The sequence below is a fragment of the Alligator mississippiensis genome, chromosome 3 (assembly GCF_030867095.1).
Source record: "Alligator mississippiensis isolate rAllMis1 chromosome 3, rAllMis1, whole genome shotgun sequence".
In the NCBI taxonomy this organism is placed as follows: domain Eukaryota; kingdom Metazoa; phylum Chordata; order Crocodylia; family Alligatoridae; genus Alligator; species Alligator mississippiensis.
In genome coordinates, this window is record NC_081826.1 from 29,044,865 (window position 1) to 29,116,953 (window position 72,089).

General features: G+C 42.0%; 1 long non-coding RNA gene across 1 annotated transcript; it reads right to left on the reverse strand.

Annotated features, from left to right (window-relative positions):
* Positions 1-22,477: 22,477 nt before the first annotated feature.
* LOC109285185 (uncharacterized) lies at positions 22,478-40,456 on the reverse strand. Its single transcript, XR_002092840.2, has 3 exons — positions 40,251-40,456; positions 32,226-32,354; positions 22,478-23,379 (listed from the first exon to the last, which is right to left on the reverse strand). It is a non-coding gene; the product is annotated as an uncharacterized LOC109285185 (long non-coding RNA).
* Positions 40,457-72,089: the final 31,633 nt, after the last annotated feature.

A 72,089-nucleotide genomic window follows, 5' to 3' on the forward strand; every position in this document is an offset into this window, starting at 1 on the left:
ATATGTACATGTCTATACTGTGTCTGCAGTGTAGCAGAACTTTTTTTTCTTCATATGGAAATGAGGTTTAAAAACATGAGCTCAAGTAACTGTTTTTCACTTAAGGAATTTTAAAATATAAATTTCAAATTTGGTCACAAGTCAAAATGAAAATAATTGCTATTCAATTACAATATACCCCACAATGATGTATTAAACACCTAATTTGATTCCTATTTATATATAAACTAGCCAATTGCCTGTCCGGAATGATGGGGGTTGGGGGCAGGCAGGGGTGGAGCATTGTCACCCACCACTCCACACCGCTGCCTCCCAGGAGTAGCGGGGGGGGGGGGGGAGCTTGTCCCCTCCATGCCCCTGAGCCAGCACCCCATGCCACCACCACCTGCAGGGAGCAGGGCATGCTCCATCCCCACCATCATGGTGGCACTCTGCCATGCCACTGGCACTGCCTCATGTCCAAAACGCTCTTGGAGCACTCTCATTGGTTGTTTCAGTCAGCATTCTGATTGGCTGCTGAGACAACCATTCAAAGTAGAAATAAAGCCAGCCAGACAGACAGACAGACAGATTAATACTTTTATTATATTAGAATAGAGGCTTCATTTTCATAGGAGTCTCTTTTAAAGATATAAACCAACTTTTGCCTCATTAATGTACACATTTTAGATATTATTTGACTTTATGCAGTTACCAGTTCTTTATTTTAATAAACAATGACACTTTTAGCCATGTGTGCAAGCATGTGATTAATGTTAAGCAGATGCATAAGACTATTTAATTCAGCAAAACTCTTACACACACAGACTTCACTCATTAAAGCTAAATATGTGCATACATACATTGTTGAATCAGGGTCCTAATTTACATTTTTTAATAAAAGCCAACAATTGCAAATGTAATTGAATCTAATAACCTATATCACTTAGCTTGCAAAGAATAGTGAGTTATAATAGTAAGATCATTATCATGAAGTATGTTAATACTTTCAACAGGGATCTAATCTGCCTACTTTTGCACAGAATCTTTTAATCTCTGCTGACAATAAATTACTGTTCATCTTGGACAGTGGTTATTGTATTTCCTGAGGAAATAAAAGAATCAGTTTTGATTTTTCTAACATAAACATATATTAATCACAGCCTCTGAACTTTATGAACAGATGAACATGAATTATAATGGTACAAATTTTGTTAAATAGATGTCAAACAGAGCCCTGATTACAGAATCCAATGTTAATTTAGAAATATGTCCCTGTATGACTCAGATCTGTGTAAGATGAAATGGCAGCAACTGAAATTACCTAGTTATGGTTCATTTTCTCAGAATGATTTAGTTGCCATTCTGATGCTGATATCACAGAGCTGAGCAAGCTATCATGCAGAAGATATGCTACCTAAGGAGTAGACTCAGAAGACATGCTGTCTTTTATCCCTCCTTCCTTCTGAATCCAGGAATAGCAATTTGCAACTGCCAATGCTAGCAGCAAATGCTATAACCTACCCTATGCTATAGAGAGGACAGAGCCAGCACCGTATCAATTATCCCATTCTGCTCACCAGCAGAGATGATGGAATAAGAGCCATATAGCACTTGCTTACCTTGGGTAACCTGCATAGAATACAAGGGGATCCTTCTTCCCTTGGAATAAGCTCTAGTCCACAGTAATCCAGCAGTTGACTACAGAAGGAAATAGAGAAAAAATATTGCAAAAATAAACACTTCAAAAGTTCCTTGTTGATCTTTTACCCTAAATATGGTCTTGAAATTTTTTTTCTTAACATGGTTATGTTTTGTATTTAGTTAATTTTATTCCTATATTTACCTAGTAAATCTAAGTAGATTCTTCTGCTTTTTCAATTTTATGTTATGGTGTTGTTGTCTTTTAATGAAAAGAAAGCTTATCTGGGGATCATCTTAATAAGAAACATTAGCTTAATAAAAATATTCTATTTTTATCAGCTATTTTTAATCAGGTATTATTTGTGACTGTATTAGTGGACACAGTCCTATGAACTATGCCACCATTAAATGGTTAGATTCTAGATGGAAAGTCAAGGTTTTACTCTGCAATCTATAATTAGGCCCCAAAATACCACCACATCTGTTTTTAGGAGAGTAATCATAATATACACCTCACAAACATGATAAATATCTTTAATCAACAATGAAACTTGAGCATAGAAATAGATGATATTTTTGAATGAGATACACAAATACCTCTCAATAACCTACTACAGTAGAAAAAGGAAACTCCTACTGATTGCATACCCCTGCTTGTTACATACCATCCCACACTGGAACCTACAAGAAGGATCATCAAAAATTACAGCCTATGATCAAAAAAAGATCGGACCTTAAGCAAAATATTCAATTCCCCCACCCCTGGCCAGTTCCTCATCAGAAGCAAACTCCTCTCTGCTCAACAGACTCCAAATGAAACAGAACCCCGCCTTAACATTAAATGCAAAATCTGTCAGCATATTTCCAGCACCCCAACAATCAACATCCTTCACAACAAATGATAAATATTCACAGATCCTACTCAGGTACTTCACAGAACGTGATACATCTCATCCAGTGTACCAGGTGCTTTCATGAAAACAGCATGGGTGGAACCAGACAGGACATATACACCAGAATGAACTCTCACAGGGAAAAAAAAAAAGGACTGGGACACACAAACACCGGTAGAAGCATGCTTTTTAGAGATAAATCACCCCCCTCTAGTTTCATAATCCTCATGCTCAAAGGGAATTTACCAAACAGGCCCAGAAGAAGAGCCTAGAAAATGAAATTCATTACTCTACTAGACAGTAAAAGATCTTGATTCAATACAGGCAGTGGCTTTATGACTCACTACAACAGATACTGATACTACTCTCCTTGCACTTTGCAAGTAACAACTCCTTAAATGGTCTCAGTCTGCCACTAGATTGCCAATTCCACTATACTTATTTTGTCTTACACTTATTTTGTCTCCTGATAGTATTTCTTCATTCTTAATTCACTGCTATCTTCCAGCAGACAGTCTGCCTTGAAATGGAGTCTTCCTTCTGCTATTTAGTTCCACCTGTTTCTGCCTCTTTCTTAGGTCTGTGTTATACTTAGGACATGTTAACTGTACTTAACAAGAGTGTCTATGCATTCAAGCAAGGGCAATTATATATTATGAATTTTTATGGAAGGAGTATCTCCAAATCTTATTAAGTAAGTTCAGCTATCACTGGGCTGCTTCGCAGAGCAGTAATGCTTACTATGCTCTAAATCATAGGATCTCAAACTGTGGTCCACAGACCACCACTGGTCCATGAGCTCCATTCAGGTGGTCAGCAGAAAGGTTTTTGGAATGATGGAGAATACCTGTATTTGGCCCTGCACTTGATTGATTGATTTTTGATGATGGAGATTAAGTGGTCCTCCGAGACACTCAGCAATTTTCAAGTGGTCTACAAAAATAAATAAATAAATAATTGAGAACCACTGATCTAAATAAAAAATGTGCTAACTGTCCTGTGCAATAAGGCCCTTAGACCTGAGGAAGAGCTCAGGTCCAGTACCTCTCCCAATCACACAGTTGGTCTAATAAAAGATGGCACAAAAAGTCCTTGCCTCTTTGATATAAGCCTAGATCATCGTGGCTTCAACAACGCTCCAACCCTACTTAACCTAGAAAGCAGTCCATTTGACCTGACCTAACTCAGCAAGCTAAGCTCCTACAGTCACTTCACATGAGTGCATTAGCAGACCCATTGCCTGAGTACAATATTTTCAAGTCCCACTAGTATGAATATGGAAAAAATCCTTACAACATTTGTAAGTGCTCATCCATTTTTCTCACCCCCTGAGAATCAGTCTGCATAATTTATCTACATTTGTAATTCATTAGAGTTATTATAGCATCCTTCCCTTCAGTGCATAATTTTGCCAGCCTTTCTGTTTTCCAGAGAACATTCATAGTCATTAATCATAGATTAACTTTCCCTTCAGAAGAGTATTTATTTTCATGTAAGTTCCTTTATTTGTTCCATTTTTACCTGGGACTGCAAATCAAGGGAATATGGGGCAAACCTGAAACTACATTTTCTTCAAATTCTAGGTTGAAATTCGGACCATCCATAGCTCTATCCATCATTCAAATAGTTTTTGTCATATCATGATTAAGTGAATTTACAGTGCTGTGAAAATGGCTTTGGTTATGGAGGTATCATTCTTCCATCTGGTCCCTTCAAGCTCACTTACACTTTCTGAGTTCCAAGTTTTTTTCTCTAAACTGAATATTTTAGTGAGCCAGTTTTCTCCATGCCATGCTATTGCAATATCTCTATACTCCCTTCCAATTTTTCAGTTTGCATTATTAGACCTGGCTGAACAATGAATAATGCATTTGATTTCTGGAATTCAGAAACATTGGTCTGCAGTTGTCTTTCATTATTTGAACACATAGCTCATTACCAAAATCATTATCACTGCCCAAAAAGTCAAAATCAGCATATCATATAGGTTAGAATTGAAATGTATATTTCTTTGCCATTTTTTATTTACTGAATATCAATAATTAGATGCCTGGGGGAGAGACAGTGACTAACTTTATGTCTGCATAGTCCTTAGCTTAAACTTATCACTCAGTAATAACAATTTTACATTACATGTTATGATCAGTGTGGACTCCATCTTCATCAAATTGATACTATTTGGACTTTAGACCTATAATAAGATTTGGTCATAAAATCTCCAGTGAAATGCTTTGCCCTTGCTTGAATAGATCCATCCATGGTAATGAGTTATCACTGTGCCTTATGTAGACCAGGCTATTGAAGATACCCTATTTTTAGAATGCTTTCTCAAGGCTAAAGGTGTAATATAAAAATATCTTAGTACTCTATTTTAATTGGTATATGTCAAATATATAGTTAGTTTTACATATAAAAGTTTGTCCTTGAGAGTGAATCTCTCTTGTAAAGGAGCATAAATGATAGCTATGGTGAGAAAAGTTCTATTGTAGAGATGCTCCAGGAAAATGAGGGAGCTGGGAACTGGGAGATGGTCCCTTAGTTAGGGAGGAGTTAGCTAGCAACTTAGAGACTAAAGGTCTTCAGAGGTTTCCAGCTGCCCAACAGTGACATTGATTATTTAGGACCTTGTTACACCTTAAGTTTAGGCAGCTCCTAGAGCTCTTAAGTCCTGAATCATAGGGGTGTGTGATGCTTTGGTTGCCAATTCAATTCAGAGAAGATTTGGCCAGATTCAGAGGCCAAATCACCAAATCCAAAAAGAATCGGGAAACCAAAAAAACCTCTCTGAATCAATTTGGAGAAGATTCAGAAAAATATTTGGAGATTTAAAGATTCAGAAGGCAGTCTTTCAGGGGAACAGAAACTGAGAAGAGGGAGGGAGAGCAAGGTGGGGAAAGACTGACATCTGTAGCTGGCCAGTGACTGTGATCTTTCCCTGAGTCCCCTTCCAATCACAGTGTTCTGGGGAGGGATGTAGAAACAGCACATAAGCCTGTCTACAGCCTTTCTGTCCCTTTTGTTAGCTGTTTATGCCTGAACATGGGGAAGGTGACCTGTTAGAGGCTACCATCCCTGCTGGTTTCATCCCACTGTGCCTTTAACACACACAAAGTTACGTGGCACACATTTTGCTTTGAACAGTTTCATGTGCATTTTCCCAGAAACCCCTGCACCTATCTCCTTGAAACTTGGCAGGATTCATGCCCTCAGAAGGGGCTACTATCCCTGCTGTTTTCATCCAGATGTGCAAAAAAAATGATAAAGTCATAGGTATTTCAGTGATTCCCCATTATAGTGTATGGCCAAATCACTATGGCCACCACCACCATGGTCGAATCTCTGAATCACAGCCAAATCTTCCAAAGCCGATTCAGCTGGATCAATTTGGGACAATGATCTGAATCTCCAAATTGAATCACTGTCCTCCAAATCAGCTGAATCTGAATTTGAATCGAATACTTCCCTATTTACACAGGCCTACTGGATTGTTCACACAGTAACACCTGATACTAGTTTTAAGCACCCTTTAGGTGTCTTTTAAGTCACTCCACTCCAGGGCAGGTTTATCTCTGATCTGTGTTACCCATATCATGTTCCATTAATGTGTGGCCAAGCCCCGGGGATGAACCACCCAAGTTTCAGTCCTCCAGCATCTCAGGATGCAGTATCTACTCCCAAACCCTCCTGTTTTGTGTGGAAAAACTTATCCACCCCCTGAACTCCGCTATGCAGGGGGCAGTTCTGGAACCAAGCCAACTCCCCCTCCTAATCCCAGGGCTGTGAACTTCCCATCCCCAGGGGTGTAACCCTATGGAAACAGCCTTCCGAGTACATGCCAGTTAGCCAGGTTGCAGAGCACAGATGAGTCCAGGAGTGGATCTGGTAGGATGGGAGGGACAAGGTAAGGGCTGGATTGGGTCCCCATGAGCTGAGGCTTTCTTCCTAGGGCAGGGACAGTAGCTTTCCCAAAAGCTACCTTACCATTCCCACTTCCCAGCCGCTCTGGGAAGCACCACCAGCACCCGCCACACTCCAATCCCAAATCTCAATTTATTAAAACATGAGACCTTCTTTAATTTATTTCATCTTTCTTTCAACATTCTCTTTTTAATTTTTTTTTTACTTTATCCTTCAGTGACTGACTTACCTATTCCCACCCCTATTTCCTTTCCACCTCCCATTTTACTACCCTTCCCCATATCATTAATTTTCCACCTCCTAGCTTCATGTCCCCACCCCATCAACCCATCTTCACACCCCTGCCATCCACAGCAGGGATAGAAGACTGTCCTGGCTCACAAGATCAGAAGTGGCAACTCACAGCTGTAGTTCTTAGTTAGGCCTCTGCTTTCTAGCCCTCTACCTGTGCAGATGGTAGACAGTTAGTGAAGGGAATTAATCTTAAAGTGCTACTGCTCCAAACTCAAGCTGACATGAACACCAATCAATGTTTGAGTAGCAAGAAATACAACATGTAACAAGGCCTTTAGTTCTTCTCATTCACATACGCCTGTGTTTACTAAAACCAATGGCTGAACTGGTTGTGAGACTCAGGGCATCTTTGAACATTTGTGCTATGTGTGGGTTTGTTTTCCTGTATGCTTGTTTTTTTGGTTTTCTTAAATATGGCATGCTAACACACTGATCTAGATTAAGACTGATATCCGTTCTGGATCCTGGATTGTAAATAGAACTATTCTTGAGTAGACTGCCCAAGACCTTATTTTCCATTTAAAGACTGTAATAGGCTGCATTCTTTGGGCTGTGTCCTTGTCCACTTTAACTATGATTTTTATTATGGGAATGCAAAACTTTCTTTCCCCTTTTTTCTTCTTCCCTTTGCCCCAAGATACACAAGGCTAATATAAAATATAAAAGCGTATGCTTACAGAGCAGAAGATTATTTCTCCTGATGCTAAAGCAACTGTCAAAGTCTTTTCAAATATTATCTATGCATTTTAACTGTTCTGAGATCCCTTCAATTAATACTGCGGTGATGGTCACTTCTTCCACTAAGTGTGGATGATCTTGTTGCCTAAATGAACTTCCCAGCTTTTGAAGCTGTAAAGCCAGCATTGATTATTTTTTTCTTTTACAAACCTCTCTGATTTTACATGCTGTTGCCCTTCAAATAAATCTTGTTTAAAAGGGCAAGGGAGAATTAGGTTTATGAGTCCTTTTTCAAGTTTTTCATAGTTTCATAGTAGCTAGGGTCAGGAGGGACCTGAACAGATCATCTAGTCTGATCCTCTGCCACAAGCAGGAATGAATGCTGGGTTCACAAGACCCCAGACAGGGGATCATCCAACCTCCTCTTGAATATGCCCAAGGTAGGGGCAAGGACTACTTCCCTGGGAAGTTGGTTCCAGATTTTGGCCATCCTAACTGTAAAATATTGCCTTCTGATCTCTAACCTAAACCTATTTTCCATCAGCTTATGACCATTGTTCCTTGTCACCCCAGGTGGTGCTGGGGAGAAAAGGGCTCTGCCTATTTACTGTTGAATCCCCCGATGAGCTTGTAGGCAGCCACCAGGTCCCCCTCAGCCTCCTCTTGCTGAGGCTGAACAGGTTCAGGTCCTCCAGTCTCTCCTCGTAGGGCCTGTCCTGCTGCCTTGTCACCAAGCAGGTGGCCCTCCTCTGAACCCTCTCCAGGATGGTCACATCCCTTTTGAAGTGCAGTGCCCAGTACTGGATGCAGTACTCCAACTGTCGCCTGACCAAAGTCGCATAGGGGGAGTATCACTTCTCTGGACCGGCTTCAGATGCACCTTTGGATGCATGACAAGGTATGGCTAGCCTTGCTGGCTGTGATCTGGCATTGGCAGCTCATGTGCATCTTGGAGTCAATAATGACTCCAAGATCCCTTTCCGCCTCTGTGCTTTCAAGAAGGGAACTCCCCAGCCTGTATGTATGCTGTGGATTCCTTCTCCCAAGGTGCAGCACCCTGCATTTGTCTATGTTGAACCCCGTCCTATTCTCATCTGCCCACTTTTGTAGTCTGTCTAAATCTAGTTGCAGCCTCTCTCTCCCTTCAAGTGTGTCCACCTTGCCTCATATCTTAGTGTCATCAGGAAACTTGGACAGCGTGCTTTCCACCCCCTCTTCCAAGTCTCCGATGAAGATATTAAACAGTGCAGGCCCAAGGACCGAGCCCTGGGGTACCCCACTGCTCACATCTCGCCAGGTTGAGTACAACCCGTCCACCACCACTCTCTGGGTGTGCCCAATCAGCCAATTTTTTTACCCATCCAACTTTGCAGGCATCAATGCCACAGTCATTTAATTTATTGATGAGGATGGGGTGAGAGACAGTGTCAAAGGCCTTCTTAAAGTCTAGAAAGACTATGTCCACAGCAACACCATCATCCAAGGTTTTGGTTACTTGGTCATAAAAGGCAATCAGGTTGGTCTGGCAGGACCTGCCTTTGGTGAACCCATGCTGATTGCCCCTGAGCATGATCTCCCCTGCAGGCCCCCAACAGATATGCTCCTTGATGATCCTCTCCAAGAGCTTCCCGAGCACTGAGGGGAATTATAGGCTTACAGGCCTATAATTACTTGTGTCCTCCTTCCTCCCCTTCTTAAAAATAGGGACCACATTAGCCAGTTTCCAATCCCCTGGCACCTGGCCAATCCTTTTGGCAATCCTACAATAGAATTATTCCGTGTAAGAGTATGCCGACTGTTCAAATTGAAATGTTAAACTAAACTCAATATCCAAACACTTAGGTAGAAGGTGTTGTATGAGATATGCAAACTGATCAACACTTTCTTGTTTATTAACTTATTTTTGTCAGCTGTTGTTAGTTCCTTGTCCTGACCTCTCTTTGAGTGTGGGTTTTTCAGAGCACAGAACATTTGAAGTGCTTTGAAAGAACTAGAAAAGAAGGTATTAAACTGTAAATAAAAATATATAAAATAAAAACCCAACAATAATTAATTTAAATGCCCTTTTGCCTTTGTGCTCTCATTAGAATTGTGTAAGCAGCTTCTAATTAATACTTGAATTTTCCTCATAGGTAAGAAGAGATGGGCTTTGTAGCTAAGAAAAGCAGAAGTAGAAAGTGAAATATTCATTTTTATTTTCAGTACCACATTTTTATTGAAGTTAAAATGTTTTTTTTATCCAGAAATTTTGATTTTTTGTGAAACTATGGATCATAGCTTTGATTACATTTTTGTCAGAAACACTAGTACTTCCCAAGTCATAGGAAACACACTTATATGCTTTATCAGCAAAACATATTTTTTTTGTATAGTTTTAAATATATACAAAGACAGCAAATTATGGTCCAGAAATGGGTATGGTATTGCCATTACAATACTCTGGTATGCCTGCACTAAAGTCAGTGGATTATATTCTCTTTCTGGATCCAGTCTTTTCTCAATGAGTTGTCAAGTGAGTGCAAATAAAGGAAGTTATCCAACTTCTGAGAGCTCTGGTTTAAGTTAAGTGAGACACAGCAGTCTGTGGTAACTTATGCCACTGGTCTAAGGGTCAGTGTAGCAAATCTGTGCCAGCCCATCGGTCACAGCCCTATAACATCCACATATTTTTCAACCCTAACCTAGAGTTATGGGACTTCTTACTGGTAGAGGAACCATCTCTGCTGACTTGATGCAGTGCAATATTTCCTTCTGCTTGCCCCATTGTGTCACTCATAATCTGATCCATTGTGCTATACAACTTGTATAAATGAGTAATCAACCAGACTTTGTTCCCAATGTAAATATCAATTTCGATAATCCACAAGATGGTGAAAAATGTGGAGCTGAATTTATTAGAAAACATAGGCATCTAAAGGTTAGTTGCCTAATTATGGGGTTGCCTAATTATGGGGTTGAATCCAGGGCCCAGAGTTAGGTGTCTAGGCCTAGGTTTCCTGCATAGTACAAGGAGAGTAAGGTTCATTAGAAGTGTTAGGTAAACTTACTGTTGTTAAAATGACCTAAAGAATTTTAGAGTATGAGTGAAGGATTAAGACAGGCATGCTCAATACCACTGGTCAGAGACACTGGTTAATTGGATTCAAAGCTAATCGAAAATATCCAAAGATGTTGGGGTTTTTTGTTGTATTTTCTTTTGGGTTTTTTTACAGTTTATAAATTCTTAGAAATATGGACAACTATTACAACTGCAGACAAACTTACTAAGTGTCTTCCAATGCAAGCTGAAGTTGGCTAAGATGTTTTAATTTTTAGGTGTTGATTCTAGTCTATGCAGGAGTGAGTGAATGTCATGTATTAGCCTGCCTTGTTCCTTCTCTCATGACCTTTATAAACAATTCATGAAACTGACCAGAAAAGGCAACAAAGACAACATTTAGGTATAAGGATGATAAGTTGAGTAAAACTATTAGCAATACAAAAGCAGTGCTTCCCTACAAAGGTGAACAATGCTTGTTTAGATAGGACAAACAGTTGAGCAGCAGGCAACTATTTCATGTCCTTTTGGTATTATCCTCACTAGTACCACTAAGGCATCTTTTACAAGCCCCAATTCAAGGCCCAACAATAAAGTTGGACTAAATATTCAGTTGTGAGCTGCTTAGATATAGCCAGTAAGGAGTAGAGAGAGAGGTCTGAAATCCTGCTCTTCTTCATAGTTTAGGTACATAAATCAGGGCTACAAGAATTCATTTCTATATGTTATAACTTTTTGTTTTCAAAAGAACTGAACAGGGATCACTGGTTTCCTTTAAAATGTGACTGACATGGGGGTTCAAAGACTATAAGAGCTGTGGGGTGAGAGTGGCAGGAAAAAGCATGATTCTGTAGATTAGTATTTAAGGCTTTTAGCTGGGAAAGAGGTAGAGTTGAGAGTGAAGCCTGTCTTTGAGTTCCTTTTTCTGTTACATGTTCTACATCCAACAGTCACTGGATGATGTAAAACATAGAAATCATCCAAAACCAATCACCACTTCCTTTGGCAGCTACATTTTAAAATGTAGGTGCTCTGCTAGCCTCTGGCCCACCCACAAAGGGTTCAGCAGGGAACCATGGGGTAGGACCATGTCGCAGGCTCTTCCCAGACTTTTTCACGGAGCATGCACCTCTCTCTCTCCACCCTGTGGGTGGGGAGACACTCTGATTTTAAGCAGAAACACCCAGCCAATCCCTGTGGGCTGGAATATTCCCAGGCTCCATAAGTGCTTTTTGAATCTTGCATCCCCTATCTGGGGATAATACTCAACTACAAATATGGTGTCCCTGTTGGGATAATCTTCCTCAAGAGGTCAGGTAGAGCCCGATGTAGGACACTTGGAAGGTACTTAAACTGCCTGTTACATAATATTTTCTTAATTTTAGAATAATAAACTTCATACCACCATCCCTTTAATTATACTTAACATGATGATAATGTAAATTTTTATAAGGTCTGGATTTTGGTATAGGTTTATTAATGGAGTTTATGTATAATAGAGATACTTCTATGATAAACCAAAGTTCCTTGTTATAAGCCAAAGTAAAATATGGAAAGTATTAAATAATATCAATGGGCATGCCCACATGTCCATTTAAGGTGCTGTTTTCTAACGTGCGTTCAATTTAGTAACTCCAATCTGAGGTACTAAAGAAATGTGCATTAGGCAGCCTTAATGGACAATAATGAATGTACATGGTTTTTAAGTTTAAAGTTTGATGTTTAATGGGAAGTAGCTTCTTTTTCTGTGCATTAGCATAATCACACAATTTTCCCATGATGCTTCAATACGCAGTAAAAATAGGCCACTGTGCATTAAAGCCCACATGTAGACATACATGCCCAGTGTGTAGGCAACTGAATGCTTTAAATTACCTAAACAGTTTTCACTGACTTCATATTATTCATCTCTCATTACCCAGATATAATATTTATTGAACTTCACTTCTTTAGAGTATTAGTTTAAAATGGAAAATTACTTTTCTGAAAGTTAAGGTTGATGGACAAATTCAAAATTTGATATTTCTTAAGAAAATGTTTATATTTTGTATAGTCTATATTTAATATTTTATGCCTGAGATCTTGAAGAATTGTAGGTGAAAATTGGTCAAAAGCACACGCACATGCGCATGCGCACGCATGCACACACATACACACACACACACACACACACACACACACACACACATCCTTAAAGGGCCCTTCCAACTGCACCCACATTATTGGGTTCACCATTTAACCTTGAAGGAACTTTGCTTGAACTTCACTGCTTCTTGGTAAAAATGTATCTCACATGTCAATAAATCTTGATTTTCAACACATCAATATCTGCTGATGGTCTAATTTTTAAGTGTTTTTTTGTGGAAAATGGCCATTATAAAAAAAAACATACAAACAAATTAACAAAAAAATTAAAAGGCAAAGTAAAATAGAAAGACCAAAGTAAGGACTTGTCTACACCAGAAAGCTTACACAAACTGATTTTTCCTAGAAAACTGAGTGATTGTCTTTCTATAAGTCTGTTTAGTTTAAACTTAAGAAAAGGAATTCCTGGAGTAGAATAAAATAATCTTTATTTAAAATTACCAATAAGGCAGGTCCCTAAGAGAAATTCTTATGTCCCTGGTGCTGAGGAGTGCACCTGTTTAGTTATACTCCATTTTTAGTCATTTAGGTATCAGACCTGCAGTCTGATCCATCCATAATAGATGGATAATTACCCCTTATATTTACATGGGGCTCCAGTGAAATTTACAAACACATGCAGGTATTTGTGCAGATAGAATTTCAGGATTGAAATTAACTTGAAAACATATAGGAAAAAATGTTAAAAGGAGCTGAATTTGAAAAGATCCCTTGTTGTCTCAAACCTATATATAGATCTCTATAATTGTAAATAAAGTAATGCTTCAAGGCATACAAGGTTTTTGTGTTGCATAGCTGACAAGAGTCTGTCTTTCTGCCTGTTAATGAAAAAAAATGGTGAATGATCAAAAAAAAAAAAAAAATCCCCTCAATACTTAATATCCTTTTCTTTTAGTTTGACAAACTTATTAGTCTTTTCATCTCTGAATGTTCCAAATCTATCAGTCATATTTCTTGAAATGGGGCTTACTCAGCTCTTTATGATTTAAGTGAGAACCAAGTCATGTCCCTTTTATTTTATTAGCCTTTATTTTCTATATGTTTTGTTAAGAAATGCCCGCCCCCCCACCACCACCATTTTTGTGTGTGAAGACAATACTCTGCTTTAAAAACAAAGTAAGGGAGAGGCAATCAGTAATTCAGTAATTGTTGGTCACTATTGCAGTGATCTGGCATGCTCACGACTAGGATTGAGTTATTTCTCACTGGCAGCCTCATATGCAAGAATGTAATACAGGTAGCGCAGCAAGAAACCCTGAATAGTTATGCAGCATAAGATCCCTGGCACACATTACACTTAAGACATGATTAACTAGTTAAACACTTCATAAGTTGTTCCCTGACCACACACTGATGTAATTAATGGTGTGATAAAACAAGGAACAAGCCACAAAGTTATTGCACAAAGAAAGTTTAATAATTTTATGGCTGGTTCCTGTCACTGTCATAAATTGAATGTGTGGCCAGGCTGGGGCTCCCAGCCACAGAGTGCAGCCTCATAGCTGGAAGCCCCATCAGCTGATCTGAGCATGGTACACCTCTGCAGCCATAGAAGCTTGGTACTTGCCAGTAGGGCTGAGCGAAGCTTCGGTCTTTGATTTGATTCAGCAGAGATTTGGCCCAATTCAGTGGCTGAATCTCTGAATCTTTAATCTCTCCAAAGAACTCTGAATCTTTAATCTCTGACCCTTTAATCTCTCCAAATTGAATCAGAACCCTCCAAATCAATTTGGAGAGATTGGGCAATTCAGACATAGAGACAGCTTAAATGTTTTTTTGTACATACCTCTAGGTAGTAGGGGCTCATGAATGCTGTGATGCTGGGGTGCACACAGTGTCCCACAGCAGTGCGGGGGGCTCCCCAGTGTGCACAGCTGCAGACCTGGAAGTGGACCAGAAGCACTTCTAATCCACTTCTGGGTCCACCAGGGAGTGCACTGCCCCCCCCCCTCCAATGTCCCCTGGTTCGGTGACCGGTACCTTCTGAATCTGGGGGGCACGCAGGGTCCCCCTGTGGCCGTTTGCTGAGCCAAAGGGGTGTGTGTAGGTGGGAGGCAGCACACTCTCTGGCAGACCCAGAAGTGGACTGGAAGTAGTATTGATCCACTTCTGGTTTCACTGCTGAACATGTGGAAGGCCCCCCACCATACACTCCTGTGGAACTCTCCATGCCCCCTAGTATCACAGCACTTACGTGCCATGTCTGCCACCTCAAGGTATGTAGAAAAAAACTTAAAGTTGTGTCTATGTCTGCATTGCTGATTCTCTGAATCAGCATCAAATCTTCAGATTCAGCCAAATCGAATCAGGGACAGTGATCCAAATCAAGTAATCGAATCACTGTTCCTGATTTGGGCTGAATCCAAATCCGAATCGAATAGGGCCCACTTTACACACCCCTACTTGCCAGTGTAGGGGGAGCCCAGGATCATGATCCTGAGTTCTTCCTGCACTGGCAATGAGTCATGATGGGATTTGATATTTGATCCCCAATCACATATTTTGCCATTCTTGTCTGGCATGGAAGGAAGTGAATTTGTGGGGATTGTGCATCAGATTCCATTGTGCCTTTACTCACATCTGCCAGGGACTTAGAAGTCTGATGGAACACTAGAACACTATTTTTTCCTTTCACATCAAATAGCAGTTTTAGTTGCCAATTGATATAGTACTAGCTTCTTTACTAGGTTCAAATAAACCTCTAAATTTTACAAAAAAATCAACATAGTAAGAGCCCCTTAGTTCAAGAATGAGTGGTATGAAGTAGCATTTTGACAAGAAAGCAGCAGAAACCATTTTGAAGTTACTTTTAATAGCATAGGAAGTATTATGCTAATCTTCCATTTCAGAAATATTCTGTTGATTAGAATGAAACTAACTAATTTTCTTAAGTACCTATATTGTGGCTTTTATGCTTTTAGGAATCAAAGTCTTCATTTTAGAATGTAAAATCTTACTATTGGTCTTGGTGATTTGCATGAAAAGTACCACAAATTTATTCAGGTGTATGGTTTTACGTACCCTTAAATATAGAGCTTGCTTTTTGTTCTGAAATTTACATGAATGAAAAAGATTGGAAATGCAAATAGGTCTTAATATGCCCTTTTAAACTATTGTATTCCTTATCAGCCACTGCTTTTAATTTTCCTAAAATATATGCTCAAAATTAAGTTAAAAAAATATATTATGGACAGCACTTTTGACAATTTTGGAACTGAACATTTAGGGATGACCTGGCATACAAAATAAAATAAGTAAATTTCATAGAGGAACCATTACTCTAGAAACTTGTGGTGTACAAATAGATTTGTAAAATGTAAGCTAATGAGGATGAGTAAAGAAACAGTTACAGGAAATAATAGCTTGGTGGCCTAAAGCTCAAATTTGAACTGTGAACCTTTCCTAGAATCACTATGTGAAATCCTAGCAGGGCTGATGCAACCCTTTGGTTAGGGACAGACATTGCACATAAACCAGTTTACCCCTGGTGAGAGATGCATGCGTGAAAGCCTATCATGCCCCCTTTGATCCCAGAGATCTCAGGGACCCCCCAGGACCCCCCAGCAGGGCCCCAACCTGGACCCCCAGTGCAGCCAGAGGTAGGTGGGGCCCGCAGCACGGGAGGAAGGGACCTAGTCAGCTGTGGGACAGCTGAGTGGACCCAAAGAGGGTCACACCCACCTCGGCTCCCACTTGGCCCAGCCCCTCACTGAGCCACATGACTGGAGCCTCACAAACAAAATGCGGAAACAGGTGTGCTTCTAGGCCTGGCATGCAAGTTAGTGCAGGAGTTTGCACAGGAGGGTGAGCAGGAGAGCCTGAGGCCCTGCCAGTGAGCCCCAAGGGAAGGTAGTCACAGCAGTAGCTGGACTACTAGCAGTACAATGCGGATGGCCACACACCACACCCTTTGGGTCCTCTTGGAGTCTGAGACTTCCTTCTCTGTTACCTCTGAGGTCTCTATGCAGACAGAACCCATGGTTCCGGGCTCCATGCAGACAGAGCCTCTGGCTCTCAGCTTCCAGGAACATGGGACCAGGAGCATGGCCACCTCCCCTTGTGAGGCCTGCTCCACTCTGGAGTCTCTGGGGCACCAGATAGAGGAGCTCCAGGCCACAGTCCGGAAACTGTGTGCCATCAGGGATGGTGAGCAGGAGTTTGACTCCTACTGCCAGGCCCTTAACCCCCTGGAGGCTGAGGATAGACCAAGGCCACCTTCCAGGGCAAGGGAGGACTTGAGGATCCCCCACAATGTCCAGCCAGGGGGTTACACCAAGGTGGTCAATGGCCCTAAGGTCCACTGCACTAGGGTCTCCTCCCCTCTGGAGCTTTGCCACAGGTATGAACCTCTTGCAGCCCCAGTAGAACCTGCAGAACTGACAGTTCCTGCAGGGAAGGGAGGACCACTCACAGCTACCATCCCTGCTCTCCCACACATAGAGTGGTCATTGTGGGAAACTCCATCCTGAGGGGGACTGAGGGAGTGATCTGCTGCCCCAACCCCTTAGCCCAGGAGGTCTGCTGCCTCCTGGGAGCCTGTATTCAGAATGCAGTGGAGAGGATCATATGGCTCACCAACCACTGCCCTATACTCTTTATCCATGTGGGCACAAATAACATGGCTCAGAGCAATTCCATAGGAGGAGATGAGATTGGTTAGGCAAGACCTACCCACAACAAACCCATGCTGGCTGTCCAACAGAATGTTGCCGTCAGCCAGTTTGTCAAGAATGGTCTTTTTCCTCAGCCAAATCCAAATGGTCACAAAACTTCCTCATGTGCATGGATGAGCTCTATCTGACTCAAGAAGTCTATGGACTTACAAGAGGTAAAGCACTGTTTGACCTGGTACTGGCAAAGGGGGATGATCTAGTCAGTGACCTAATAATCAAAGGGAAACTGGGAGACAGTGACCATGAACTGGTCACTTTCACTATTCACCACAGAGCTGGCAAGTCAGTCAGCAATGCAGAAGTACTTGACTTCAGGAAAGCTGACTTTGACAAGCTCTGGAGGCTTGTTGGCAAGGCCATAAGGGACCACAACTTGAAGGGGAGGGGAGTTCAGGATAAGTGGTTGCTCCTCAAGGGAGCAATCCTGAAAGCACAAGCAATGTCCATGCCATCACAAAGGAAAGGTAGCAAAAGGGAACAGCAACCCCCTTGGCTCTTCAGGGAACTTGTGCATCTCCTGCATCTAAAAAGAAAGACCTATAAAGGATGGAACACTAGAATTACCACAAAGGAGGAGTATTCTGCACTGGTCCGCACCTGTAGGGAGTGAACCAGGAAAGCCAAGTGTGCAACTGAACTCCAACTGGCTACATGTATCAAAGATAATTAAAAGTCATTTTTTAGATATGTGCGGAGCTGGAAGAAAATCAAGGGTAACATTGAACCTCTGCTAAACCAAATGGGACAACTGACAACCACAACAAGCAAAAAGCCAACCTGCTTAATGGATATTTTGCATTGGTTTATCATCAGCCCAAAGGGATCAGCCTCCTCAACACAGTACGGGACGGCCAAGGTGAGGTATAATTGTTACCCTACATCGTTGAAGACCATGTAAAGGAAAACCTTCAGAGGCTAGACACCTTCATGTCAGCTGACCCAGACAGTTTACACCCCAGCGTACTTAAGGAGCTGGCAGGCATGATAGCTCAGCGACTGGCACAGATCTTTGAGAACTTGTGGTGCTCAGGTGAAGTGCCCAAAGATTGGAAGAAGGCCAGTGTGGTGCCTATCTTCAATAAAAGGAGGAAAGTAGATCTGGGGAACTACAGGCCTATCAGCCTGACCTCTATCCCCGGGAAGATCTTGGGGGAAAAATATCAAAGAGACCATTCTTGACAAACTGGCTAATGGCAACATTCTGATGGACAGCCAGCATGGGTTTGTTGTGGGTAGGTCTTGCCTAACCAATCTCATCTCCTTGTATGACCAGGTGACATATCACCTGAACAAGGGAGAAGAGATTGATGTCATATATATCTTGACTTTAAAAAAGCCTTTGATCTGGTGTCCCATGATCTCATGGAAAAATTGGCCAACCATGGCATAGATTCATAGATTCATAGATGTTAGGGTCGGAAGGGACCTCAATAGATCATCGAGTCCGACCCCCTGCATAGGCAGGAAAGAGTGCTGGGTTTAGATGACCCCAGCTAGATGCCTATCTAACCTCCTCTTGAAGACTCCCAGGGTAGGGGAGAGCACCACCTCCCTTGGGAGCCCGTTCCAGACCTTGGCCACTAAAACTTTGAAGAACTTCTTCCTAATGTCTAGTCTAAATCTGCTCTCTGCTAGCTTGTGGCCATTATTTCTTGTGACCCCCAGAGGCGTCTTGGTGAGTAGAGCCTCACCAATTCCCTTCTGTGTCCCCATGATGAACTTATAGGCAGCCACAAGGTCACTTCTCAACCTTCTCTTGCGGAGACTGAAGAGGTCCAGGTGCCCTAGTCTGTCCTCATAGGGCTTGGCCTGCAAGCCCTTAACCATATGAGTGGCCCTTCTCTGGACCCTGTCCAGGTTATCCACATCCCTCTTGAAGTGCAGCACCCAAAATTGCACGCAGTACTCCAACTGTGGTCTGACCAGCGCCTGATAGAGGGGAATTATCACCTCCTTGGTTCTGTTCGTCATGCATCTGCTGATGCATGATAAAGTGCCATTAACTTTCCTGATGACCTCGTCACGCTGACGACTCATGTTCATCTTGGAGTCCGCTAGGACTCCAAGATCCCTTTCTGCTTCTGTGACACCAAGCAGGTCATTTCCTAGGCAGTAGGTATGCTGGACATTTTTCCTCCCTAGGTGCAGCACTTTGCATTTCTCCTTGTTGAACTGCATTCCGTTGTTTTCTGCCCATATGTCCAACCTGTCCAGGTCTGCTTGTAGCTGTTCCCTGCCCTCCGGTGTGTCCACTTCTCCCCACAGTTTTGTGTCATCCACAAACTTGGACAGAGTACTTCACTCCCTCGTCCAAGTCACTGATGAAGACATTGAAGAGTATCAGTCCTAGGAACGGGCCCTGCAGGACTCCACTGCCCACACCCTTCCAGGTCGATACCAACCCATCCACTACAACTCTCTGGGTATGACCCTCTAGCCAATCACCACCCACTGGACCATGCAGTCATCCAAGCCACAGCCTCTTAACTTGTTCAGCAGTATGGTGTGGGATACCGTATCAAAGGCCTTCCTGAAGTCTAAGTAAACAATGTCAACCCCAACTCCTGCGTCCAGCGTTTTGTAACCTGGTCATAAAAAGAGACTAGATTAGTCAGGCATGATCTACCTGCTATGAACCCGTGCTGGTTTCCCCTCAGCATAATTTTTCCTGCCGGGCTCTCGCAAATGTGAGCCTTAATAATTTTTTCAAAGACTTTGCCAAGGATGGAGGTGAGACTGACTGGCCTATAGTTGCCTGGGTCCTTCTTCCTCTCCTTCTTGAAAATGGGGACCACATTGGCACTTTTCCAGTCCTCCGGGATCTGGCCCGTGTGCCATGAGTGTTCAAATATTCCCGGCAGTGGCTATGCAATGATGTCAGCCAGTGCTTTCAGTACCCTCGGATGGAGCTCATCCGGGCCTGCCGATTTAAACTTGTCTTGCCACTCACTTAGGAACACTGAGGCAAAGAACTCGTTGAGGAGTTCAGCCTTGTCCCCCCTGTCCATCACCAATGCTTATGCCCATTTAGTAGAGGTCCTATTTCTCCCTGGGCCTTCCTTTTACTCCCTATATATCTAAAAAACAATTTCTTGTTGTCCTTTACTTGGGATGCCATCCTCAGCTCCATGGTAGCTTTGGCCCGTCTAACTGCCTCCCTACAAGCACGAGCAGAGAAGGTATACTCCTCTTTGGTAATCTCTCCCCATTTCCACTTTATATATGCCCCCCTTTTTGCCTGTAGGCTGCTCTGGATTTCTCTGGTCAGCCAAGGAAGCCTCTTGGCCCCTTTCCCCCTTTTTCCCCGCATCAGGATCGTCTCCCTCTGTGCCCAAAGGATCATTTCCTTAAGGCACAGCCACCTTTCCTGGGCTCCCATCTCGCCAGATCTCTTACTCTGCAGTGCGTCCTTGACTAAATGCCTGAGTTCATTGAAATCAGCTCTCCTAAAGTCTAGTGCTTTCACCCTACTAGTTACCTTACCCACTCGACGTCTTATGGTGAATTCTATTATTTGGTGATCACTGTCCCCCAGGTGACCACCGATCTGTAGGTCTCCTACCATGCCATCCTCCATTGCCAATACCAGGTCCAGCAAGGCATTCCCCCCTAGTGGGACCATGTACCTCCTGCGTCAGATGGAGGTCCTGTACACAGGATAGGAACCTGCGTGAATGGTGGGACTTTGCTGTCTGCGTCTCCCAGCAGATGTCTGGGTAGTTTAAGTCCCCCATGACTACCGCATCAGCTACATTAGAGTCTAATGGTTGGGGAATTGACTCTGAGGTCAGACCCAGAGAGTGGTAATCAACAGAAGTAAATCACCATGGTGTGCCATGACCAGTGGGGCTCCCCAAGGCTCCGTCCTTGGGCCTATACTCTTTAACATCTTTATTAATGATGTAGACATTGGTGTCAGAAGTGGACTGGCCAAGTTCGCTGATGACACCAAACTTCGGGTTAAAGCGTACACACCTGAGGATAGGCTGGTGCTCCAGGCTGACCTTGACAGGATCAGAAAATGGGCATATGAAAACCTGATAACATTCAACACCAAAAAGTGCAAGGTACTCCACCTTGGGGGAACCCCCCCCCCCAGCACTCTTATAGGCTCAGCAGTGCTACGCTTGCTAGCACCACAGCCGAAAGGGACTTGGGGGTCATGATTGACCACAAGATGAATATGAGTCACCAATGCAATGTTGCAGCTGGTAAAATGAGCAGAACTCTGGCTTGTATTAATAGATGCTTCTCAAGCAAATCCCAGGATATCATCCTTCCACTGTACTCAGACTTGGTGAGGCTGCAGATGGAGTACTGCATCCAATTCTTGGCTCCACAATTTTAAAAAGGATGTGGAAAAGCTTAAGAGTCCATAGGAGAGCCACATGCATGATCAGAGGGCAGGAGAACAGGCCCTATGATGAGAGGCTGAGAGCCATGGGACTCTTCAGCCTGGAAAACTGCAGGCTCATGGGGGACCTGGTGGCTACCTATAAGTATATAAGGGGTGTATATCAGGATCTGAGGGAACACCTGTTCACCAGAGTGCCCCAAAGGATGACAAGGTCAAATGGTCACAAACTCCTCCAAGACCATTTCAGGCTGGACATAAGGAAAAACTTTATTGTCTGAGCCCCCAAGGCCTGGAATAGACTGCCTCCAGAGGTGGTACAAGCACCTACTCTGGACTCTTTTAAGAAACATTTGGATGCCTATCTTGCTGGGATCCTTTGACCTTAGCTGACTTCCTGCCCCTGGGTCAGGGGGCTGGATTCGATGATTTTCTGAGGTCCCTTCCAACCCTAATGTCTATGAAATCTATGAAGTGATCAGAAACTGGTTTAAACCTGTTACAGAATAGATGTTTAGTGTACATAAACTAGCTTGAAAATGGCTGAAACTGTTTTGAGATAAACCTGGTTGAATGTAGTATTAGACTTAAGTGATTAGGCTCAAAGTGGTTTATGCAAAGTCTGTCCCAGATCCTTTGCTGATTTAAAATAAACCAGACTCCCTCAGCATCCCAGCATGCTCTCTGGGCTGGGCAGGGCTCTTTGTCCCACAGAAGGGCTGGCCCTTCCCCTCTACTGCCTGGCTGGAGCTCTGGCAGACTGCAGGGTCTGCCTGGCTTCCCCCTGTTTCATCCCCCACCAACCCCACCACTCGCTGCTTAAGCAGCAGTCCCTCCCTCCCTACCTCCCATCTCCCACAGCACAGACCCAAGCCCCATTCAGCTGCTAAGCTGTTTAAGAAGAGTTTGAACTAATGGAGAGAGGCTACTGTTTTGCTGATTAAGTGATAAACACCTCACCTTGCTGGCTTGCTCACCTCAGTTTGCTGCAGACAGTATAAAGGAGCATGGCAGGATATTGGAAATCTTTGTATCATCAACAGATGAATGCACTGCACCACCTCTCCCCCCCTTACCTCAGAGTGCTAGCCATGGGCTGGGGGCTGGCAACACACCTGACCCTTGAACAGCCAGCAGAGAAAAACTTGGGATGTTGCAGGCAGACCTCCCTAGTGAAAGCATCCTGCTGGGGCCTGGCTGCATCCCCTTCATCTCAGCATGGTGCAAGGGAAGGGAGGGCTACTCTAGTGCCCCCCAGCTTCTAACCTGAGCCACTGCAGCCATGTGCCTGAATTTCCTCAATCCAGAGAGAAAGCATCTCCAGTTACCAACCAGTTCAGCCTAGCCAGGATAGATTAAACTGCAAAGATTGAATCAAATCAGGCTCAGGTTTTTTGAAAGTCTGTCCCTAGCCTTTGTGTGCACTAGTGTAACTACACCAAGGTTAGGTGGATCTAAATGCCTGGGTGTGCAGACATTCACAGTGCTTAAATTACCCCAAAAAATGAAGTGACCAATCTAAGTTAGGCCTAACAGGCCTGTTGGGTTCAATGCCCCTTTAACTCATAGCATTTTGTGTAAAGTGCCATAGTTAGAACACCTTTCTGACAGGATGTCTGAACACACCCAAAGTAGCAGATGACAGGCAGTTGCATACGTAGCATTTGTAATTTTTCATCCATATCTTCTTCCTTCATATCTCATTCCTTTGTTGTTTGCTTACTTGCCTCATCTGCTCTCTGAAGAGATGCTTCTGATTGGAGACTGAATTCAAAAAGAGGAGAAAAACAATTAGTAGACTGGATCTTTCTGCATCCATGAAACTGTCTCTAACTATAAGGCTAAACACACAGGCTACAGTGGAGGCAGTTCTGATTTATATGAATCAAACCCTGGGACAAAAGAAAAGGAGAACAGCCCCTTACACACATGGAGTGAATGGCAATTCACCTGAATGAGCCTCAGTTGTTCAGGGATATGGGAATGGTACATCTTAGGGCTATCTCTGTTGAAAATTGAGAAGAGCTACGGATGCTATCCTTAGATTTGGGGAAAGAGAAAACACTGATCTTTTTCAGCTGCCATACGTGTGATTTGGGGCCTAATTATTTATCTCATTTGTTATTTTTATTCAACCTCACCTAAACTCTTTAGTCAGTGTCCTTTGTAATTGTGGGGGAAAAAAATTACCTCAGTCGGGCGAGAAGCAGAGCCAGCAGGATGCTGTGCTGCAAGCAGAGCACAGTGAAAACGAAACCATGGCAGGCAGAGATGTCATGCCATGCCAGAAGAAGAAAAAAAAATGGTCAGGCCACAGGGAGCCAGGACCAGTTCCTACGTCAGTGTAGGCACACTTTGTGGCAGCATGCCAGGGCCAACTGGCTGCCCGGATTCCTGAGACTGGGATAAAAAGCCCAGCAGAAGATCCATGAGGGGAACCAGAAGTGAGGTCCCCAGCTAGCCTGGAAAGGCCAGATCTGGAACCCAGTCTCCATGCAGGAACCTGGTGGCTGCCCCAGGAAGGGGTTCTCAGCAAAACGTAGGGCCAGCAAAGGTCCAGGGACTTACTGGCAGAAGCTTCATGGACACTGGACATCTATGGCACAGACTGGTATCTGGCAGGACCAAGTGAAGCAAGGATTAATGACCGGCAGGCCCATGGCAAATGTAGAGCCTAAGTAGAGAGCCAGATGCCTGGGCACAGGAGAGTACCACATTAGGAAGACACATAAGTAAGGCAAGACGGTGATAGGGAACACTCAGGCCAAAACAATATCCCTATCCCCTCCATCACAAATTTAACGGGCTCAAGGACCAAAGTGCTTGGTACACCAATTCTGATGGTGCAAACGATGACATCTTTGGTTGGTGTTAGGCGGGGTGTAGGGGAGGTGGAGCCCCAAGCAGGAATGACAATCAGGATATTCAAAGGAAGGCACCAGGGGAAATGGGACCAACCATCTTCCTCCCAATAACAAACCAAGAGTCTACCAACTGACAAGCCTGTTTCTTCCTGAAAGCAATGGCAAAGTCAGAAAAAACCACACATACCTGATGCACAGGGGAGAGGAATAGGAGACTACAAATTAGTGCATTTGCCAGGAACGTTGTAGAAGGGGTGACCCTGGAGGCCAACGCCCAAATTGAAGTTAACCTAACCCCTCAGATTGAATTGTTGGATCAAACTCTGCATGCAGTGACAAAAGTATTAGGAGTCCAACAGCAGCAAGTGCTGCAAGAACATGAATGGATGCAGAGGAATTGGACAACATTTTTAATTCATCGGATGACACATGAGGATGATGTCAGAGCTTATATTGAATTGTTTGAATGGACAGTGATACAAATGGGGCTAAACAAACTGCAGTGGGCAAGCCAGCTCAGGTCCCTTGTTGTGGGCAAGGCACAAACTGCATATCGGGCTCTCACGAGAGATGATGCCTATGAATATGAAAAGGTGAAGGTGGCAATATTACACCACCTAGAGATCACCCCTGAGCATTATAATAAATTATTTTGAGCCCAAAAGGGGAAGAAGGACTGTAAGCCTAGGAATCTCATGCAACTTTTAAAGGACTTGGACAAATGGGTACCTCCAGAGAAGGTAGACAAGGTGACACTGGCCAATCAAATTTTATTAGACATTTATAAAAGATTTAGATGATGAAACACAACTTTGGGTATGACAGCATTTACCCAGGACAATCAAAGAGGCATTAAGAGTGTCCAAGGTCTTCACGACATCTGAAGCAGAGCACTCCCAAGAAATGGGCTATAGAAATGTGGGAGCCACCAGTAAGAGGGAAGAAGAATCTTGGCAGGGGTCCTTCCAGTATACCAGGCATGGGGTGATATGTTACTGATGTGGAATGGCCAGTTATGTATCCAGGGAAGGCACTATAAGTTCACAAGAAAGGTGGAAATTGACACAGGAAGGTACAGGGCTGAAAGAATGACCCGAAGCAACTCTGCCCATTGAAGAAATGGATTGTAGCTTTGGGCATAGTGAACTGTATGGGACAGACCCATGTTGACAGCCTGGGTGGCAGGTAAACCCCTTCTGACCATTCTCAATACCAGCTGCACTCAAACTGTAGTCCGAGCTGGGCTAGTACCAACGAATGTCATTGACTGATGTGGGCCAATGAGAATGATCTGAATACACAGAGAAGCAGAACAGTGTGAAAGGGGTTTTGTGGATGTAAGGATCACCAACTGCAAGGGGAAGCTGCGTGTGGGATTTGCACCGGAGTTAGATGGTCAAATAATTGCGGAGCGAGATTGGCCACCACTAGATGAAGTTCTAGAGGAAGTGCAAAGATACGAATTAAGATGCAAAAGATGGTCTTGGGTGGAGGGCTGGATAGCAGAAAAAGAGGCAACTTCTTCAGGAGAAGATGACTGAATAAGTCTTAGAACAGCCAAGGGGCCCCAATTCCAGACTGCACAAGTAGAGGATGAGCAGTTCCAGAGAATTCAGGAAGCAGAAGTGGTTCGCATGGAGAGTGATGTCATATGACCTGAAATAGGTGTTGTGGCAGAAGGCCACCTTTGTTCCTCCCCAAAAACTCTGCTCTGTGACAATTTGATTAGGATGGGCCATGGGCCCAGCAGAGGAGACACACCTTTACCCTATCTCTTTAAGTAACCTGAACTGGCTACATTCCTGAGGGAGGGGGGAAACCTTCTCCCTCTGCCTACGTGACTGGTATCACATACCTGGGTAAGGGGCTTCCTCCCTGGCGGAGGTGGGGTAGAGACTGCCAGTCTGCCCGGCAACTAGTGATGTATTTCAAATTGGTTGGCTGACAACCAACAGGTGCTGGCCTCCATTGGACCAGGTAAATGAGGTCACAAGGACTATATAATTTAAGGACTGCCCAGGAGGAGGGGGCAGCAGCCCTGAGGGAGACTCAGAGACAGAAAAGAGCTGTACCATCTGAAACTTGCTCTCTCTCTCAAAACTCATGATCAAGGAACTGCCTTCCTCCAGAGGGAATCTCCACCTGCCTCTGGATGATACTTGTGAGTAAGCTACCTGAGTTCTAACTAGATATTTAGCTTGCAGTAACTCAGATGTGAGATCAAAGGCTACACAGCCATCCTGTTTGCTCTATGGGATTTCTCTGATATTGCTCTACCCTGTACCCTATTCTAACCCTACCCTCTGTAACCAATAAAGTTCTCCTTTGTACCTAGCATGGGAGACTTATTGGGAATGGGTCTAAATTGATGCCTTGGGGTCCCCTTGGTTCGACTGACTAAGGGAGACCACTACTTGTGCTTCTGACTGAGGGAAGCATCCCAACTTCTTGAAGTGAATCAAGTACCCTTGAGGGTGCATAGAGCCAGAATCAGTACAGAGCCCTGGGCGGTGGCAGTGGAACCCCCAGGCTAGTGGGTGTGCTCCAGGAAGGGGGTCAGCCAGATGTGAGGCGCCCCCACGGAGGCACTCGGAGCCTGGAAGGTGTTTGGGTGCAGTGAGGTGGGTGGCTCAATGCAGGAACGCCCCCTACTGGCCCGCCACAGATGTAAGTGATCCTCATTTTGTGATACATAATGGTCTATTGTATTGAGTTAGGAAATGCCCAGTCTGGGGTGAATGGATGCGGCAGTTAATGGTACGCCATGCTTTCCATAGTCGAGTGTGGGGACTAGCACACTCCAAACCCATGGGAGGTCATTTTGAGGTGAATAAGACATTCACCAAGATCAAGCAGTGGTTCTTTTGGCCAGGGATGAGGGAGGAAGTTACACGACAGTGTGAGGCCTACCCAGAGTGTCAAAGGGTCCAAGAAAGGGGCCTCCATGCACCCCATTGCAGGTGATGCTGCTCATTGATGTCCCCTTTGATAGAATAGCATTAGATATAGTGGGACCCTTGATGAAGAGTAGTGCCAGATATCAGTGTATACTAGTCACAGTTGACTACGCTACACGCTACCCCAAGGTGATACCTTTAAGGTCAGCCACAGTCCCTCAAATTGTGGAGGAATTACTGAAGTGGATATCTCGGGTAGGAGTACCCAGAGAAATAATCATGGATCAAGGTACGAAATTTATGTCTGAGGTCATCAGAGCCATGTGTCAAGTGTTGAAAATACAACAGTTGAGCACGTTGGTATACCATCCACAGACCAGTGGTCTGGCAGAATGTCTAAATGGGATGATTAAATGCCTGTTGTGATGCTGCGCACAAGAAGAACCCCGGAGATGGGATTTAATTCTGATACTCTTTTCGCTTTGAGTGACACACCAAAAACATCCACAAAATTATCCCCGTTTGAGTTAGTATATGGCCATAAGCCACAGGGTTTGTTACAGGAAATGAGAGAGGAATAGGAGAGCACAGGACAGCCAGAAGTTGGGGTGTAACTTCACAGGCAAGAGATGATAGATCAACTTGGGAAAGCTAGGCAGCTGGCCCAGGAGAACCTAGCCGAGGCCCAACAGAGGCAAAAATGGGAGTATGACAAAAGGGCCTGCATACAAGACTTTCATGTAGGGGACAAAGTTCTCATATTATTCCCTACTACAACTGACAAGTTATTAACAGGTTGGCAGGGACCATTCAAGATGGTATGAAAAGCTGGTCCAGTAGACTATGAGGTATACTGTCCAGGACACAGAAAAGAGCAACAAATTTACCATGTTAATTTGTTAAAACCCTGGTGGGAACTTGAAGGTTGGATGCTAGGCCCAAAAGATCCCCAGGAGGACCTAGGACCTGAGGTGGGAGATCAGCAACAGAAGGTAGTTCAAAATAATTAAGTAATACAAGGACCAGGACTTAGTGAAGAGCAACACAAACATTGACAAATGATGTTAGAGGAATTTAATGATGGTTTAATGAAAAACCTGGATGGCCCAAAGGGGTGAGACATGAGATCAATACCCCGAAGGGAACTATCGTCTGGGAACGATGGAGGCCCATTCCTCATCACCTACAATAAAGGGTACATCAGAAAATCCACAAAATGTTGACATAATGGATCATTGCGCCTTCGCACAGTCCATGGTGAAGCCCCATGGTAATAGTGCCCAAAACTGATGGATCTCTTTGAATATGTATTGACTTCTAGAAAGTTAATGAAATTGCCATTTTTTATGCATTTCCTATGCTGCATATTGAGGAACTATTGAAGAGGATAGGTCAAGCTCATTATAGTTCCACAATTGATCTTTCAAAAGGGTATTGGCAAATACCTATGGTGGAGAAAGACCAACAGAAAACTGCCTTTGGTACTCCTTGGGGCCTGTTTGAATTTACAAGAATGCTGTTCGGACTACATGGAGCCATGGCGATGTTCCAGCGACTCATGTACCTCACCTTCACCCCACACATAATGTACACTACCACTTATATTGATGACATTGTCATATACTCACAATCCTGGGGGCAACATCTACGACATGTGAAAGCGGTGCTGTGAGAACTCCGCTGTGTGCACATGACAGTCAACCCAAAAAAATGCACCCTAGGAATCCAAGAAACCAATTACCTAGGATTGGGATTTAGAGTGGGTCATGGAATCATACATTCACTGGCCAGTAAATAGATGTGATAGAAAATTATGTACCACCCCGGACTAAGCAACATATGAGGTCTTTTCCAGGGCTAGCCAAGGTTCTTTCTAAGGTGCACACATGCGTGGCCACGCACAAGTAAAACTCTGGCCATGCATAAACTTTTTTAGGCCATGCACCTCCCGGGATAGGAGCTGGGATGTGGTGTGAAACACTTACAGAAGATAAGCTCCTCCCCAAGGCGAGGCAAGGTCAGGAGCCTGGCGTAGGCTCCACCAGCTCCAGGGAACTGCTCCACTCCCCTGCTTTGCCTCAAGGAGTGAGGAGGCATGTGGCATCAGGGCCGGGAAGTGAAGCACTTCCCCAGAGCTGGCAGAGCCCGTGCAACAGTTCCCTGGAGCTGGCAGAGCCTCACTTGGGGCAGGCAGCAGCTCCTACCTAAGGTGAGGCAAGGCAGGGATGGAGGCTGGGACAGGGGGCTGGTGCAGGCTCCACCTGCTCTGGGGATCTGTTATGCAGGCTCTGCTGGTTCCAGGGAATTGGTCCACTCCCCTGCATTGCCTTGGGGAGTGAGGAGGCATGTGGCATCAGGGCCAGGGAGTGGAGCACTTCCCCAGACCCGGCAGAGCTTGCAGAGCAGTTCCCCAGAGCCGGTGGAGCCTGCTCCAGCCCTGGCCTCCATCCCTGCCTTGCCTCACCTCAGGGAGGAGCTGCTGCCTGCCCCAAGTGAGGAACTGTTCCACTCCCTGGCCCTGATGCCACATGCCTCCTTGTTCCCCAAGGTGAAGCGGGGGAGCAGAGCAGTGTCCTGGAGCCGGTGGAGACCACACCAGGCACCATCCCTCAGGACCCCCATCCCCCAAACCCCCCATCTCCTAGCCCCCAGGCCCCCAGACACCCAACCCCAAAGCCCCCAAGCCTCCAGGCCCTCAGGCCCCAGGCCCAAGCCCCCAGGCCCCAAGTCCCCGAGCCCCGGTTAGCTAATTATTATAGGAGATTTATTTCCCACTTTGCGGAAAAAGCAACAACACTAACAGATACAGTAAGGGGGAAAGGACAAGGTTCCATACAGTGGACTCCTCAAATGAAGAAAGCTTTTGAGGAGATAAAAAGGGCACTATGTAATGATGTGGTAGTTGTGATGCCTGATTTCTCTAAAATTTTTATCCTGCAGATGGATGCCTCTGAAACCACTGTAGGTGTGGTGCTATATCAGGATCAAGAAGGCAAAGAATAACCCATCACCTTTGCTAGTAAAAAATTAAACACCACCGAGATCAGGTATTCGACTATTGAGAGAGAGTGCCTGACAATAACATGGGTCATAAATTATTTCAGATACTACTTAATTGGGTGAGAATTCAAGTTAGTCATGGATCATGGCCCTTTACAATGGCTAAATAAATTTAGGCATGATAACGCGTGAATTACATGTTGGGCATTATCACCGCAACCTTTTAAGTTTAGCATTAGTTACAGACCAGGAGTGACTAATAAAGTTGTGGATTTTTTATCAAGGTGTGACAAAAGTGAGAGTGTGAGGACGAACTGACACATGACTGGTGTTAAGATCCCGATGATTGGGATCCAAAAAATGAGATGCCACAAGGCAACTTAAGGTGGGGGGATGTGTGGGAAAAACTTACCTCAGCCAGGCGAGGAGCAGAGCTGGCGGGACACCGCGCCGGAAGCGGAGCGTGGCGCAAATGAAACTGCAGCAGGTGGAGACACCACGGCAGAAGAAGAAAAAAGAGAAAAAAGACAGACAGGCCAGAAGGAGCCAGGACCAGCTCCTACATTGGCATGGGCATGCTTTGTGGCAGCGTGCTGGAGCCAATTGGCTGCCTGGACCCCTGACATGGGGATAAAAAGCCCAGCAGAATACCCATCAGGGGAACTGGAAGTGAGGTCCCTAACTGGCCCAGAGAGGCCAGATCTGGAACCCGTTCCCCATGCAGAAACCTGGTGGCTGCCCCAGGAAGGGGTTCTCGGTAAGACCCAGGGCCAGCAAAGATCCAGTGACCTACTGGCAGGAGCTTCATAGACACTGGACATCTATGGCACAGACTAGTGTCCAGCACGACCAAGCGAAGCAAGGATTAATGACCGGCGGGCCCACAGCAAGTGTAGAGCCCAAGTAGGGAGCTGGATGTCTAGGCACAGGATAGCACCACATCAGGAAGATGCAAAAGTAAGGCAAGAGGGTGGTAGGGAACACTCAGGCCAAAACAATGTCCGATCCTCTCTGTCACAAATGTAATGGGCCCAAGCACCAAAGTGATCAGTACATCAATTCTGGCAGCTCAAACAGCGACATCTTTGCTTGGCATTAGGTGGGATGCGGGGGAGGCGGAGCCCCAGGAAGGAAGGACAATCAGGACGCTCAAAGGAAGGCACCAGGGGGAATGGGACTGATCATCTTCCTCCCAATAACAAGCCATTTAACAGCAAAAACGTGGTAGGAAAGACCCCCTGGTAGTCTGACTAGAGTCAACCCGCTAACAAGCCTGTTTCTTCCTCAAAGCAACGGTGAAGTCAAAAGTAAACCACACGTACCCAACGCACAGGGGAGAAGCGCAGGAGACTACAGTAATCAATTCAATTTGGGTTGATTCTTCTACCTGGGTCCAAATTTGAATGCTACCAAAATAAATTACAGGTTTTGCACCAATTCATGGATGTGTTTCCATTTCTTCATTTTATAAATTCTGAGTAACTCAGTGGCTTTCAACTGGACTATACACACACAAAGGTTTGCAGGAATGGAAATGTGGGCTTAGAATTTCAGCGAGGATTTTTCATTAGGAATCTGATTTAATACTTGGAAATATAGGTAGCCCCAAAAGAATATCTGCTTTTGCAAGATTTCATTCATATGCATTTGATTTTTCTTCTCCTCGCCTCACAAATTCTGTTCACTTGGTCTTAGTGCTGTAACTTCCTCCTGGGATGCTAGCCCCTGTCCTCCCCCACTCAGTTTCCATTTGTTACAGCTGAGATGCATCAGGCAGTCCTTCTCATCAGTAAATAGGATTTGGGGAGAAGGAAGGAGAGAGGTTGGACTGTACTACAGCTGAACTTACCCATCTAAAGATGTGTGGCAATTGGGAGAGGTGCAGTCTATTCCCAGTTCTTACCCTAGACCAGTGGAAATGTGAATCCCAGAAGCCTTTTATTCATTCTGGATCCAGATGTTTGGTTCAGGATCATATCTAATTAAAAAAAAATAATAATTATCACTATCCTTTATATCATCTGTTTACAGATGTGTGACAATTCTTTAACATGTTCTCCCCCCTTCAGAAGAAGTGAGACAAAAAGACAAAGCTAAATAAAATAATTAGAAGAGTTCAAGTGAAAGATCTGCATTAAATATCACAGAAATCCCAATTTGCAGTAGCAAGTTGATATGTTAGATAATTAGCTTGTGCTTTCTCTTAAAAAAATTAAATAAGATCTCCACTGTATGTGATTTTTAGACTGTGTGGTTTTTAGCACCTTGAACAATCTGTACTAAAACTCTAGGAGACACTTCAGAGGTTGGTTCTCATTCTATTATATATGTTAAATCTCTTCTCTAGAAAGTCAACAATTTTTATTTGGTGTACTTTTTATTGTTAAAGTATTTAATTAGATTTTTTCTTGCTGTTGTTATCATTCATTGAGATAAAGCAAAAGGCAAATGAATAGTTTAGAACAGAGGTGGCGAATATTGTATGTTTGATCCCATAAATACAAAATTCAGTCTTTAAACATTTTAATGTTATCCGTTGTAACCCCAAGGGCTATACAAATTCAGCTTCTTGGAGGTTGTCCCAGTTAGAAACAAAAACTGATGAAGTCAGGTGTTTTTTCAATGTAACCCTGTTCCCTTTACACAGAACGTGCTAGATACTGTTTCTTTGAACACAAGAGGAATTAAGTGATATGTTGTCTTTGCTCACAGTTTTCCAGTTGGCATCAGGCCTGAAAGCTCTTCTTTTAGCTTTTCTCAGGGCCATTCCCACAGTTTTGTTTTATGTCCTGAGTTTCCTTTTCTACCTTTCCTGCTTGCTGTTTTTTTTCCTGCTTCTTTTGTCCTTCTACGTTTTATTCATATACTCACAAACTCTCACAGTCAGGAGCCGATGAAACTCCTCTGCCCTTTCATGTGGCTGTGTTATGGGTGTTAACATGGGATTACATTGAGTGCTGCTATTATTTCAACTACTTGGGTTTATAAAAGCACTTTATGGCTTTTACCACTATCTTAAAATGAGGACAGGGACTACACCTAACCCTAATATTAAATATGAGGTTAATTGGAACAGTGTTTTCTATTTGGATGCGAAATCTAGGAAGTGTAAATCAGTTTGGCTAGCACAGAGTGGCAAAAATGTTGCATCTGCCTAGTAAGTTCTCTGAAAAATGAATCTTGCTTTGATAGAATGATGGAAATGATATACAGTGATACCTGTTTTGCTGTGCTTCTGAGAAGCAAGTTTCACTAATGTGTGCTATAAACAGCAGCTTACAGTTGAGGAAGTGGCAGCACCTGAGCTGAAGTCTGTACCTCTTTGGAAAACTGTTGTAGTGGTGGTCTCAGCAGTCATGGAAACTCTGAATCTAAATGCTTGTCTAAACAGGATTGATACAGCAACTGGATCCTGCTCTCTTCAGCAGTTGCCAATACCTCAACTTCTTCTGAAAATGTAGCAGTTTTTCTCTATAACATATGTAGGTGGCTTCATTGCTGAAACTACATCTTGGTGATTTTGAATGCTACAGAGAGGTCTCACATTGTGTTTTCATGAAAGAAAGCTACTCTTCCTACCCTTGTGCACAATGCCATAGCATAGGGTAATAATTTCTTGCGTGTCTACAGAAACAGATGCTAGTTGACTGCAGCTGAGATAGCATATACCTTTCTCAACCAGTTATTCTCTAAGGCAGGGGCAGGTAAAATATGGCCTGTATACCAGATCTGACGCACCAAGCACTTTCATCCGGCCCGCGGCACCCACCAAATTGTGCCCCACTCAGCCCTTCTGCCCACAAGGGTGGGAGTGAGGTGACCACATGTACACACAGCCCCAAATGTACCCTATTGCCTCACTTCCCACCCCCTTTTGGGCAGAAGGGCTTGGCCTGACCAGAATGCAGCTTCCATGTGGGGCTACTGCTGTCATTGCTGCAGCCCCTGGGTACCTGCTCCATTTCCCCAATTTCCTGCTGGCTTGGGGCAGCAGATAGGGAAGCAGGGGAAGGTGGGGCTGCAGCTGGGTAGAAGCACAGTGTGGCTTGGGCTGGTGGCAGCACAGATCCTGTGCCCAAGCGGGCAGTGGCAGCGCAGAGCTCAGGTGGGCAGCATGTGGGTGTGAGGGAGGGTGGGGTGTGTGGGAACACCCCCCCCACTCCCCTCACACTCACCCATGGTGTGCAGCCCCAGCAGGTAGTAGCAGCAGCAGCAGGCCAGGCGCTCAGGTTGCAGGTGCCTGGCAGGCCATGGCTCCAGCCAGAGCTGCACATCACAGTGAGGGGTGCAGCCTGACCCAAGCCATCTGTATCACTGGGACCCCCCACCACTCACACACAGCCCCTGCACTTGCACAGCAGGGAACCCCACATGTTGGAGCCGGCTGCCTTCCCTGCCAGGGCTGCATAGCACTGGAGAGAAGCCTCAGGCACTGGAGCCGGCTGCCTTCCCTGACCCCCAGGAGAAGATGCCTGGGGCTTCCCTCCCCTGCAGTGCAGCCCCAGCAGGGAAGACAGTGGGTTCCAGTGCCCGAGACTTCCCTCCAGTGCTGTGCAGCCCCAGCAGGGAAGGCAGCCAGCTCCAGCACATTGGGCTTCCCTCCTGTGCTGTGCAAGTGCAAGGGCTGTGCATGAGTGGTGGGGAGCACTGGTGGTACAAATGGCCGGGGGGAGGCTGCACCCCTCTCTGTGATATACAGCACTGGCCAGAGCTGTGCCCTCCCAGGAACCTGCACGCTAAGTGCCCCTGCCTGCTGCTGCACCATAGGGGGAGTGGGAAGGTACCCCCCTCACACCCCACACACCCAAACCCTGCCCATACAACCCTTCACATACACACAACCCCCAACATACCCTATGCTCCCTGCACACAGCCACACCCCTTCACAACCCTCCCATATAACCACATCCTACCACACCCCCCACACCCCATCATACACACCCGTATCACACCATGTACACATACCACACACACCTACTGTACACACATACCACACATACTCCACCACACCCACACCCATACCCACACCCCACCATACACACACCCACATCCCACCATACACCCCCCTCACATTATACAAAACCAAGAATTTATCTTTGAGTTATTATGCAATCACCTCTATATATACAATGCAAATACAAATCAAGACAAAATATTTTGTAATAAAATTAAAGTATATTACAGTAGATATTTTACTTTTAATGTATGATCTGTTGTTTTTTTTTTAGTTCTAAGATGGCAAGCCCCCTCTCAAAAGGAGCTTTTTCAGGGGGCAAGGGCAGGGACTTCTGGTGGCAAAGGTCAGGAGTTCAGGGGTTTAGGGGCAGCACTTCCAGTCCCAAGATGGTGACAAGGAGGCGGGGGGCAACTATCAAGGGGCAGGCTTACCCATGTGGCTCTCAACAGCTTACCAAAACTCATTAAGCGGCCCTCCACCTGAAATGATTGCCCACCCTGCTCTAAGGTGTCACCCTACCCTGCCTTCCACTAATTCCCTGATTGTGATAGTGGAAACAGCTTAGCTTCTCTGACTGCAATGGATTGTGTTAGAGTTTTTATGATAAAATGACATGACATGTAGCTTACACATATGCAACTTTCTAGAAGCTATGTAGAGTTCCTCCTGTGGCAGAACACCCCCCCCCCAAATAAAAATAAACACTAGAAGTTATACCAATGTAGGTGCTATTCATCTGTAGTTAGCTACTGCTACTGAGTGTCAAGACACTGTGAAAGCTGCCCTGGAAAAAAAATGGTTGTTTTTCCTTACTGAATCATTTTGTATTTTACATTAGAGTGTAAATTAAATATAAATCCCATTAGTACTCATATATCATGTGTCCAGGCCCTCAATCACATATCTGACCCATAGTTTGCCATTATTTATTTTGATAGTTATTAAGTAGTATATAATGTCTTTCATCCAGGCATGTAAAAGTATTGTTTGCTCATATTTATGATTTTTAAATTACCATGATTAGCAACGTCTTAATTTTTCAGTAAATTTACTGCTCATGAAGGAACCCAGACAAGCAGCACTAAAGACTGAGGCTTCTATTTATTCTCTAAACAGATGGTAGTGCAAAGATTGTTACTGAAATATTCCCAATACTGCCTGATCAGTGTTTTTCAGACCTGATCCACTAAACGGACTACCTAATCTCTAAGACCAGGAAAATGCCCTTTTACCTTTACACTCAGCTTTTCCCATAAGAGTGCCAAAACTTTAAATGGATGTGTTACAACTATTTTTGTGATGGAATTAGCTATCCAAAAGAAAGTGCATTAAGACTACTATTTCTTTTCCATATTATACTATGCAATGCAGTTATAGCATTAAATTAGAGCATAAAAAGCATCTGAAAAATCTCTATTTGATGTTTGTTTTTTATTTGGTCAAACTATATTTAAAAAGTAAACAAAGTAATTCATAACTGACATTTGCTAAAATTCCTTCTGTTGCCAATAAAGACATTGTATTTATGCCAAGCATTCTCACATGCATTTCAATTGAAATATAAATCTCTGTGTTACTCATGTCTTCCAGTACTACAGCTTCTGAGAACTTCGTTCTCCTTAATGTACTGCAGTCATACAACTATTTGCACTCTCTCTCACTTTCTGGTCCCATGTATCCTATATTCCTTTTTTGCACAAGGGGGACAACTTTCACAAGAAAGATGGAGGGTTCTTCTATCTTGCCTACCCTAAACTTTAATCTGGTGTTCAGGGCACCCTCCTGAGAGCTGGGAGGTGAGAGTTAGAACGCTCTTACGCTCCAGCTGCCAGGTTGCCCAGCAGCTTAATCAATGAGTTATTGTATAAAAGTAGGGCATCAACTTTCCTCCAGTCATATTTTAAAAATGAAATACATAATATGGAATCTTGGTTCTGTTGGTGTGTGTTAGGTATGCTTGCAGGCGCCCACGTGAAACTTGGATGCTCTGAGGCACCCTGTGGAGCTTAAGTGAGAACTGGCTGCTTGGCTGTTAACACTGAGGTGATTCTAGACACATACAGCAGCAGAGCTGTAGTCTTCCAGGGATATTTCTGGTCAATCAGAGAGATAGTCTTTGGGTGGTTTCACATGTTCAATTTAACACTTACTAAGTGGGTACCAAGTGCCGTTTAAAGGCAAGCAGACAATTTCAAGCAGTTTAGCATATGTTAGGTGCCATTGTAGCATTGCAAAGTTGTTCCCTTTCAGGCAGAGGTTATCTCCTAATATGTACTAGATTTAATGCATCACAACAGTCCAGTGATTTGCAGCTGTTGCAAGTGAATATGTGACTAGGCCTTTAGGTACCTTTATCTCTGCATCACTGTTTTTCACATTTAAATATGTCAGATACATTTCTAAACTGCAGAGGACTAAGATGGTGGGAGCATGCTATGGTGGCTTTTTCATGTCCCTGGGAGATGTGAGTTCCAGACCCTGCTACACTGCATATTTAATTTCTTTATTCAAAGTGGATCATTGTAAGGTTAGAAAACACTCTGTTACCCAGTGGTTGGGGTAACCCAACCTCTCCTGAGAGGTAGGAGTCGTGGGTTTAAATTTTGAATGTAAACTTTGGCCTCTTAGATGTGTTAGTCCTAGAAAGAGTCCCTAGTTCTCCAAAGTCCTGTTCTCCAAGAAATATTATTTTTAATCTCCTTTCCTATCTTTTCCATTGCCTTTGGTTGGTCAACACCTTATAACCCTCCACCCAAGACAAATTCTGAACATATATTAAGGTTTTCCATGAATTCTGTAGTGCTTCTAACCTATCACAGGCAGACAAGTTTCTTTGGGTAGCTGTGATATCTTTTATTAGACTAACTAAATAGTTGGGAAAATTGTTACTTGCAAGCTTTCAGACACAAATGCCCTTTGCAAGCTTTTGAGCACAAAAGTAGGCCATTTGTGCCAAAAAGCTTGCAAAAAACAATTTTCCAACTATGTATGTAGTCTAATAAAAGATTTCACAGCTACCCAAAGAACCTTGCCTGCCTGTGTCCTTAGACCAACACACCTACAAGCAATAACCCTCTAACCTATCATCACATCTCACATTAAAACAGATACATTCCAGCAAAAACAACAAAAGTTAATTGGTGAAAGTATGAGTTAGATAATGTTTGTTCCTTTCTGTAAAAAGGAAAAAGAAATCTGCATTATTTTCAGTCTTCCATTTTTGGGGGGTATGTGTAATTTTAAAGTTTTAGCAGTGTTGAGACCTTAGAGTTGTTCACTTTCAATTTCCAAAGTATCTTTTAACAGACAGCGTTAGAATAACAGAAATTTGCCCAAAGGTCAAACTGCAAATGAAACAGCATATATCTATTACCTGACTGTCATTTGGATCTTATACATTTTTACATAACAAAGATAGAATTATAATTAAAGTTATGCCAAAGCCAGAACCATTTTGAATCTGAATCCCTTTCCATTTGCAGATAGGAATTAGGACTTAGAATCCTCTGATCTAAACCAGGCCATTAAATTTGGATTCCTAATAAATCTTAAAACTTTAAGTAGGCTATTTTCAGTCTCTGCTTCTAAACCTGAAACTTAAAAAAAAAAAAAAAAAAAAATTCCACTTTTCAGATTAATTGGACACATTTTGAAGAATCTTCATAAAATTAAAAAAAAAGCCCTTTAAACTTTGAATTATTCTTCTCAAGTATTTCAAACATTAATGCTGCCTTTCTGTACATTATTACAGAACTGATTCTGTATTACTTATTCAGGTGCATCTTGCACTGATGACAAAGAAGTAACTGAGAAATCATTATTTTAAAACAGGGCATATTTGTCCTACCTCTTCCAAAAACAATATTCACATTGCTTAAAACCAGTGCTGATCTGATACATTTGTTTTTCTCTCTCCTAGAAAGTATTAATGCATCTAAAATGTGTTACTTGTTTTTTGGGACATGGCTTCACAAATCAAGGCTAGGTAAAGACATTACACATAATCCAAAACAAATCCTTGAAAATCAAACCAAACCCATAACTGTACAGAAGTTTGGGGCACATAGATCAGACTAAAATTAGCAGAATCCAGTCCAAGATAGTCCTTGATGGATGTGCACTCAAACTTATGCAAATTAGGCTATTCTGGTGTATCAAACTTCTGTACCAAATCCTCTATTAATTCAAGTTAGGTCACTGGCTGCCAGCATCTCAGGCACCTTTGCAGGACCCTGATAGCATCCCCTTCCAGGGAGGTACGCTGAAACTCAGCCTGCACTTGGCTGCTCCGGCTGAGTGCCCATTGTACCCTCCCCTGGACTGTCACAGAGCCCAGTCAGCAAAACCTCTGTCCCCAGCCCTGCCTCCTGTCTCTTATTGTAGAATCAAAGGACCAGAAACAACCTGCAAGATCATCAAGTCTGGTTCCCTGCCATAGGCAGGACATTATTGGGATCAAACAAGCTCTACGAGGTATTTGTCCAGCCTCCTCTTGAACACCTCCAGCAATGGCAAGTGTGCTACCTCTGCTGGGAGCATGTTCCAGATTATAGCTATCATCCCAAGGCAGGATTGTGGGGGAAAGGGGCTGAGGGGGGTTAGAGTAGGGCTCATGAGCTGCTGGGGGGAGGCAGCTCATGAGCCCCATGTTCCCAGACTGGGTTGGTGGGGCACAGAGTATTCCTTCCCTGTCTCTGTTTAGTTGTTACACAAATTGCCAGTTGCTCAAATCACGAGCGAGACTTTATAAAGGGGGATAAGGCAAGGTGCCACATTTATTGATTACATGAGTTAGACATAGAAGTTCAGGCACACCGTTCATACACACATACACAAATCATCATACACATAATTACACACAGGCATACACATACACAAAACAACCATTTCATCCACACACAAACCAGATATAGTTACCAACAATAGTTGCTCAATATCAGCCCAGGGTGGCCAACCCAGGCTTATTGAGTAGATGGTGATGATTTGGAGGTAGCAGATTTGAAGATAACAGCTGGAGTGGGGTGAACAGATGCATCTGTGCTCCGATTAAACAGCAGTAGAGAAAGAGACTCACCCAACTTAGCATTTTCAAAGTGTCCTTTTATAGGGATTGGCATCCTTTGTTTCAGTGCTTTGGGGTTTTTCCATATCCAGCTTCTGTTTTTGCAGTTGTTCTTCTTTTGTCTTCAGCTTATCTTAGCCTTGGAGTGTTTTTGTTGCCCATCTGGCAGAATTTCTTCTTCTGTTATCTCCTTTGTGCCTTCGAGCTTCAAAGGGATTCTTCAGCCATTTGTTAGTTAGTTAGTGGTTGGTAACTTACATTTGGTGCCTTGTTGCTTACATAAACAGTTGAATCTTCTCCCATCTCTATGCCATTCTCTCACTATTCACCCTTTTACACACACTCATACACAAAGGCTATGTAGAGTTCAGACAAGGTTCCTTGGGTGAATTTGATATCTTTTATTAGATCAACCCAAATAGTTGAAGAATAGTTATTAAGCAAGCTTTCGGGTTCAAAAACCCTTCGTCAGGCTAAGGAAGTTTCAGCAGTTGGTGTGTGTCTTCCTGGATGGAATGAAAAGTAAAGAAGCCAGGGGCTGGGCTGGGATGGGGAATCAGTTGCCAGGCAGATTATAATGTGTCAAAAATCCAATGTCTATATTTAGTCCATGATCTCTAGTATCCAGGAGGTTGATGAAATGGAGTTCATAGGCTCGTCTCTGGGAAGTGTTGTGTAAGTTTCTCTTGAGGATCAGGACTGAGAGATTGGAGAGAGAGTGGCCCTTCTGTGAGAAATGTGCCCCCACTGGTAATTGGGTATTTTTGTCTTTGATAGATTTCCGGTGTGCGTTCATTCTGGTGCGCAGTTGTTGTTTGGTCTCTCCTACATATTTTCCATCAGGGCATTTGGTGCATTGGATGAGGTATATTACATGTCTGGAGGTGCAGCTGTATGCAGAGTTCATTCACTTATGTCAAGCAGAAGAATACAAAATGGAGTTTTCAAGTTGCTAACAGGACAAGACTAACATGGTTACATTTCACTATTATTACACTGTTTGTTAACATCAGCTACAGTAGTTCAGTTCATGCTACATAGTCCAAGCCCTGGGACCTATGTGCTGGACTGGCTGTAGGGCAGGCTTAGGCGATTTCCAGGCTCCCCACTGCCCCTAGGCCCAGAACAAAGTTCCCAGCTGAAGCTGCTTTTCTTGTAGCCATGAGGCTCCAGTCACTCTGGAGGCAAGGGGTGGGGGGAGGGTCATGGGCGATGGGCAATTCAAGTGTGGGAACAAGAGGCTGCAGCCTAGGGAGCTGGGACTCAGCAGTGCCTGCCACTTGAGCACCAACTACTGCAAGCTGGCTGACTTTGATCACACATGCTCATTTCCAGCATGATCTCATCAGCCTCTTTGCCATCTCCCCTCTCCTGAGCTTGGTGGTGGCAGTGTCTGGGAATGGAGTGAATCAATGGAACAAAGGATAAAACCTCAGTTGGGGCCAGATGACTGCCAGTCCCTGCCAGCCATGGGCTCCAAGTAGCTGCTTGCCCCCTCTTGTCCTGCTCTCAAAGACACCATGGTGCATCTTGTGGGTATCTGGCTCCCTGCCATGCATGGCAGCTGCCTGGAGAATCCTGATCCAATGCCTTGATCTGGGGACCATACAATGAGTACACATGATTGTGAATGTGCCAGAACCAGAGCCTTTCCAGTGGCCTTTCCTGCATGTGCCAGGGGAAGGGGCTTCAGGCAGGAACTCAGTGCTGGCTCTAGGGGGGTGGGTGGTGAAATACTTTGAGTCCTTTCTGGAGCCAATCCAGTGCATTGATCCTGAGGTTCAGATGGGACTGGGAGAGGGGAGAGATACTCTATACTCTGCCGACACAGGTCAGGAATGCAAGGTGTGCCACTATTACTGTTCCCCCAGCTGCTTGCAAGCCCCACTACCCCTGCCTCTGTCCTTCCTGGAGCAGACCCCCATGCCCCCACCCTGGACAAGGCCCAGAGACCCCCATGCCACTGGAACTGGGCAGCCTCATGGACATGGAGCCCAACAGGGTTGCAGGGCAAGTACACCTCCCTCCACTGGCTGCATGCAGCTGACAGATGCCTGTGGCTAACAGATGATGTGGCAGTGGGGGGAGGTGGGCTAGCTGGGCAGCCAATTAGGGAAGGCTACTGGGAGGCATGCAGAAACACCCTGAACTGGCTGTCCTCATCCAGTGCAGGCAGCATGCACACCCTGCACCAAAGGGTAAACATGTTCTGTTTAGTCCCAATTTAACCTAGGAGTTTTAGAGTAAACTGTATAATTTAGAGGAATTCTGCCTCATGCTTTTTGAATATCTGTACCTAGCTCAAATGTTGCAAAAAATCTGACTTATGGTTTTAGCTCTGCTGAGGGTATGCTGTATAACCTGGTCTACTGTTTTCCCTGTCTGTGACTGTGTTCTCTCCCTATTTTTTTTCTCTATAGACTTTTGGAGGTTCAGAGTATTTCTTACTACTTGTCCATAAAGTGCATAGCACAATGAAACTTGAAGCACATTTATAATAAATTTTACTAAAGGCTGAAAACTTGGTTGGTTTTATGCTGAGATACTCAAAATACATATACACATACATATACATATATATACACACACATACATACATATATATAAAATGACCAATTGTTAGAAATAAGAGTGTTTCATTTGGAGGCTAAGGAGGCAGTTGTTTTGTTTTGTGTCTTTTTAAAAAAATGAAAGCTGCAGCTTTGACATCTAGAGATAAGAAAGCATAGAAATAATAGGTTAACCCTCCACCCCTCCCAGCCCCCTGGTGGAATTCCAGAGAGGTCACACTATCAATGTAAATCATAACCCTTTTCATTTACAGGTTCCCTGTCCTTCTTGCTCAGAATAGTCTTACTCATCACATTTGTTGCCAAAGCTGCCTGTGTTTCCAGAGTAGAATATTGCAACATATCAAGTTAGTCTGTTGAAAGAAAGATAAAAGCAACAGAAAATTCTTTCACAGAGTATAAAGCTTTTAATTATGCTATTACCATGCCTTTATTTCATCACTACTAATTGAAAGTAGCCTATGTCAGTCCTTTTGGCACAGTTCACATATGAGCACAGTTTTCATCATCTGTGCAATCCTTGAAGCTGCTGCATGTGTTCACCTGCCTGGCAAGGCATAACTATTTAAATGCTGTTTTTAGGGACCTCTGTGCCTTGTCTTCAAGAGATCTGAATCTTGGCCAGAATCCTAACAAGTGTTAATAATATTAACATTATTGTTCCATTTATATTATTGTGAAAAATACTTAAATTTATCCAGTAGACTATGGTATATAAAAATATAAGTATAATATCCTCAGTAAAAATATAACAACTCCCTAATAGTCCACAGCAACATTCTACGAATGCTCAGAATATGAATTAGGTTATGGTTGCTATAATTTATCATTGTTTGTAATGGATTCTAGGGGCCTCAGTCAGGATCAATGTCCGATTGTGGTAATTTGCCTACACATACCTAAAAACTTGCCTAGCAAATAGTCAGTAAAAGTTTTGTCATTTACTTGCAGGGAAGTTAGAGTAGGCATTTGCTACTGGAGTTGATACCATGCGATATGTGTTTGTGTGTGTACATGTTTGTGTGAGAATGAAAAAAATGGTAATTAAGTACAGTGGCAGAAATGGAGATGGTGGAGAGTGGGCATTGTGGTCTATTTTTTTTCAAAATAGGCTCTACTGCTTTTTAGAGTATATTCCCTTTTCCCTTGGAACAGCCAGAACTCCATGAAAATTTCCTGGATTTGTGTGTGTGTGTGTGTGTGTGTTTAAGTATCATCTGTAGCCTCGTATTTCCATGCTAATGTGTATCATTTGTTCCAGTGTGAAGTACAGTCAACAGATTCTTTCCGGTCCCTACCATGATCTTCTTCAGGTCTATTTCCAGTATCTTTGCGTTTGGCAAGCACCTATTTTTTGGGTATCCTGTCATGGTAAGTAAAGAATCTACAAAGAATAGCAAAAGGGATTGATCTCTAAATAGACCTATCTATCAGAGGTCAGTGTAGAAATGATGTGAAAATGTGAAACTGAAAGCTTAGTTGAAGTAGGGTTTTGCAACAAAAGTCAGAACAGACAGAAAAAAAGGTTCTTCATTTACATGTATAAAAAAGAAATAAGGAAGAAAGAAGTGGGCCACTTCACACTGAACATGGAGATTATCCTTGATATTCACTCCATGTAGCTCAAATACAAAGCACTATGCCTCAATCTTAAATAAGGACATTAACTGTAGATGAGGATAATGGCTTGGTACCAGAATGGGAATAAGCATAAAGTAATGTATATTACCACAGCTGATGTAGAGGAAAATATTAAATTCCTTATTATGATAAAATTACTGAAATGAAATGAAGGCACCTGAATAGTCTCTACATCAGAATGTTGATAGGATTGACATACAAAAAGAATCTTCTTTAACATGGATCTTCAAATGAATGTCAGTTTTAGATAGATAATAGCAAATGTGTGCCTGTGTTTAAAAAAAAAAAGGTTGCGGGGGGAGATTAAGGTAATTCTGCTATTTTGACCACAGGACTACACAAAGTCTTAGTATACATATTGGAGGAGAGAATCATCAAACACATGGAGGAAAACAAAACATGGAACAAAACACAATATATTTTTACTCAGGGAAGATCACGTGAGGCCAATCTAATTTCCTTTTATGATGAAATAACTGACTTAGACTACAGAGAGATAGTTAGATGTATTGATCTGAGATCAGGCAGAAGGCATAGTAAAGATACACTTTATAGACAAACTAAATCAGAGATGTATAAGCTTTCATGAGCCCAAGCTTACTTCATTATATCAGCATCCAATGAAGTAAATTTGGGTTCATGAAAGCTTATACATCTCTGATCAAGTTCTTAGATTCAGTCTAGATTCATATCTAGATTTAAGCAAAAAACGATATTGTGCCTCATTGGAAATTAGCTAAAATGGAGAAAACAGGGATTAATGTTATCATTTTAAGATAGATAAGGGTTTGGCAGAAAAAGGATATTGCAACAGGTTACACTGAAAGACAGGCTTTCTGCCTGGACAGAGGTAATAGTGGTGCTGCTCACCAGGGTAAGTTTTTGGTTTATCCTTTTTAATATTTGTATTGGTGATCTTGGGACAAGAATTAGACGTGTATATACAAAGTTTGTGAAAGAGTGAATTAGGAGGTATTGCTAATCTGAAAGAGGATAAGATTTTCATACAGGAGGAATTTTATTTCATGTGAAGTAATAAAAACAAAGAAGCAATATGGCATTTAATGGTACAAGGAATAAATATAGAGACTAATACTATGACCTTTTTTTCTGTAAGATAGGAGGCTAAGAGGAGATATTTCTTTTTACAAATGCATCTCTGGAGGGACTAACAGGCAAGAAGAAAAGCTATTTAACTTCAAGGACAATATTAAAACAAAATCAAAACAGCTCATACTGGTTGTGAACAAATTGGAATTGGAATTATTTCTTAGAAAAATTTTCTAAAGGAATGAAATCCTAGAATGGTCATTTGAAACACGTTGTGTAGGTAAGAAACCTGAATTTCTTCAAGATGACATTCAAGAAAGCCTAGAGCTACTTGAAATTAAAAAAAAAAAAAATGAAAACATAAACCACCTAAAAATAAGTTCGGGGGTTTTTTGGTTAATAAGGTTTAAAATCTTATTACATTTTAAATAAAAATTGTGGTAATATAAATAATTATCGTATGGGAAGGATTTGCCTATTTAAACATTAATAAACTCTTATCAACATGTTTCCAAAAAATGGATAGATTTGCTCTATCCATGTTATCGGGAAAAAAAACGACAATCAGCTAACAGATTAAAATAAAACTACAATTTTAGGAAGAAATATGGAGTTTAACTAGGCAGACAAGGTTCCTTGGGTGAATTTGATATCTTTTGTTAGACCAACCCAAATGGTTGGAGAATAGTTATTAAGCAAGATTTCGGGTTCAAAAACCCTTCATCGGGCTAAGGAAGCTTCAGCAGTTGGTGTGTGCTCTTCCTGGATGGAGTTTAACTATGTATCTTAACTAAATTAATAGTATTCCTTAATACCATTTTTAAATTCTCCTTAACAGACTTTTGTTCATCTAACATATAACAACAATCCTCAGGAAAGGGGTAATCTTAAGAGAATGAATTTTCCTTTAAACTATACTTACCCATGATATTACTATATTTGATCATGCTAAGGTCCTTTAAATGATTTTCATGCACACACATTCCTGTGGGTTAGCCATCTTTGTTTTATTGAGTCATTCCTCTATTTTTTCATGATAGTGAAGGACTAATTAAAATGTATAGAAGCAATCATGATATTAAGCTTTTGTTTTTCAGTCTTTTTGGGGTTTTTTTATAGCCATTTTAGTAGAAAATAACCAATCACTATGTAGATAGGTACCACTTCTGCCCTTTCCTTGGCAGGCAGCTTATATTTTTGTGACTATATCCTGGTAGCTAAAGTCATCCCTGATTTAACTGGATGCAACTTCTTTGAATCTAGGAGACTTGTTCTGCTATATTTGGCTCTGTATCTTTACATAGTAAACGTATTATTCTTTGGACAGAATATCATTTTAAAAGTCCTTTAGAACTTTACTTGTGGAATTATGAGTGGCTGCATGGTATTTTTTATGTACAGATAAGTTTCATATTGCTAGTATACCCTTACGTTAACATATAATTAAAAAACCATTCATTATCATGATCACACCAATGCTGGTGATCTATAAAATGTGACATTTCCAGTTAAGCACATCGATATAAACTGTGGCTAACTAGCTATTGTGTTAGTGCCTCCTGTGATGTTGCAAAGAATTTGTATTTTCAGGATGTGAAAGTGATTTGAATTGAATTGTGTACAAATATTCATTGTGGAGTTGTGTTTGAGAAGTACCATACATGTGGACAGCCTGGGTCTTACCTACTGGGTAAGATATGTAACAACAAAATGATTTTGACTTAGTTTCTCTTGTGAGTGTCACTGGAAAAGGAATGCACAAGTCTGTAAGATTTATCATAGTCTATGAAAATTTTGTTAGACAGCTCCTGTAGATGTGATATCCTAACAGATGCTTCTTTTATGTCACACTTGTCTTTCTGAATGGCAGTTCAATTCATCATCATATTTGCTACTGCCCATGATGGACCCAACCTTTCAAAGCAGGGTTGTCCAGCTAGTGACCTGGGGTTGAGTGGTGTACATGTGGCCCCAGCAGCTGCCTCTATCACTATTGTGTGTTAGAGAAGGGCACAGGGGTCCATGTGCCATGAGCACAGCCCATTGGGGGGGGGGGGGAGGGTGCTGCATGCCAGTGGTAGAAAACGGGGGTCCACATGCTGCAGTGAAGCACAAACAGTGGGGGATGGGAGCACATGTTTCTGGTACAGCCTGAGGCAGGAAATCAAGACTACAGGGTGCCAACAGAAGTGCAGTTCCCAGCTGTAACACAGAATGATTTCTTCAAAGTGTTCTGAGTTACAATGTTATCCCAGACCAGACAGAAGTTCACTGTCTGTTGAGCAAGGTGGGTGAGGGGGATCTAGCTGCCAGCTTCATGCCTGCAGCCAGGTTCCCATAGCAACAGGCATGGCTTTCTGCTAGTTCTCGCTGTTTTCAGAATGGGAGGTGGGAAAAACAGTGGAGGGAGCTCATTCTTGGTGTTTCCCACCTGGTGCTGAAGGGTAGGGTAGGTGAATTGGGCCCCCCCCACCCTGGGGGGGAGGGACTGAAACCCCCCTAAACTGAACTCCCTCTGCTCCCTTTCTCCCCTCCCATTCTGAAAACAGCAACAGGCTGGGAGCTCTGCAGATGCAATTTACAAAAGATGCTACATTTTAATATATATTTGTCTGATACCTCATGCAATGAGGGTCAGATTTTCAACCAATCAGCCATTTTTGAAGCTGTCTGCAGTCATACACTTGTGTTTGGTCACAGCTATAGACTGCTTTATGCGGCCAGATCTGGCGAAACTTGTGTGGCCAAATCGGGCAAAATTGTAGTCTTCTGTCTGTACCTATGCCATTGATGGGGGACAGAGATCCGTGTGCTGACAGCATATAACATGCAATGGAGGGAATCCCACATGATGTCCAGCTGGGGATTCACAGACCAGAGCTACATGTGGTCCCCAGACATGTCGAACTAGACAGGCTTAAAGTACTGAGTATTTTCTATTCACATTGGCCTCATAGAAGGCATCAGAAGCTTGCAGGATTATATTTTGCCATGAATAAGTAAATGACATATCTCTGCCTCCTTTACCTGTACAGATGATATACTCATCTGAGAATCAAGGTTTTTTCTTGGTTTTTGATGCTTAAAAATCCCACATGCTTCTCTTCAGTACCATTAATGTGCCTAGTATATAGTGTGAAGCATACTTACTGTCTTTAATTACTGTTCACAAAGCTAAGCCAAATGTGGATAAAGTAATTGAATGTTTGTATGGTTCTGCTGTGATCACATCAGTGATACAGTTCTTGGCCCTTCCTTAACACAATACCATGCATAAGACAAAAGCATTTTCTAATGTGTTTGAAATGGGAATGAAATTCAGGATAAATTAAATGAATCATATGCCTATATCATAACTGAAAGATGTCTGAGGAAGTTTGTTAATGGAATAAAAAGTATTTCAAGATTTGGGATAGTTAAACCTCAAGTATAGAAGGAATTGTTTAGTGATGTTTCTAAGGAAGCTTAATTATGTCTAGGAATCTTGTTTTTTTCTGATTAAAAAAAAATCTCCATTTTTTTATTAAAAAAAATGTAACCCAAAATCCACATTTTTCTGTGATTAAAATGAAACACTGCTGACATATAGCTAGTAGGCCTGTGTGAATAGGGAAGTATTTGATTTTGATTCGGTCAATTTGGAGGAGAGTGATTTGATCTGGTGATTAGAATCACTGTCCCCATTCAATTCAGCTGAATCAGAATTGGAGATTTGGTGCTTATTCAGAGATTTGGATTGACCGGGGAGAGGCAGGCGTAGTTGGGTGGCTCCAGGTTCTCCCGCAGCTCCTCCAGCTGTGCCTGCCTCTCCCCGGGTTGGGGGAGCTATGGGAGAAGGCCCATGACTGCCCTGCCCGGCCCCATGCCCTGCTCGGCCCCAGCCTCCTGGCACATTAAAAAAAAAAAAATGCCCTGCACTCATTAGCTGAAGCAGCAGGGATCAGGGAGTCCGCGGGCTCATGGCAGAGCCCCCCCCCCCCCACACAGTGCGTGGCAATAGGGGGCAGCGGGGATTGCCCCCCCACCTGGCACCCACACAGCTGCTGCCCCATGGCATGGGTTTAGGATGGCTCAGCAGGGAGCTGTGCACTGTCTGGGCATTGGGGTTGCTCAGGCTGAGCGGTGCTGGGCTCCGGCTGACACATGGAGTTGCCCCAGCTCCCAAACAGCACATGGCATCCTGCCGAGTCACGCTGCCATCACTCAATGTGACAGCTGCCAAGCAGGTGTTAAATGGGCAGAGTGATTCCCACTGCCCTGCTCTGTGCAGGGGGGCTCTGCTATGAGCCCTCAGAGGTCCTGATCACTGCTACCAGACCCAGTGAGTGCAGGGCCTTTTTTACATTTTTTTAATTTTTAATTTTTTTTATTTTTTAAGTGCTGGGAGGCTGGGGCCAGGCAGGGTAGCCATGGGGGCTTCTCCTGTGGCTCCTCTGACTGTGCCTGCCTCTACCCTGGTGCAGGGAGCTGTAGGGGAAGCCCCCATGGCTATCGTGCCTGACCCCATGCCCCACCTGGCCCAGCAGGCATGGGGGTGGGGGGATGTGCGATGCAGGTGCGACTCACTCTGGTCAGCAGCAGGGAATAGCCCCTACTCCCAATGCTGCCACACCTGGGAGTGGGAGCTCTGCCCTACTGCCACTTGCCAGCTGGCAAGGGGGGGCAGGATGTGGGTGTGGCAGCACTGGTAGTCGGGGCTATACCCTGCTGCTGCTTGCCCCCTTCCGCCCAGAGTGAGCTGTGCCTGTATCCTGCCCCCACTACCCCAGCTGGGCAAGTGGCAACAGGGCAGAGCCCCCACTCCCAGCGCTGCTGCGCCCACATCCCACACCCCCCCTCCCTGAGCAATGTGCCACCCTGCCCTGGCTGGGCAGCTTGTCCCAGCCCCAATCCCTCCCTCCCCCACACCCTTTCCCTCCCCCCTCCCTCAACCCCAACAGACTTACCAGTTGGAGGCAGCTGTGTTAGCTTCCTGTTTAGTCTATGGCCATATCTCCAAAGTGGCCAAATGTTGTCCAAAGCTTTTCTGAATAGATTCAGATGCTTCAAATCGATTTGGAGCTTTAATTTGGTCTACCGATTCAATTCAAATTAGGAGATTCAGTCCCCAAATTGAGCCATATCTCCTCTGAATCGAGTCAGTTACTGAAGTTTTGCACAGCCCAAATAGCTATATAGTGGTGTTTCATTTTATAGCTATAGCTAATAGTGGTGTTTCATTTTAATCTCAGAAAAGTGTGGATTTTGGGTTATTTTTTTTAATCTGAAAATTGGGGTTTGTTTGTTTTGTTTTGTTTTTTTTATCAGAGAAAGCCAGGATCCCCGATTATGATTAATGGAATGACATTAAAAAAAGGAAAATGTAGGTTAAGTATAAAAAATATTTAATAATAATCACTAATATTATGGAATAGTCTTTTCAATGGAGCCCCAGAAGTTGTCCTTAATGATTTAAGACTATGCTGGACAAAACAGCAGAGAATATGCTGCAGGTATACATTTCTGGTCCAGCTTAATGATATGTCAACATACTCATCACTAAAATATCTTAGTATCTATGGAATCTGCATTATTATTACAAAAGTGTTTGTTTAAAGAACATTTTTAAAACTACATTTTTAGATTGCCTATGGTTATGGCCAGCTAATATTTTAGTGCTAAGGGAGCACTGTAGTTGAACATTTCAGCACAATATAAGTCATTTTAAAGTCCAAGCATGTATGGCAAACATTTTTTTCAGTATGGAAGGTATTTCTTAATAAAGATTTGCATGACATACTTTTGTTCTAATAGATATTCTGTATTGGAGAGCGGTGAAGTTAATAAAGTGGACAGAATGTAGTCTTTTCCACAAGCGTGATAGAAAAATGGAATCTTGACATTGACTCCACAGCCAGATTCTAATCAATTCACTTCAGTTCATTTTTGTTTTTTACCTCCAAACTCCTATTCCTCTCCCCACTCCAATTATAATTTGAAATAAATTTAGGTACTATGCTGCAGATGACCTATTCTCAGCTTACAGGAACAAAGCTATATTATTTTTAAAAGAATGAGTTCTTTGCTGTGAGTGCCAAGATGTACAGAGAGAAACTTCCAGTTGACAACAGCTTAACTAACCTACATTCTTTACAGTGATAGATACACTGATGATGTTCAGGAAATAATAATGTCCTTCAAGGTAGGCCAAGATACACTTAGAGCTGCTACTGATGGGAGGTGAATCAGATTATGTATTTTCCCTCTGACTATATCAAATATCAGCATTAATTAAGTTCAGATTAAAAAATACTTATTTTAAGAGCTCAAGTAATATTCAGTTCAGGATATGAACTGCCAACAGATCCCATACAGATAGTGGCTGAGTAGTTTTGTAGCATCTCTCTCTGGAGTATGACTTCAGTTTACCTGGCTCTATATTGACCTGCCAGAAACTGGTTCAAATGTAGGAGGTTTCTAAGCTGTGGCCAAAAAGACTGGGATGGAAAACAGAAAGGGCCTTAAAATTAATAGCAGTTGTAGGATTGTTATATTGGCAAAGCTTGTAACCTCTTTAAAATAACCTGAATTTTTTTCATTCCAACATAATTTGGAAACAAGTGTTATAGCTATTTCTACACTATATTATCAGTGAAAAATAGAAAGAGTTTTTCAGGGTTTGGGATTCATTTTTCCAATACACTCTTTCATTTACACGGAAAAAAATAATTTACATTTCCAAAATATAATTTTGAACAATATTACAAAAGTAAAAATTAAAGAAGGAAGGAGATAAGCCTGCTCAATCCAATATGATTTGTTGGACATAGCTTATTTCTTCTTTACACTGGTTGTAAATTTGCAAAAGTGTAGCACTTATGCACATGGCATTGGTGAGATGGTTATTGGAATGCTGGTCTCCAATTTGTAAAAAGGGTAGTTTGCATCTGGAAAGGGTACATGACACAGAAGAGAGACAATAATTCAAGGGGTGGAGAAAATAGCTTAGTGACAGACTTAGTTCAATTGGTTTGATAAAAGACTGAGGGATGATTTAATGACAGTATATAAGTAAGTGTAAGAGTTGCCTGGTACACATTTTGCCAGAACATTTTTGTTGGAATTTCCCAATACTGTAAAATGTTTTGCTTTGATTTTTAATGAAGTTTTGATGGAACAGAGGCAAGAATTGGACAGACTTTTGTTTGCCACTCATGTTTCTATCATTCATCTGCCTGGTTTTCTGTCAGTTTTCCATTCAGTGCTTCAGGGTTTGGGACATCAGGACTTCTGAGCACAGCTTGCCAGATGACTGCCTGTGAGCATTAATTTTGTTCCCATTTCCTGGGAATTTGGATTTTTTATTTCCATTCTGCTTAGGAGCTAAACCAAATATCAAAATATTAAAATCTCCAGCAAATTGAATTCAGTCTTTTCCTGAACATATTTAGTAAGTGCCTTTATCAAGAGATTATATCAGGTACTACTGCAGCAGAGAAAGGCATAATAAGAATCAATGTCTAGAAGATGCAACCTAGCACATTTTTTTAAAGTTTGCCTTATTTCTGATTTGAAGCAATGAAGGTGATGAACCACTGGATCAAATGACCACAAGAAAGAGCAGATTTTCCATCTCTTGATCGAAAACAAGACAAAGTATATCTGGAAAGTTTGTTTTAGTCAAACAAAGGTTAATTGGCTTAATATAAAGGGGTTGGGTGAAATTTAGTTATCTGTGATGTAAAAAATCAGACTATGATTTAATTATCCCTTCTCATCTTAAAATCTAGGAGTTTGTGAATCAATTGAAAAAAAAAAGCTTAATTTCTTTATGGAGTTCTATTGATAGTAGGCTCGTATGTCCCCTTGCAGGATAGGATATGTAATGCCACTTGTGTATTCCCCAACTCAAAACCGCACCAAAACCTTACATGTTTTCTCATCTACTTCTTTTAACTTGTAGCTTTGTTTTAGTATTAGGGTAAAGAGATCTTTAGTGTCGTGATACATTTATATAGGGCAATGTTCTGCTTTCAGACTGCACAGTAGATCTTTTCTACAATATTAAACTTCCAATGACAATGATATCCACAAATAGAAGGAAAGAAGAGAAAAAAGAATTAAGGTATGTGAAGATATGAAAGCAGAATTTTGCCTTATGCTTGGACCAAAATGAAAGACAAAGAAAGCTCCCATTAGAGTTAAATGTTTTTACTGATTGTTCTCAGCCCTCCACCCCAGCTCCAGTTTATTTGAAGTTAATGTATTAAAAGGCAGCTGAATGTTACCTTGATCTGATTTAGTATGGACATTTTTCTGTGACAATTTTATGTTAAGATTTACTTATAGAAGTAAAATTAGAGGCATAATTGACAAATTAAAACATGGGAAAAATAGAAAGTATAACATTTTGATCAATCCTGTGGTCATATAATTATGACAAAAGCTGTAGTGGTAGTAGTGAAGAATGCTCGTTATTGCTGCTGATATAGATCCAGTGGTATTCAAGGCACACAACATACATGAAGCAAAGAAGACGTGAGGCCATATCCATAAATGTAGCTAGGGGCTTACAAGTTACTTGTTTCTATGCCAACAGTCAAACACAATAGAACAGTGCTGCAAAACATGCAGCTTGGGGAGCTGCCTAGATCCAGCCAATAGGAAATAAACACAGAAGTGAGTCTGAAACCTTTCACACCCTCCAGAATGTAGGTGCCTGGTTCAGGGGCTGCAGGCAGGTGTCCCCATCTTGTGAGTCAAATTTGGATATTGTGATCCAAACGTGAAAACTTTAGAACCTGTAACAGAACAGCATAGAGATCAGCTTCCTTCTAAGAGAAAGGTAAAAACATTTTCCTTCTGCATAATGCCCCAGTGGTTTCTGTGTTGTTCTCAAAAGACCAAGGAGTTGAGCTTATAGAACGATACAGCTTGTTTATTCAGAGAACAGTGCCTTGCCTATAGTCCTGCTGTTCCCTCCTGCAATCACCTATACATAACACTCTTAAAGGGATCCACACATCTTCCCCCTTTACACGTATCATATCTCCATATAATACTAACGTTGGCAGTTTAGTTCAACTCATAGTTAAAGCACATTTTAACAGGTTTCTATTAATTAGTCTTTGTGTTGGCTTTTTAGCTCTAAGTGATCTTCTCAGTTTCTCTGCATTCTCAGTCCATATTTAGTTTCCTTGTTCCAATGTCTCTATGTGCTATTTTCAATTTCCTGTCATTTCTTGTTGCTTTGATGTTGGCTCTGTTTCCCTTGGTGAATCTTGTGATGCTGCTTCTTTTCTCTCCTTTAGGAGCTGCAAGTGTCATCTGTTTCTTCTTAAAACCTGTCCTTCCACTGTGACTACTTTGTAGGATCTGGAAGCTCCTTGATGGGCAAGAAGTGCTTTTTTGTTTCCATGTCCATCCATCTGAAATAAGCACCATATCTTTGTTGTGCAGTTGTGGTAACTTCCTGGACCCCTATCATAGTACCATTTTTGTTTGAGTTTGTCCATTTTTTAATGTTTTCACATCTTGCGTTTCACTCTGACGAGCATCATCCACAGGGTTTGGCAGCCTAGTTTTGAGTTTCCTGTTAAACAGCATTTCTGCTGGGACAATCCATGTTTCATGGGTGTTGCCCTATAATTTAAGAATGACAGGTAAACATTGGCATGTGAATCTGTAGCTTTTCTCAGCAATTTCTTCACTATGTGTACTCCATTTTCCACCAGACTATTAGATTGTGGGTATTTAGGAATTGGAGCGTTTTGACGGAATGCATATTTGTTTGCAAACTCTTTAAACTCAAACAGTTGAATTGAGGTCCGTTGTCTGTTCTCACAATTTGTGGGATCCCATGTCTAGCAAAAATCAATTTGATGTGAGTTATGACATGGTTTGCTTTTGTCCTTTCAATCAGTGCAGTTTCAAGATAGTGAGAACAACAATCCAGCACAAATACATGATTCTTTCCTGCATGTATGAATAAGCCAATGCCCACTTGATATCATGGAGCAACAGGCTCCTCCATGACCATCATGGTCTCTTTTTTTGGTGCTGATCTGTACATTAGGCACGCTGTACAAACCTTTACAGCATCTTCTATGTCATTATTTATGTTGGGCCAATAAGGAGCACCCCTTGTTCTCCTTTTGCATTTTTTGATGCCTAGATGCCTCTCGTGTATTCTGTTTATCATGTCTTTCTTTAGGACTGCTGGAACAACAAGCCATGAGCCTTCGAACAAAATGCCATCCAGTAATGACAGCTCTTCCTTGAACTGAGTAGAAGCTAGGTATATGTGTTTCAGGCCAAACAGCACAACTAGGTGTTATCACTTCTTGCAATGTGGTGTCCTGAGCAGTTGTTTCTGCAATTAGTGCCCACCTATTATCTGTGATGGAATCACTCTTTTAATGAAATTAGCATGTTCTATGACAGAATCCAGAATTCTGTCATTTCCTGCTGTGTCATATGCTCTAGACAACGTAGCTGGAATATGTAGATGTTTTCCTGGTATGTTCTGTATGTCTAGCTCATACATTTGCAGTTGAAAGAAAATTCTCTGTAATTTGGGAGGCATGTCTGATAACCCTTTCTTTGCTATAGTTATTGAAGGTTTATGATCAGTTTCAGCTATCACAGGCTTCCCATGGATGGATATATGAAATTTCTTACAGCCATATACCACAGTTAAACTTTTTTTTTCAATTTATGCATATAGATACTCTGACTTAGAGAGTGCCCTAGATGCATATGCTACTGGTCTCCAGCTATCCCCATGTTTTTGAAGCAAAGCTGCTCCAATCCCTTCTTTAGAAGCATCTGTTGACAATGTAATGGGTCTTTTAGGGTCATAGTATTTTAGAACTGGAAATTTCATTATTTTTCCTTCATTTTTTTTTTAAATTCAGCTTCATCTTCATCTCCTACATCCACTGAGCATTCTTTTGTAGGAATGGTCTAAGGTATTTAGTCTGTTCTGCTAAATTAGGTAGATATTTCCCCACAAAATCGATCATTCCCAGTAATCTCTGCACTCCTTCCTTATCTGTAGGGGATGGCATGCTTGTAATGGCTTTAACCCTTGCAGGATTGATTTCCACACCTTTCTCAGAGAACTTTTCTCCCAGATATGATGTATTTTTGACCCTAATTTAGATTTTTGTTTGTTCAGTTTCAAATCTGCTCTGCAAATTCTTTCTACTGTCTCTCTTAGCCTTAAGTTATGTTCTTCCATAGTATTTCCCCAAACTAACATATCATCAATATAAATCATAGTTCTTTGAAGACCTTCGATAATTTATTGCATCTTTCTGTGAAATACTTCAGATGCAGAACACAGTCCAAACAGAAGCCTACAAAAGCAATATCTTCTGAAGGGTATACTGAAGGTACATAATCTAGTAGTATTATTTTCTAGGGGAGCTTGCCAAGACCCAGAAGAGGCAGTCAAAATGGAGAAATATTTAGCTTCTGCCACATTGCCAAAAGCTTCTTCCCTGGTGGGAATGGGAAAATGCTGCCTTGATATACCTGTTTACTTGGTTTGAATCCAGACACAATCTCAAGGATCCATCTTTTTTTTCTATTATGGCCAGTGAATGAACACAAGCAGTTGGTTGCTCTACTTTTTCTATTATACCCATGTTAACTAATCTAATTCCTTTCTCAGTTTCTCCCTTAATACAAGAGGAACATGTCTTGGAGCATGTATGGTGGGAGGATTTGGTTCTCTTAATTCTAACTTGTACTCAGTTGACAGTTTCCCTATCTGTAGAAACACATCATAAAACTCTTCTTCTATGTTCTTGCTTTCTCGTTCCTCAACGACATCCATTCTTTTAATCAAACCTAGAGTTTTACATATTCACAGCCCAATACTTGGCACTAGCTTTCCCTGGACTTGTACAAAATGAACTTTTACTATATTACCCTAGTGTCTAATATGCAGTGCACAAACATGTTTGGTTGCAATCATGTTCCCATTATATGCTCTAAGTTTCACTTTCTTATTCTCATAGTACACAGGTTTAGTTTTCATTTTTTGAATAATGTATTCTGGAGTTACACTGACCCCTGTATCTAATTTAAAAGTTACCATTAGTCCATTGGTGTTCAGGCTGATTGTCTAGTCCTCAGAAGAATTAACCTCTTCTTTCATTGTGCCAATTAAGAATTATTTATTTTCTTTGTTGCATAGAGCATGAAACTGCTGTTTTTTGTGTGCTGCATCCTGCTCCTTTCTGCAATCTCCTGCAAAGTGATTGAATCTTTTGCATTTGTTGCAATATTTACCAAATGCAAGGCATTGCATAGTTTTGTGGTAGCCCCCAAAGCATTTACAACTGACCATTGTTTCTTCAAGCAATTCTCTTTGGCCTCTACTTGCCTGCTTCATAGTGAGGTCCTTGTTTCTGCATTGTGTGTTGCCTTTGATTTTTGCAGTCTTGCAATCCTGTCTAGTTCAGCTTCTTCTGTTTTTTTTCCCCCCAGTTTATGCAGCCTGGCATTTGTTATATCAGCAGCTTGGCACATTCTAACTTCCTTTTCCAAATTAAGCTCAAGATACCTAATACCCAATACTACTTGGTCTCTTATTATAAACTCTTTTAGGTCACCAAAGTTGCAGGTCTGGTTTAGCAGTCTGAGGTCTTTGACAACTCCTCTCTTGTCTCACATTCTTTCTGCTGTCTCATGTGGAAATTATACCAGTCAAAGGTTTACTTTTGGAATACAATATTCCTCAAACATTTTGATTACTGTGCCAGAGCTTTGCTATTCTGCTTCTGAAAGTTGTAGGATAACACAACACAATACAACACAACACAACACAGGCTATGATAAAGAGACAGAGCTTCTGGGCCTGCTATATTTAAAAAAATGCTACCTTGAGTGAATCTTCTTTTTCTTTGGCTCCACTGACTCTTATGTATGTTGTGAAGCTTACTTAAAATTTCTACCAGTTTTCTGCTGTGTTGTTGGACATCTTTAACTCCTCTGAAATGCTTAGATGCTCCAATTTTTTGTCTTTCTTTGCACCTCACTCATAGTACCATTAGTTGTTCTCAAAAGACCAAAGAGTTAAGCTTGTTTAGTCAAAAAATAGTACCTTGCATCCAGTTCTGCTGTTCCCTCCTGCAATCCAGGTGTAAATGTAACAACATGTACATGCAGGGGTTTAGGTTGTAGCCGTGTTGGTCTAAGGATATAGGCAAAGTTCCTTGGGTGAATTTGATATCTTTTATTAGACCAACCCAAATGGTTGGAGAATAGTTATTAAGCAAGCTTTCGGGTTCAAAAACCCTTCGTCAACATGTACATAACACTCTTAAAGGTATCCACACAGTTTCTACTCCTTACCCAAGAAGTGGTAGAAATATGTTTAATGCCCTACTACTAAGTGGGTTCAAACACACTCCTCTTATATCTTAGGAGAGAGTCCTAATATTCAGGGCATAGATTTAGCTGGGTGGATACATTCTCTGCTCCTCCTGGTAACATCTGTGTAACTCAGCAGAAAGGGAGAAAAGATTCATGGAGCTAGAAAGGAAGAGAATGCAGAAGGAAGCCTGAATTCATTTACTGGGGAGTGGGGGAAGCTAGGGTTCCTATACATTATATATGACTAGCTCTTTAAAAGAAACAAGCAAACAAACAAAAATACTCCCCCTCAACACACATACACACCCTAATTTAATGCTTAGAAAGTAACCAAACAGGAGGTTTTTTGGATCGCAATTTTTATTTCAATGTCTCACACCTATGTTCTTTTGGCTCTAGCCCAAGGCCCTTAACCTGAAGAGTATACAGTTGAAATAGACATTTTAGAGATGATGGATGAGCTGCAACAGGAAAGCTAGAGACTAGGACAACTTTTCCCTTGATGACCTGTTTTATAAGATATCTGAAACCAGCTGTTTTTGACCATCTACTGATTTTAATGAAAATGTTTTACTAGTTTTTATCTGTTTTTGTCTTTAAAAAGATGACAGTTGCCCCAAAAGAAAAAAAAATAAAAACAAAAAAACCTGGGGACTGTGTAAAACTTATTGCACCTATAGGCATAATTCTGTCAAAATGTAAGCAAATGAGCTGTCACATTGAATCAAATGGGTACTGCTCATATGCATGGGACTTTGAGTTCAGGACTGTAATAGGGCTATTAAGAGCAATAGATATTCATAAAGAAAGACTGTAAGACATGTAATGTCTAAGATCAGCTCTGTAGAGGTGCAGTGCATATTCACTGCACAGTGGAAAGAGAGTTACAGAAAACAGCAAGGTATTTCAGTCCAAGTAGAAAAGTCAGCAGATCTAGTGGGCCCTCAACTGAAAAGGTAAACTGCAAGATAAGGATAACAGAGGGTGAAGTGGGGTGGTTTTTAAACTGGTAAGGAGTTGGTGAAGGTGGATTCTAAGGAAAAGAGGCTGTAATTAGATGGGTGGTGATTTATCCAAATCAATCTAAAACTGAGGAAAAGTTCAGATTTGGTTTTAGGCAATGAACAATAATTAATCCCTTATTTTGTCCAAATCAATTTATCCATTCTTAACTGTAACTTCTGACACACAAGTCCCGTAAAAAGGATCCAAGTAGAATGTATACACACTGATGTGGAAAGAAGACTTAGTTTTTTATAAAGGCATAATCAGTTTCAGCTTCAAGTTAATGTTAAACACGTTTTGATTGGTAGGTGTCATTTCTTGGTCTTATGGATTTTTTCTGACCCTCTTCAATCATAATTCATATCTTAGTTCTTCACTTCATCAGCAATTGAGTTTGAGTGATGAAATGCTTGTGATCAGGAAGAATACAAAAGCAACGAAGAAGCCTCATATCCCTAATACCTCAGTTTAAAAGTACATTTCCTAATACAGAAGCTATTTTTCTACTTCATACAAACACTAAATAATAGTGGTGCACTACTTTAGTTTTAAAATACTTACGATTAGTAATTATTTTAGAATTTTAATCTTAGCAAAGGGAGACACACTGTGGTATAGAAATGACATAGACTTACTGGTCTATAAAATGTTATTAATCTTCCCTTTGGAAGCTGAATATTAATAATCTAAAAATGTTTCATAACGAAGAAGCTCAGTGTTAGTCATATGGTTATATAATAAGTATTTCTTTTTCTTCATTGTTTTTGGAAATAGCTAAAATCCATTAAAATACAAATAAAACTAATCCTTTGTCATGAAAATACACTGCAGGTGAAAAGCAGCAACACCCCATAGGCATTTGAAAAATCTGAATGGCAGGATTTGTTTGTTAAAGGAAATCCATGCAGCAGGATAATTGTTTGATCTGCTGTAGGACTACAGCACCTAAGCACACATATTAGCATGACATCCTTTTCTGTAATACTTTAACCCCTCTGTTTAACATGTTTCTAGATAAAAGGAGTTTTGGAAGCAAAGGAAATTAATCTGCTGGTGTTCATAGAGCCAGATCCACAGGGCAAAATTTTTAAAATAGTGAGCAAATCGTATTTTTTTAAAAAGGGTAAAATGTTGGGGCTTGCCTTGACAGGAAGGCACCAAAGGGAAGGAAAAAAGGAGAGGCAGGATTTGCTGGCTGGAGGATTAGATTAGTCCATTTCGTTACAAAATGAATGCATGAAGGAAAAGTAGATCCAATGTATTTGTGTTTTTGTCAACTTGCATAGCTTCAACCCTTCTGAAATCAGGGATTTAATCCTATATAGTCCTAGGTTGTATAAGTAATCCTGACTCAGGTGACTGCTCAATGAAATTACTCACCAAGTCAAAGTTACATCTATTTTTTATGGGTTGCTGTATTAATTGTGTAACTTTACTGGGAAAATACCAGACGCCACTATTACAGATAGCTGGTTTTCCAAGAAGAATGGTGTTTGGCTGAATATGTTTGTCTGAATTTAACTGTATTTAGAAAATACTAGTTGGTAGTTCCACTGGTAGTACTACCTATAGATCCGCTGAATTTCAATAGCATTACCCCAACCAGACAAAAATCACAAAATTTACTGTTGGGGAGAAAGGCAATCAAATGTTACTGAAAATGGCTCCAAGTGGACAATTTTACATAGAACCAACAGAACTAAACAGAGTCAAGGCGCTCAAAACGGTGGTAGCTTTTTAAAAAAACCATCTGCTATGGTGTTAGAGTCTTTAAACATATTTTAAAAATATTTATATATATGTATGTATAAGTTAGCCACTGAATGGGAAAGGTAATTGTGCACTGCACTGCATAAGCTAAGTGCACTGAGATTGAACATTTTCTAGAAGTATGTATTACAGAAAAGGAAGAACTACCAGTGCTTGATCTCAGAGCATAAACAGATCTTCCATTGATCAGACATCTAGTGATGTCACAATACTGGACTTTGATTTTGACTTCCCTTTACTTTCAACAAGCTTACAAGCTTCCTGTGGGGTATCTCTAAAAGGTCATTTAGGATTAATAAATTGATCACTGTTTTGATGGTAAAATGGTTTCTTTCCATAAAGTTCTTTAAAACATTAGTAGTGAATCAGAATAATAGGAAAGTTGGTCCTTTGTGAATGAAAATCAGTGACAGATGAGGTTGATAACCCTTGGCGCTAACATGCATTTTTCACCTAGTATTCTAAAAAGAAGCAGATGGTAACTTCCTAGAGACTATGCACATTCCTTGGAGGGGGGAAATGAAATGAAACAACATTCCACCATTGCAGTGGAGCATATAATTAGGCAATTAGAACTATTAAAAGCTGACAAGAAACAGGGTTTAGATGAACTTTCTCCTTAGGCTCCATTGTAGTAGCAGCTGTGATTATCTAGGGAAAGACTATTGGGTGCATACAGTACTTACTTGCAGAGCAGACTTCTTGACTATATTTCAGGTTGCATTGGTTAGGCAGAGTTATCTTTTTCCCCCTGCCACCTTCAGATAACAATGTTTAGTTTTCTAAGGGCCCAAGGCAAATATGATTTAATTTCTTTTCTTTTAAATTCTCCACAGTGACTTTATTCCACACAGTTCTTCATTTGATACCTGGATGCCATAAGGTGCCTAATCAGGAACTAATCACTTCCTGGTGGAAGCTTATTAAATTTCACCAGTCTTTCTTGAAGAGAGGAACACTTACATCATACCGGGAGAGAGAATACCTCTAGTTTAAGGAAAATGTGTCTCATGAAATTATGAAGGTCCTGAACTTTCATTCCATTATTCTGGAGTAGCTCCACTCTGCTGATATCAGAAAGTGGTGTCAAAGAGTAAAAAGATGGAAGACTTATTGGTGAATGTCTGAAATCTGGCTAATTTTTGGACGTTGTTGCAAACCAACAACAAAACAAACAAATAAACAAAAACCAAATGGACTTGGGAAATACATTCCTTCCAAACCGGACCTTTATTGTGAGAAAGGCATTGGAAAATTTCATTATATTTGAGATAGTACAAGAATAGAATATTCCAATTAAAGAGAAGTGTATGAAATATTTTATGGCAAGATTGTGTCCTGTCCTGATGGTTGCATGTGGAGGAAAGTAGGAAGATTTAAAGAACCTTCCTAAGCGTATTGACCTAAATGGGTGAAAAGGAGTTACAGCCATAGGCAAAGTAAATAGGTACTGCATATTATTATTTTTTTTATAAGAATTAAAAAATTGTCCTGCCCCAGGAATGTATATATTTGTACTTAGAAAATTACCCACATGGTGCTTCCATGTGATGACATAACGGCAAAAGTGGAGACAGACTGAAACCTAGGCTTATCATTGAAAGAGACTGAAAAAAAGGGGATGATCACATGAATGCAGAGAGGTCCCATAAACCTATATGACATCATAAAGACTATACATTTTCTTCTCCGCTGTGTTTCTACAAGGTAATACTATAGGACATATAGTTGAACATAAATCATGAGCACATGAGCAGAACATGAATCATTCACTTTGATAATATAAAAAAAGAAAGAAATCCTAAATAAAAAGAGAGGAAGATATAAGACAGCCATCAGAATCCAAACTTAAAGGAGGGCAACAGCATGTACTTTTAAGACCTCAGATGTGTAAGAGTAGGATTTTCAAAACCATTAAGGAGATTTTGAACTCTTAGTTCCTATGTTTTGAATAGGAAGTGGACAACCAAATTCTTAGGCCGTTTTGAACATCCCTCCCCCTAGATTTATATCTGCACTGTTTTTGAAGTTGTTCTGTTAACCCTATATCTAAATGCCTTCTCACCAGGTTAATAGCTTTTTCTACTAAATTATTAATTCTATTGATCTAGGGCAAATGGTCTCCTTGAATTTTTTTCTGGCCTTTCTCTCATCACCACTATAGGTGTTTCAACCTTATAATATTCAGATATTTTCTGTAGTTCTTTTACAGTCTGACTGGATATCAGATAATTACACCTGAACTTCTAGCACAGTATGGCTGTTAACACTGAACAGTATTTGTAGGATTTAAATGTTTTTTTTCCTCATCTAATACAGGATATAAGACTATGACTAAAATAAATTAGTGAGGATTCTCCATCTTTGATGTCCTCAAATCAAGAGTGAATGCCTGCCTGGAAGATGGGCTTTAGCCAAGCAGTGGTGATTGGACTCAGTATATGGGTAACTGTCTGAAATAATTTCCTGAGGTATATAGGAGGTCAGACTAACACCCTGACTTAACAGTCCATTCTGGTCTTAAACTATATAAATGTATGAACTTCCACTTAACTTTTCCTCATCTATCTACAAGTATCATGAATGTGATATTGAACATTGGTGGTAGCACAAGTGATGTGAGAAATATCTGTTAAAATAAGCAGACTATTCAAGCTTTGTTCTAGTATCAGGGTAAAGAGATCTTTTGACTTGGTGCCAAGGAAATAAAAGATGTTTGTCTATTATACAGAGAGCAATATATAAAGCTTTTGATACAATACAATCATGGTGAAATGATTTTTGAGCCTGTGTAGGAGAGGTAATGGATTTTGAAGCCGAGTAATCAAGGTAAAGAGAATTTCAAGCTTGTGGAAATGAAGTAATTTTACAGATAATGTAAGCTGAATGTTGGAATTATAAGTTTTATAGAAAGTCATGCAGTTTTAAGTTTTACAGTAATGCAAGTAGTTTAAAAGTACTATAAACAATGCAGTGTAGAATTTTGTATTGTACATAAAGTTAAATGTTCTTTGAATCCAGGGAAAAGGACTTTATAATATTACCCCTCTCCCCCACTGCATTTAATTGTATCAATAAGATGACTTATTCCAATCATAATGTAAATAGAATTGAAATAATAATTCAACTAGAATCTGGTTTTCTTGGTTGCAGAGTAGTTAGGACAGATGCACCCCTTATATTTTCCAAAATATTTAAATAGTAAATAATAACAATATACAATTGAGATTCATTTTAGTTGGGCTTTCCAAAAGCCTGATTCCTTTATTTTAATTGTTATGAGTGTAAAACAAAATGTATTAAGCATGTGCCTTGAACATAATATTGTATGTTATTTTAAGATACAAAGCATGGACATTTATAATTAAACCTACATCCTAGGTGATGACAAAAAAGTATTTATGTATGATTTCAGTGATGATATCATATATAGCATAATCAGTCTCATACTTCTTTGTCTTTTCCATTTAACTATTTTAAAGAAGAATTTTTTGCTCTCCTGATTTTGGGTTTAAATTAAAACCCTTAATATTATTTTAAAACTTTATTCCTGGCTAACTGGCACCCAGTCTTGGACCCCCAAAGAAGGTTTGGCACAGGTTTAAGCTGCAGTATTTTCTGAAGGGGGTAGGCATGTGTTCCAGACTTGGAATTTGTCAACACATTTTTATAAATAGGTCAGAGAAAGCAACAAAATTATGTGCTGTCAGTCATAAATACAGATTCATCTTTAAGGCAATGTAAGATTATTTTACTATTAGGATCAATAAAAAGATCATTTTTTGTGGGAAACAGGATAGAGTAATTGCATTGAACTTCCTGGGCTTTTAAAAGCAATCATTATATATAATGTTTCACCCAATATGTTTATATAACTGCTTTTTTCCTGGAAAAGGTACTGGATTATGAAAAGAAAAGGAAAAAAAGAACCACCCCCCTAAAAAAGAAAAAAACCCTTGTCCCTAAACACCCTTCATCAAAAGTAGCCAAACAAACTTCTACCATGGGAGTTACAAATTGAACTTAAAGTATGAATGCCAATTCCATCAGGAACTAGATACCGTATCTACATGATAAAGGCTGAATATTAATGTGGCCTGTGAATGATTCCATTACTTGCTTTACAAAGAGAGGTTAGGCTTTCATTCATACAGCATATAAGTGACTCTTTTTTTCTCCAAGTAGTCACAGTACATTAATTGGTTTGATTACCTCACTTGGACATTATTTGGTTGCTCCTGACCTTTCATGATGAGAATCTACCAAAGGATGGTGCTTCCTTTGTTGATGCATTCATACATAATAGGCCTATGCGAACAGGGAAATAATCGATTTGGATTCAGATTCAGCTGATTTGGAGGATAGTGATTTGATTTGGACATTTGGATCACTGTCCTGAATTGATTCGGCTGAATCAGCTTCAGCAGATTCGGCACTGATTATTGATTCAGATCAGCCGGGGAGAGGCAGGCACAGCTGGGAAGCTGCAGATTCTCCTGCAGCTCCTCCAGCTGTGCCTGCCTCTCCCCAGGTGTGGGGAGCCACAGGAGAAACCCCCTATGGCTGCCCTGCCTGGCCCCATCTCCTGACCAGCCCCAGCAGTCCGGGAATGAAAAACAAACAAACAAAAAACCAAACTGCACTCACTGGCATTAGCAGGGCTCTGGGGCCATGTGGCAGAGGCCCCTCACACAGCCCCCACTCCCCAACCCCCCCCACCCAGCCCCACCCCTGGTGGCTGCCTTGACCAGCCCCAGGATCCCTGCAGTTAAAAATAAATAAATAAAATTAAAAAGCCCCATACTCACCAGCTGCAGCAGTAGTGATTGGAGCCTCTGGGTGCTCATGGCAGAGCCCCCCCTCCCCAACCTCCGTGCAGCATGGGGCAGCGGGGTGTAGCAGGGATCTCCCCCCTCCCACTTGGCAACCGTGTGGCAGCTGCCCCATGGTGCAGGTGCAGTGTGGCTCAGAAGGGCGCCACAAATTGCCTGGGAGCTGGGGCTGCCAGGACTGAGTGCTACTAGGCTCTGGCTGACATGTGGAGACACTTCAGCTCCCAGACAGCACACGATGCCATGCTGAGCTGCACAGCACAGCACAGCACATGTGCCATGGGGCAGCTGCTACGTGGGTGCCAGGTAGGGGAGGGTGATTCCCGGTTCCTCAACTTCCCCATGCTGCATGGGGAGGCTCTGCCATAAGCCCCCAATGGCCACTGCCAGACCAAGTGAGTGCGGGTCTTTTTTTTTTTTTTAAGTAGCGGAAGTTAGGGCCAGGTGGGATATGGCAGCCATGGGGGCTTCTTCAGAGGCTCCTCCGTCTCTGCTTGTCGTCTCTGATGTGGCGCCGGGCGCTTTTAAATAGCACAGCTCGCTAATAGCGCTCAGTGCTGCATTAGAAGTATGTGTAAAAATTCCAAGAAAACTGTATACTTGTTTCTGTTTCCAGAACTGCCCATGTATGCTACATTAAACTGTCATTGGATAAAAAAAGCAGAAATAATGCTGGAATCAAGGAACAAAGAATACAAAGAAATTTAGTGTATTTTCACAAGAATAGCAATCTTTGACTTAAAGGCTACAATCTTCTACATTTTAAATCCTAGTTTCAAAGCACAGAGAAGTTGGAGCTTGTCAAAGAAACAGTCTACACAATTTTTATCATGGGCAACATAACACATTTTCCTTAGCGTTTTTTTTGCAGAAATAGCTGAAACAATTGCCAAGGATTTAAAAAAAAAATCAGTCTCATACAAGCACTTCACATGCAAAGATTTAGTTTGGGTGGTTAATATCTGGAAAATGTCTTGGACAACCTAGGCATCATCAGTAACAGGTGGTGGTACGAACCCCTCCTTTACGGTCAAAATGTATTTGTGCATGTATGTGTATGATCTAATGTAAAAGGTTTGGTGCTGATATGACAAGGTTTCCATATCAGCTTGCCACTGGGCTCTGATCACTTCATCCTCACTTCTGGGCTCTCTGGATCCTACCCACTCACAGTTATATTGCCTGGCAAGGCTTGATATTATATGTTCATAGGGAGGCTGTCCCAGGAGGCAGATGCAGGTTTGGGGGTAGGTCCTTGTACGAACTCAGGACCTCACTTTTAATCTAGCTGGGTCTTGTAGTCCAGGGTCCTCCACACCAGGACCCTAGGTTCTTGGGCCCCAGCTCCAGTTCAGCCCTCTGTGGCCCCTAGGTATGCCCCCTTTGCAAGCAGGGGTTTTATACTCCCCCCGCCACCAGTCTTTGATGCCACATACTAAGTCCTCTGACATGCCACAGTTCTCCCTTTTGAAAAATATTTGGGCAACTGCCCACATGTAACATCCCAAGTCTCTGGTTTAAACTGGGTGCCTCTGCTGCACTCCAGTCTGTCCCTTTCAGTCATCACAGTTCTCCTGTTCAAACATAAATTGAAGGTATGTGCATCCTCTCCCAAACATAAGGCCTGCCAAATGTCAGACTGGGATAGCACAAATGCAAAAGGTACTTATCTTGTGTTGCTTACAGCACAGGGTCTTTTCCACTCTTCTGTGGCGCACAGTTCTTTTCTCCAGACAGTCCAGACTGGCTCCTCCCTGTGGAGATCTACTTCCCATGGCTCCTACAGCCAGGTTGCCTCTTTTGAGTTGAGCCCTGGGCTTCGGAGCCTCTCCTCGGGTCACCTGACCATCTACTTCTGTCCCAGGCCTCCCAATCATTCTATGTGATCTGGTATAATTAGTACTACTTAATTTTATCATAGCACCTAGGAGCCTGAGTCATTGACTAGGACTCCACTGTGCTAGATGCTGTAGAAAAGCAGGACAGAAGATGACTCCTACCTTAAAGAATTTGCAATCTGAATACAAATCAAGAGCCAACACACAATACAGAAAGATGTGGGGATACTAGGAAATTGTAAGATACAATTGGTCAGCAAGATAAACGGTGACTGTTGCACACCCGCAGCTTAACTATTATTAAGATTTTCAAAGGCATCACAGCAAAACAAGTTTCAAGGAGAAGATGGCAGTAGACTCACTTTCCCTGTGTTTTTTAGCAGTGGCTTGGAAAGAATCATTACCTTTAAGGCACTATCCACAAGTGAAAAGGAGGAAAGGTCCCATGGTCATACCTACAAGCAATAGCCTTGGTTATTGCTTGTAAACCCCTACCCTCCACAGTGGGGCATGACCAGCATTACTACATTTTGGGATACAATGTGCGCTTGCTCTGTAGCAACCAATTGCTCTCCCTGTGAAAATGTTACTCATTTCTGAGCCTCTGAATATGTTTACACATGCTCAGTAGAGACATTAAAACAGCTACATTCTCCAATGATTCCATGTGTGCAGAGCATTATCCATCACCTAAAAGTTCCTAGCCAAATTGTTAACTTTAGTCTAATTGGAAACGGGTGCTAGCAGCAACCTATAATAGAGACAGCCTTTTTTCCATACGGAAAAACTGCATTAGTGGTAGGCATTTTAGTTCAGAGAAGCCTAATTTTAACTTTTGAGCATAATGAGAGAGATTCTGTGACCAAGAAGAAATCTTGGATTCTAAATAAACATAGATATTTTTAATATTATGTTCAGGGTGTTCCCTCCAGCCCCCCACCCAAATTTTAGTATAGGTTTGACTCAAGGTTTTCATGAAAAATTCTTGTCACTTATTTGTTCTATTCTTTCACCGTTGATGATTTTCCTTTCTCCAGCACACTTTGAAAAGAGTTATGCCTTGTTTATACAGCACCAGTGGTGTGTGAGGCACTGAATAGACAAATATGGAGACAAGATCTCTTTACTGTGAATTTTATAGCTGAAGAGCCCTCTTGTGTTCAGATATATAGAAGTTTATTACTGACTTCAAACACGTGAAGGACTAAGCCATAAAATTACAAGGACTGACACATCTTGCACAGTATTTCACCTTCTTTTTGTGCAATACATAGAATGTAAAGGACAGATTCTGATTATTTTATTCAAGCTGAGTAGCAACTTCCTCCCTTAAAGTCCAGCGGGACTGGAACCAAATAGGGAAAATATAATCTTATCCTAAGTATTATTTAAGCCTTGCATCTCAATGTTCTTTCATTTTTCATGACCTTTAATTTTGCATAATTGATACAGCTCAATCCATTGTCCACCCATCCCCGTTTCTATTAGGTTACAGGTTGCAAAACTTCCTAACCTTTTTCACTTCAAACCAAAAGCCACAGAAGGCAAAACTTTGCCCCAGAATAAGTAATCTGTACACCAGCCCTTCTCAAGTAATAAATTTGTTGCTAAATGACTTCTTAGAATCAATAATTAGTCAAAACTGAGAAAAATCAACAAAGGAAAATAGGAAATAGCAAAGGGGAGGGGGGAGATTTAAAAAATAATTTAACTACTACTCATTATTTACAAGCTTCATTTAAACCTCCCAAGAGTTGTATGTGTCTTCCTCAGAAGAATGGGTGCCTATACGTGAGCAGTGACAGCGCATCCAAATAGACTCAATAGTTAAGTCTACTGGAGCATGGTAATTACCATGCTCCAGCAGCCTCCAGCACCTCATGTATCAGTGTCCCTGAGCTTAAACATGGCTATAAGTAAAGCCCTCCCCACCTCCTGGAGCATGTGTATAAATGCCCAATATGGCCAACTCTGTATTAGATCTTTCTCTCCTCTGAATACTTCCTATATTTTTCCTTAATATTGCTTATATATTAGTATATAAAAAACAGCCTATATATATAGGTATATAAAAAACAGCCTCTGGTTTTCTAGGTTGTTCAAAAAGTCTAGTATCTTACAACACACTTCCAAAAACTTTTCCTTCCACAATAGTCAGTGTCACAGTCATTCAAATCTTCAATGATTTACACGCCATGCTTTGTTAAAGACCTTTCTTTATATGCATATATTATGTCCTGTCTTTTATTTTCAGGAATGCAGGAGATCTATAACAGTTAGCTTTCTTGTATATTTAATTCTTTCCCTCTATAGTGGCAAATTAGCCATGGATACCTTTATTCTTTGTGGCTCTAATACTATCTTTTAACAGGACTGGCAACAGTGCTGGTCAAAGACCAAGGTGCTTCAGCACCTCTGGTGCAAGAGGATCTAAGATGCTAATCATACACCCAGTGCCCACAAGCTCACAAGTTCCTGTTATGTGGAGTTCTTTCATATCCTTGTGGGGAATGACACTGTGCAACCCGGATACCATGGACACTGCTCACCTCTTGCAGGATGGAAAAGATGATATACTACTGTGCTGGCGGAGGCCCACACAGAGCCATCCCAGCCAAATCTCATGCTGTAACAGGAAATGACACAGGCCGAGGACTTCTTGCCTCTCTTGGATTGCAAGGAGGCAGAGCTCTTTTGTCCGCTGCCTCTTGACAGTGAGATGGACCTGGAGACACACGAGCAACTGTTCTAAGGTGTCTGGGGGCCTATGCCCCCAAGATCTTGCCTGCCCATTGTTCTATGAGCCAGCCTCCCCAAAACCCTCAGGCTCCCAGCCAACAACCTCCCACACAATCTCTCTGTCACTTCACTGTGCTATGGGTGAAGCTGCCCACATTGCAATCTCAGTGACCCAGTTAGTTTGATGTAACCCACAAATATCTCCTTCCTCTAGTAAGCTTGAGTTTATCATCTCAGTACCCAGGAGGCAGGGAAATATCGGACATTATTGGAGGAAACCCCTACACTGTGCCTCAATTTTCCCCACTACTGAATCAAGTGACTGCAAGTATCAGGGGTGGAGTTTGAGATGGCAATGCTCCCAGAGTTTGTGCCTGGATTCAAAGTAGAAACCAACTGTCTCATCAATGGAGGCCCAGGAACCTCCGCTCTCCCCAATGCTGCATTTCATTGTTGGTGTGTAGGGCAGAGTCCACTTCAAGTGAATCAGAAAATAAAAGTACTTTTTGGAGGTATGTTTGTAATGGCACAAGGAAATAGTGCTATTGTAATGTGGATCCCTTTCAATTCTTCCTTACATGAGGAATAATAATGGTAATCACCCATGTGACACTTAATTCAGCCACTGAATTAACAGGTCAATGGAGGAAGCCTAAATAGCAATCCCTTAAAGCTCAGTTTGGCCACATACTAACACACTCTGAACTTGAGACAAGGCTCTGGGTACAGCTATGGCCAAGTAGGAATAGGGCTGGGCAACCTCCTTGACCTCCATCATTGGATCATACTCACCAGTTGAACCCTATATTCCTAGGGCTGGTGGCTATGAGAAGCTCAACTCTGGCTCTTCCCATTTCCCATCCTTAATGTATTAAAACTGTTGC